Source organism: Amblyomma americanum, chromosome 10 (genome assembly GCF_052857255.1).
Source record: "Amblyomma americanum isolate KBUSLIRL-KWMA chromosome 10, ASM5285725v1, whole genome shotgun sequence".
Lineage (NCBI taxonomy): Eukaryota > Metazoa > Arthropoda > Arachnida > Ixodida > Ixodidae > Amblyomma > Amblyomma americanum.
In genome coordinates, this window is record NC_135506.1 from 83,608,430 (window position 1) to 83,680,518 (window position 72,089).

At 45.6% G+C, this 72,089-nt stretch overlaps 2 protein-coding genes across 2 annotated transcripts; both read left to right on the top strand.

Annotated features, from left to right (window-relative positions):
• The first annotated feature begins 16,839 nt into the window (after positions 1–16,839).
• LOC144108480 (uncharacterized) lies at positions 16,840–31,959 on the top strand. Its single transcript, XM_077641702.1, has 6 exons — positions 16,840–17,017; positions 18,123–18,301; positions 23,970–24,069; positions 25,641–25,771; positions 28,978–29,112; positions 31,609–31,959. Exons 1-6 carry the CDS (start codon positions 16,840–16,842, stop codon positions 31,957–31,959), a joined length of 1,074 nt encoding a protein of 357 aa, XP_077497828.1.
• Positions 31,960–33,367: 1,408 nt separating this feature from the next.
• On the top strand, positions 33,368–39,808 carry LOC144106554 (endothelin-converting enzyme 2-like). Its single transcript, XM_077639400.1, has 5 exons — positions 33,368–33,615; positions 35,821–36,045; positions 36,711–36,869; positions 38,108–38,593; positions 39,458–39,808. Exons 1-5 carry the CDS (start codon positions 33,427–33,429, stop codon positions 39,758–39,760), a joined length of 1,362 nt encoding a protein of 453 aa, XP_077495526.1. The 5' UTR covers positions 33,368–33,426; the 3' UTR covers positions 39,761–39,808.
• The last annotated feature ends 32,281 nt before the right edge of the window (positions 39,809–72,089 follow it).

The window sequence follows — 72,089 nt, forward strand, 5'->3', positions numbered from 1 at the left end:
TATCTAGTTAGAGTTGATACTGAAACCTCACTGCAAAAACATTGTAGTCTTCTTTAAATTGCTGATGATTCTTTTAATAGGCTGACAACGACCATGAAATAGGTGAAACTTTGGAAATACAGCCCCCACGGTGGCTCAGTGGTTATGGCACTCGGCTGCTGACCCGAAAGACGCAGGTTCAATCCCGGCCGCGGCGGTCGAATTTCGATGGAGGCGAAATTTTAGAGGCCCGTGTACTGTGCGATGGCAGTGCACGTTATAGAACCCCAGGTGGTCGAAATTTCCAGACCCGGAGGCGCTTTGGGACGTTAAACCACCGTAAACAATAAACCATAAACACTTGGAATTAAATGAGCGGTTGTATTCGCACTCCTCACTACACATATTGTGCTTATGACCTAACAAGCCGCACGAAAAATTCGCTGTGGTTTGGCTCCTTCATCTTCGTCCCACTTGACACGGCGCATGCTCAGAGCTGTTGCAGCTGTGCCCGCCGCGCCGCCGGAAGCTGCTCTTAACCATGTGACCAACCCAGTGACCAACCACGTGGCCAACAGCCGCACATGTGATCAACCCACGTGGCCAACGGCGCAGAAACGGAGCTCAGGTGGTGCAACGCTGAAGGGTCGAAGAGGTGGCGTAGTGTAGCTGTCGCTGCAGAAGTGAGAACTGACAGGCATCTTTCTCGCTTCCACGCTTGTTGGAGTGACATTTTATTTCGCCGTCTGACTAAAACTGACGAGGAATCAGGATTGAATGCTAATTGTGATGGCGGCACATGTGAGAACAAATACGTCGGGCTAAGGTGTTTGCTGTGTCGCGCACAATTGGCGAAATTATATTTTTACAGCTTTGGTGACAAAGCGCAAAGGTTTTTAAAACAAGATGCATAATTATCGATGCAACATATCGCTTCCTGCGCGCATCCATGAAGAAAGCAGGACACGAAAATGCTACGTATATCCAGGGGAATAAAAATGAGAAATTCTTCAAGGTGCGTTAAATAAGGAAAATGTCGAACACCTATCTCCTCTTGTAGCGGTGAAGTTGCGTGCAGATGTGAACAGACTTGTGCAGAGTGTTTGTGCGGTGCTTTGTGCTGCGAAGAAAGGCGAATACAACGCGCAGCTACAGAGATTATCTTACAATTCTGGCGCTTGAACGGCGACAGATGACCATACAATCGACAAAAACTTCACTAACAACGTGTTCTTAACCCTGTATAAGTGAGTTAATACCGTAAATTGTTCCAAGCACACTCCTCAATTGTTCTAGGCAAGCTTGGTCATGTCTGTAACGCCGGACGCGTTTTAACACAAAAAAAAAACACTTACCATGGCTTATACCGAGACTGATGAGGGAGCCTTGTCGACGCGGATTTTCAGTCCCGCTGGTCAGAGGTGTGAATATGCATACACCTGCTTCGATATGCTCAGAGCGGTGCCAAGTCGCCATTCGTAAACATAAGTGAGCCACAGACTCACCCCCACTTCACGATATTCTCACCGTAACTCGCTCTGAAGGCGTTCATCAGGCGTCTTTGCTTCCTCCGTTGCACGTCGAGAAACAGTGGACGCGAATGCACAGTTGCCGCTTTGACCACCTATATAATGAGGCTATTTTATTTGATTCCACCGTGTTCGTTTAAAAAGAATCCACGGCCCGCGTGTTTGGCTGGAGGTTCTCCAATATGTGGCGTGGAACAACATCACTCCGCTTGAACTGCTGGGCTTACGCGGCGTCTTCACGACCCCCTCGCCGCCACCCCCCTCCCCACACCCTCCCACCCCCACCGCCCCCGATCGCTTGCAACGTTTGCCATTCACTAGAGCTCGATAAAATTTGAAATTCGCCGCTTGGTGGTATGTATTCCAAAGAGATATGAGAAAAGCACAGAGTTCTCTCTGGCCGGTGCTTACAGACCGCGGCGGCATTTCAACCTTGCTCCAACGTAATTGCCCGTACGTAGTTTGTTTATCTCATGCATTTCCCACCTGAAGTGAAAATGGTATTTATAAATATATGCGCTCCGTTTTACCCGAGTTCGAGCCGGATGATGCGAAGTTTGAAAATGGGTCAACGCCACTAAAACTCCCATATCATGACGGCAGTCCTGTTATCCACTTTCTGGTCCCAACCTTCCCTCCCAAGCGGAGAGGAGGATTTCCTTTCTTATACTTAGGAGCCTGCCCACTGTGACAGTTTGAAGCTGAATCTTGTTTGTACCCGGGGCTGACCGATAAAGGCACATGTCGTACTTGATAGGTCTCTCAACAAGTATGCGTGCGCATATGAACACTGAGATTATAAAATCAAACAGATGGGAGAGAACACTTGTCCTCCTGGAGGGGTCACTCATCACTGTGGATGCGTTTCTGCTTAGTCAATTTCAGATGAGCTGCTGCAGATGGGCACATATCACATTTGAAGCACCTCTTGGAAGCATGCGTGCGCTTCTGCTGAGATACATCCTTAATGAGCTGCTGCAAAAGGGCACAAGTCGCACTTGAAGGGTCTCTGATCAGTATGTGTGTCCATATGCACACTGAGAATATAAGACCAAGCACATGGGAAAACACGGAGATTACCAAACCAAGCAGATGGGAAAGCACACTTGTCCTTCTTGACGGGTCACTCATCCTTATGTATGCGTTTGTGTTTAGTCAATTTCAGTTGAGCTGCTGCAGATGGGCACACGTCAAATTTGAAGGAACTCTTGCCAGTATCCGTGCGCTTGTGCTGAGATCGGTCCATAATTAGCAGCTGCAAAAGGGCGGAAGTCGCACTTGAAGGCTCTTTCACCAGTGTGTGTGTCCATATGCACACTGAGATTATCAGACCAAGCACATGGGCAAGCACAGAGATTACCACACCCAGCAGATTGGAAGAAACAGTTGTACTTTTTAAAGGGCCTCTCTTCACTGTGGGTGCGCTTGTGTTTAGTTAGTATCGGATGAGCTGCTGCAGATGCACACACGGCACACTTGAAGGATTTCTTGCAAGTAGGCGCTTGCTTGCGTTGACTTAGTTTCAGAATCAAGTGCTGCAAAAGGGCACATGTCACACTTGAAGCGTCTCTCGCCAGTATGCGTGAGTATATAGACACAGGTGTTCACACCAGCAGCTGATTAAGTGCGCTTGTACAGCCTCTCTCGCCACTATATGTTTTCTTGAGCTGAGTTAAAGCCATAGACTGAGCAGCAACGAAAGTGTACAATTCACACATGAACGGTTCCGCCATTGTGCGTGCGCTTGTGGGCAGTGAGATCAGAAGACTTGGCAGGTGTATTTGAGGACTTGTGGCACTTGAAGGGTCTCTCGGTACTGTGCCTGCACTTGTGGATTATTAAATTGCAGACTTACCAGCAGCAAAACACCACAAGACAATCTTGAAAGGTCTCTTGCAAGTGTGCGTGCAGATATGAACACGGCGGTTATTTATGAGATCCAGAGGCTGCAAAAGAGCACTTGTCACTTTGAATAGCCGCTCGTCACGACGCGCTTGCGTTTGCTCAGCTGAATATTCAGACTGAATAGCAGCAAATGAGCAGAAATCACCCTAGAAGGGTCCCTCGTCAGAATGCCAGCGCAGGTGGAGATTGAAAGATTGACGCGTAGTAGTTGAATATGAGCACTAGTCACACTTGAAGGGTCCGTCGCTGTTGTGCCTACGCTGGTGGTTTGTTAAACCTGAATGGTGAGCAGCAGCATAGGGGCACAAGTCACTTTTGAAGTTTTTCTCGCCAGAATGTCCGAGCATGTGGCGACGGAAATTAAAAATATAAATAGATGCATAAGAGCAATGCTCACACTTGAACTGTCTCTCGTCAGTGTTTGTAGCCTTCTGCGGAGTTGTAAGATTAGACTCAGCAGCTGTGGAAGGGCGCATTTCGGATTTAAACGGTCGTTGTTTTGTATAGCACGGAATTCGGCTGCTGTAGTCACACTTCACAAGCGCCACTGCATCTATCGGGCTTTCAAAGGGCTGTGCTCCCGTGTGACCCTGCTCGTGTCTCCTAACATCGGCATCGTTCGCTGAAGTGTACGGACATTGCCCGCACCTGAAGAGATCTCCTCTTGCAACTGCTTTCCATCAAGTAATTCGAGAACCAAGCGCCTTTGCTGGAATTGCGTTCGCTGCTTTTCCACGTTGGTCGTTGCCGCCAATGTGCCCAGAACCGAACTTGTGTGACGAAATCGAGCAACTGCTATCCATCAAGGAATTCGAGAACCAAGCGGCTTCGCTGGAATTGCGTTCGCTGCTTTTCCACGTTGGTCGTTGCCGCCAATGTGCCCAGAACCGAACTTGTGTGACGAAATCGAGGTACGCACGCCGCTTCTGGAAATAAAGATAGTAAAATTAGCACGGTAAAAAAACAATTGGTGTGTTTGTTTGTCTTGCTTAATCCTTCATCGTCATTTGCAATCAATGGCTCAAGCATTCCGGATATTTGGCTGCAGTGAAACAATATTCGGGCAGAGACTTATGCTAAGTTAACAGAGATTAAAAGGGCAAATTGAGGAAGCACACTACGTCGATGGCATCACGCACTATTAGCAATGTATTTATGAAGTTTTTCAAATTATGCCCGTTGTATGTGAACAGTGCTCGAAGTATATTCAATTCGCCCAGTGGGAAGGCATTTCTATATAATAACCAACTGTACAACATTATCTTTGAAACTGTGCAGCAGCAGACCACAATATAGGCAGCGGTCTTTCACCTAAACGATGGTTTTAACGCTGTAGCCTTCAACGGGACTAGGCGGAGAGAAATCTGAGTATTTTGGGAAGCCCGTTTGCAATGAGAGCATTTCTAAGGAGCAATGTTCCGACAAAGTTGAAGACATTTGCCTGATCTACTTCATTGTTAAGCAAACGGTACATTATTCGATGAGGCATTTCCTGTTGACGAATTCAATTATTATTGCATGTAAGCACACCTCAGTATCTATATGTTTAGCATAATCCTCACAGCATGCCAGAAGGTCATCTATAGTGTGGCAATTAAACACAGCTGGTGCAATAAAAATGTGACATACAATACGATCCCTCAAAGCAGTGTGCAACAAACAGAAGAACTAACAGGCAGAAAAGCCTTATTAATGCTCTTGAAAGAACTGCAAATCCTTACGTTTACCCTGAACACTGGAGAGAAAGAACTCAGCCAAGAAAGAACGAGTCTATTAAGCTAAAGGTATTGCGTCTCAAGCTAAGCATATCCGGCTAAGTTCCGAAGCTCCCGCAGCCGCGCAACCCACTTCACATGACGGTAGCCGCTGGTTCCGCGTTTCAGGCCTCTGCAAAAAAGCTGAAAAAAAAGTATCTTCGATACTAATACCCGATACAGGCGATAATTGTATTTCCGATACAGATACAAGGTACAGAACTGAAAGTGACTTCCGACACAGACACTCGTTCGTGTATCGTCGGTGCTTCGATACCTCGACCATATATGTAAAGCTAGTAATACAATTATCTGGAAATGTTACCGTGACATCAAGAATATTTAGTGTATTTTATATAGCGCACTGTTTATCGGATCAGCGGTGTCCGCAAAAGCTGTTACTTAGCGCTGTTACTTTACGCCATTCACTCTATCGGTGAAAACGGGTGCAAGCGTCGCCCGGCTCCTGACTTCGTCAAGGATGCGCTTAGGAAGCTACGGACACCCCGCCAAGCAGCGCTGTGTTGCACTTTACGAGATAATCGCTTTTTTTAGAAGTTGTAACGTTGGACCGCATACATGGTTGTGTTGAAGCGATCACTTCCATAAGCAGCGTGGCAAAATATTTTTTTAGCTATCGTTTTTCAATCATTCCTCTGAGCACATGGCAACTTAGAAGTAAACCTGAGAACGCCTCTAATGCTTTCTGTTTTATCTGCTGCATTAACGGGAAGCGTCGGTATATAAGTATGCTAAAAGGTGCAAGCTCCTATCGCTTGGGACAACACAGCGGTTTCTCCTCAACGCAATGTTCAACTGCCACCCGTCGGGGCATTGGCCGGACGCTTAACTGCGGCACCACTGCCTCAGAAAATGACACCGTTACTGCCCGCTATCTATGAATGTAAATAGCAAAGGGCGGTGTCTGCGAAATGACACACAAAGAGGAGCGCAGGCCGCTGAAGGGACCCTATAATGCGTTCGTGTCATACCCTTAACACGGATGTTAAGCATAGGGGTGGTGCAGGTGGCCAGCCCTCCCGCCCTCCCTCATCAATCGAGAAATTTTACATAAGAAAACTATGCTAAAGCCAATTTTCTGGCCACACAAGTCTGAAAAATACTTCCACTTTCTTCCCACCACGCTCCCAACTTACTTCTCCAGATGTGCCCTCATATATCTGCCGTGAGCCTAAGTGTGCCCCGAAGATTTATGGCGGACTTGCTACCAGCGGTAAAGAGGGAAGTTTATAGAGACGTCGAGTTGGGGATCCTAGCGGTATAGTTAAGAAACACAATCTTTACGAATACCTCTTGATAACTATGGCTTGTTGCAGGGCTTGCTTCTCTAAACGAAAAAGATGCGGACTCCAGGCCACTTCAGGGACCAATTTTCGACACGGCATTATACCCATCAGAAGGAGCTTAACTGTGCACTGGAATTTTCAGTGCATTATTGATTTTAGTGGCTTTTCTTGCATTTAGCAGTTGTGTGCTCCTTTCTTCATTTGCCTAATCGGTGATCTGAAGTCTGCCCAACGGGCTGTGGGTAACCTGCCAGGCTAAAAAGAAGACAGTCATAGATGACGCTATGGTCAGACACGCGAGAATACCTCACGTCCTGCTCTAATTAATGTACAATGTGAAGGAAGAAAGCATGTTCGTACTGAATGCTCACAAGCGCCTGGAAGATGGAAATGAGACACGCCTGAGGAGTTTTTCAATGACGCACTTATGTTCCCTATACCTAGATGAAACTCCCTCGTGGCAATGGGGCACTTTATTTCGGCTCACATTCTAAGCGGGTGTAGGACTGAGAACCTGTGGCCCAAAAAAAACTAACATTGCTAAACTGAACAACAGCACTCGACAAGACTGGCAAATAGCATTAATCTGGACGCGCACCCAGACTTGACTCTGGCATGGATTCAAAAAACGGTGTGGGTGGAGAAATTGAGCGAAAAATCGGAGTAGAAATCATTTTACACTGCACACTGTAGTCCAAAAGAAAACGTACGTTAAAACTGATCGCCTGGGATGTTTTAAGAACCAGAGCGTAGCCCGAGAGAAAGAGGAAAAAAAGACGGCTCCTGCAAAATTGTTCAAGAAACTCTAGGCAGATATAACCGGTGTGACAAATAGTTTAGGCTACGGCAAACAATGCGGAAGTCGACCGATAATATCAAAACAGCACTAAGCAAGAAGGACCAAGAACAAAGGAAAAACGTTTTACGTGTGTGCTGTGTCTCTTCCGCTGTGTGTGTTCCCTTTGCTTTTTTCCTTGTTGCTTAGCGCTGTTTGAATATTATGGAGCATTTCCAAAGCACTCAATCTGCCATCCTTCTGAAGGCGACCTATAGTTGCTTCACACGTGGGAGGCGAGAAGAGGGCTGACCCGAAGGTGGCGTCTACAAAAAAGATGAAGGACAAACTAAAACTGAGGATAACACCAATAGCGACTGAGGTAGAGCTGTATGCGGCGGAGCTGACAAATGAACTGTAATCGAGAGAGTGATAAAATACAGGCATTAATGGGTACAGCCCAACGCGGGCTCTTGTCAAAGGGCTCACATATGGAACCATAACAAAAACGGAGACCTGCAAGGCGGTTTCTAAACTACTGCACAAGGAGACGCACGAGAGAGAAGCGATCATTCGCGTACTTGAAGACAGATACATAGAGAAGGGCCGTAAGCAGCAGTACCCGAGCTAACCGTATGCGACAGAGGGGACAGTAATGAATGAAGACACACAGAGGCACAGGACACGCGTATCACAATGGAAAGTGTATCACGATGGAGTCTAGAGAACGGACCCACTCCCAGAGGGATGGCGATATGAGGAGATAAATTGCATCCCCAAGCCGGGCAAGCCGGGCAGCCTTCAGAATCTCATCGAACACGCAGTACTCAGTCGATTACGCGTTCGCCTCGAAAACAACGAACTTTTATCTCTTCAATGTTTGGCTTACAACGCAAAAGCCAAGCGGATGTAGGGAAAAGGCATTCCAAAATATCTGTCTAAGGCATGGCTTCTTAAAAAAAATTCCACACATTTGGCAATGCCAGCTTTTAACTAAGCACTATAAAAGCTCGAATGACAAACAACATTTAACACAAATAATAACGAGAAAATCAAAACGTTTACGTACATCATTGGGCAGTGTGATCTACATACGAAATAGTAAGAAGACTTCAAAAAATAGCTGGTTACGAACAAATCGTTCAAACATACAGTCTATCTGAGATTACTACATCGTGGTGAATAGCTCGAGGTAGGTATGTAAAACTCGGGGAATTATAGACGCCAGCTGTTTATGGCCGTAATATGGGCGGGACATAGAAGGGTGGAACGAATTACATTGAAAGTTACAAATTTGCGGGTTGTCAAGAGAGGCTTCCTCGAAAATTTGTCTGCTTTGTTTTATTCAGTTTCTTATGTATATAGGAAGCTCCTTATGATACATTTTTTTCTATTAGAAGTAATCTAACCTGAAGAAATAACTACTTCTGTGTCTTCACTGAGTGCGAGATTGGATATTGCACGCATAGCTATCTTTCTAAGGAATATATTTTTGCTATACTAGTCAGTGTTGTTCTGCCCCACACAGGGCACAATATCACAACAAGCAAAACAAAATGCTTGCTTCCCGAAGGCATCCCTATAATGCAGGCATAATTCTGTAAATTAAACTGTGTGCCATAAAACACCCTGCAAGGACCGTGACTAAAGCGGTAATCGCAGTAGACCTCAACGGATCATTTGATAATGCGATTCATGAGGCTGTCCTGGAGGGCCTGGCCACATCAAGCTGAGGAAATTGCACGTGAGAGCTTTGCTATCCTTGAGAACAGCCACACTAACCAACACGATCAACCTGACCGGAAAAAGGACACCGAGGGGTTCGGAGAAATGGCTCCAGCTAGCGATGTTGGGGTTTTCGTCACGGCTGGATGAAATTTCTGATTTGAGGCGCGCTCTATATGCGGTCGATGTACTGATATGATCAGCGAAACGGTTGGACCACCACACGCAACAAAATATACAAGAAGTTATTTAAGTAACGCTGAGAAGTAAAACGCAATGCAGACAAATACATGCGCTGCGGAGAAATCGGAACTGTGATAAAAATACGAACAAGAGCCGTGAAGAACGAACCCAGAAAAGCGCTGAAAACGAGCAGTATGCCTCTGCCGAATAAGGAAATGCCAAAAGTATTCGGCTTAAACCTCTTTCAGATGGACAACCATACCGATTTTGCTACCCCTCATATAATTACCCGTTACTTCAAGCAGACGAGGTGGCCTCTTAGAAAAAAAAAAAAACCGTACGAACTGTGCTATAACTCCTGATCAGGTGAAACCCCACCACGCTGGCCAGTAGTGTTGCTGCGCTTACACAAATGTACAGCCTCAACGTGTCGATAATATTTTCATACAAATCTTCGTCTACATGTTTAGCCTCGAAAACATCAACCCAGCAACTGCACCATTTGGTTTGCACAATGGAGCAGAACTAACCAAGGTCCAAAGAATAAGTCAAATAAAATGCCTCCAAAGCCTCTGGACGGGTATGACTGTTATAGGGAGCTTAGAATACACTGAAGCGGAAGACCCATTCCATGAGTGAGCACAGAAAATCTCATCGAGATTGAATGCGAAAATAAGTGCCGTTACAACACGAAAGAACATGCCCCCCTAATTACACAGAATCGCAGATAAGCCACGCCGAAGCTCTTCAGACGGTACGGAAATAACAAATAATTGGTGTACGCAGAAGCAGCTAAGTATCAGATGAAAAAAATTAGGGGGACAATCTCCACCTGAAGGGCATCACACGATAGCCATAATGAGTCATTTCAGTGGCCTGGTTTCCTTTTTTGCACATAATTTCGTAGACGCTGGGAATGTCGTGTACCTATTTTTTATTTCTGCCCAGTTATTGTCTTCTTCTGCACAAGAGAGAGAAGCCCCTCTACCCCCCCCCCCTTTAACCATGTCGAACCAAGGTTCCTCAAAGGTTAAGGGGTGAGGACACCGGCTTACGGCCTAAGGAGCAGTGGTTCGAATCCGGCTTCCCCATTTTTCCTTTAAACGAAATTAGGTGTCGGAATTTACCCACGCTAGATCATATGGTGTTGATGCAGCAACATTGGTTGATCAATCGCGATGTTCTCGAACGCCAATTCCGATGCCGACATCTTCGCTGAACGGCCCCTTTGAATCCGTAGAACCATAAAACCAGCGGTCACCATTGCATATGACACTATCGAAATAAGGGGGCCCGGTACTCAAAAAAACCATAAACAGAGTGATGATAAAGCCGTTGTGAAAAAAACGAGTAGTCTTACGTGGCGCACTCTACAAAGACCTATAGAGAGCTTGAAGCGCACCCGATAAAGAGCTCACTTCCGCCCACAAAGATTCGAAGAACCAGCCACCGGCGATAGGAAAGGCCCAGCTCGCCGACCGTCTGCGAACAGAATCACCACTACTCACAACCGCGGTTTATTGTATATTAAAAAAAAAACTTCCAAGGTAAAACGTAAAAAGCAATGTCAGCAATACCGCTGTTCAAACAAAAACTTGTGCTTGGCTGCGATAATTCCAGGTAAATCTCGTTGAATCACGCGCCACAACGCGATAAAGCCGCATGACGGCGTTAATGTGCCACCAAACATTCCGAACCATTTTGGAAGCTTAAGCAGTTGACTGAAATACCCAGCCACTTTCTTTGTTCACTTGGCGGTCTGAGCTTCCGCCAGAAGCAGATATAAATTCATTCCGAATTGGCATCGCTCGAGAAAGTGTTGCCTGGGCGAGAGCTGACGGTTTAGTTTCTAATACGAAACACTGCACATTTCAGGCACCGTCGGCTTCGTCTACCTGGGCCGAATTGCTCCAGGGTGCTTCTTGAGGTAATTGCATTGTTGGTGAAGGCTCCTTGCCTACATTCAAAAGACATGCGGCTAACACAGTCGTCAGCACGTCCGTCTATATGTTTTGAACGCCGCCTTGTCAAACAAAGGCAGGGTAATATTTCAACTGGTATGCAGCCCTAAAGACAATGCTTGGGTTGGAACGAAGCAAGAGTAACGCACAATTTCCTCTGACGAGCGGCACCGCTCATTTTGTCCGCTTCTCTTCCCACGCCCGGTTCCTGTCGCGGTTTTTTTCTGCCCTTCATCATCAGCAATAGATGAACTGAGTGAAGGTTTCCGTTGATTCCGCAGCCCACTACTCCAGCGCTCTAGGAAGGTGTGCTGACGACTGTAAGACACAGGCAGGAGCGCGCGACGCTTCTCGCGATGTATGAGCATAAGTACACTAGAGGAGGGTTGCGTAAAAGAGCAGATCTACTTACTTTGGCTCTCTTCAGGTATGGCTCGTAGGTGTGGAAATCCAGCTACGTCGTTCAATGCACCGTGGGCTTGCTCAGCGGGCTAGAACTTTGTGAGTACTCTGCCTCTGCAGCAGCTAGACAGCGTAGCAAGCGCAAAAAAGTGAACTATGTGAATGCTGCACCCAGTACGGCCGGTCTGACGACCATTCCCACGCTCTCTGGATGGATGGATACGGCATAACCCTTTTAATCGGGCGGTGGTTCAAGCCACCGAGCCATGACTTGTGAAATTTTATTCTTGTCTTGATTTTAGCCACCAATCAGATAACCTTCGCAGATATCCTCTTAACTTTTCGTGTGGCGCCATCATGCGGCACCAGCGAAAAACAACACGAACAAGTATACAAAACCAGGGCAAATTTGATATTAACGCAGCAGTGTTAGAGCGTACGTTGGGAGGAAAAACCGTGCCAGTGGTCAAAGCAATTCAAGATTGGCGGCGAGGATTCTAACGTCAAACCTTGCTGTGTGGATAGAAAGCTATAAAGGTTGAGGTAAATTGTGATGATGAGGTCGTAGCATGACTGAAATGTCACTGTGACGTATATGAAATAAAGTAAATTATTCCGTGTTAAAGAAATCTGGGATAATGAGTTGGGAATAGTAGCCGTGACCCTTGCATTGGCAGTCAGACTGGCTGGCCCGGGGCCATTGAGACAGGTTGGTTTGTTACCACGTGGCCTAGTATGGATACTATTATAGACTAATCAGTGTGAACAGAAAGTGGTACCAATTCAGAAAAAGTAGCAAAAATTACAACATATACTTCAGACTGCCTTTGCGCATTGATTGCGAAAGCATTGCCTCCAAATGAATTCTGCTGCGATGCTCATTGAAGATTCCCCCCTGCCTAATGAAACGACTGCTTATTAGCGTACGCACGTAACAAAGCGCATACACTAGGTTCACCGTTATTCAGTTAAAGGAACGCCGTTCTTTGGTCGATGGGTTGCGTGAGCGTCTCGAAATCTGGAGGTCCTTAGCTCGAGTCCCGGTACCTTCTGAGGAATTTTTATTTTTTCTCATTTGCTGTAGACATCAAAATCTTATGGTGTAGTGCTGGCGTCATTAAGAGCATAGTGACATCACTGAGGAATGACGGTGCAATCGACGGTGAGGGATTCATTAATAACGATTCACACTTTTACGTCATACCCGTAAGGCGGAGCTTATGTGCCCCAATAAATATTCTTTTCAAGTTCACATAAAAAATACAGAAGTAATATGCAGAAGTCACCAGAAGAAACACCAAGTTAAAGGAAAGCATCTATTATATGAAACATGCAACAAATACTGACCCAAAAACGAAAAATAAATGTGGATTGGTGTAGCAAACCCAGGAGATACAAAACAAAAGCTGTTGGCGCTCATTGTGTTTGTTGACGTTGGCATAGACAACTTTCTAGGCGCCGATGATTTTGAGGAAAGGAAGGGCCATTCGCTATGCTCGTAGCGGCTATGCCGCCGCGGAGGATATAAGCTGCGGAGTGGCCACTCGCCTTGGGACAAGGCGCAATGGAAGGATAGGACGCGGCTGGTGGCCGCGAGTATTGCAAGCGGCATCTTCAGAGCCTGTGGGAAGCTGCCTCTACCGACCCCGAAGTAATTGCGTGGCGTAAGGCTGCCCGTCCACGTAAGAATCAAGCGCCGAGAACTAAGCGCATGTCGGAGACTCCCGAGACACGTGAAGAACGTCTCGCCAAGCGTCTGCACCTTCCGCCAGCCGCGTCTTCTTCCATTGCGCCTTCTCCCAAGCCGAGCGGCTGCTCCGCGGCTTATATGTCACCGCCGCGGCGCAGCCGCTGAGGATAGCCCATGCGCAGTGAGGCGCACAACTAAGTGCTGACGTCATGCGCGGCACTCCGCGGAGACCGGCAAGGCAACGGCGTGTGAAGAGCACCTGCGACTCGGCACAGCTGGTTACCATGGTTACGGCGCATGCGTAGAAGTGACCAGCGCGCACCGTCTGAAGTGCGCTGCTGACTAGCCTAGCGTAACTTTTGCTACAAAAATGGAGGGGCCACTTGAACTCCACTTGAAGGCCATTAGGCGATGACATAATGGTATGATTTCCGTATAGGCAGAAGGTCATTCTCCTCTTTACATTCTTAGATTCCTGACAGTCCTCATACCCCTGCGGCATAGTGGTGCAGCGGTTAAGCAATGCGCCACTGCCCTGCGATTGCAGGTGCTCCCGAGAGGTTCCTTGGGCAGCCGAGGTTGCTCTTCCGGAGCGACCAACCATTTATTTTCTGCCACCTGCAACGGTGGGCAGTTTTCCGCCTACCTGGTGGTCAGGTTGTGATGACGCCGCAAAGTCACGTGACCTAAGTGGCCGAACCACCTCTTAGGTTGCTTTCTAGTGACCACCTGCGAGAAGCATGCTCCTAATTTTTCGCTCACAACGCCGACGCCGGCAACGCCAGCACCGGATTGTCTGGGGAACGGAGGCTTTAGCGCCGTCGCGCTAAGAGCCAACTGGCCGGAGTCGCACCGTAGCTTTGACATTCGGCTCGTCTACCCACAGTCCCTGGATGAAGTCCGGACCACGGCGGCCGCATTTCAATGAAAAGCTTGCTGATATATACTGACGAGCGGCGCGATTCTTTGCATAGTGGTGCCTGTCGCAACTGAGGCCTATGAAAGTCTGCCGTAACACTTTCGCCTCTGATGTAATTTCATGGGTCGGCAACATGAAATTAAACATGAGACAGAAGCTCGTGGCTTCAGGGTTTCGCAAACCTGGAAACAATCGGCAGCGAACAAACATGAGCAGCAAGCACGGCCGGCTGCGCTTTCCGCGCATGCGCCTAGCGTGCGCTTGTGTTGGTGACGTTGCGGCCGGTGGAACTCAGCGCACACGGCAACGGACGTCGTCCGGTTTTCAAGCTGATCGGCGGATAAAGGATCTGTAAACTCAATCGCTCTTGCCATGCAACACATATCCTTACCAAGAATACTGCAAAATTTTTAGTTGCCTGCGAGTTATGAAGCATCACACGACTTGCGTTTACGCTAGTTGTGCATGCTGCGCATATTTCCTGCGATGGGTCACGTGGGGTCTGTGAGTAGTAGAAGCTGCATTGTTATATACGCTCTTCCATGTCTTAGGATCTCGGAAGTCGTGACGTGCAGTTATCCAGGCTCTCGCTACCAGAACAGACGGATGAGCACACAGCAAAGCGAAATACCTGACCTCTTGATGCTTGGCTGTGTGGTGCACTTGTGCCTCTCGGGACAGGCTCATATCCCACATACAATCTTTTTCTGTCGTGTGTGTCACCTATTATCTATTTTCTGTCGTGTGTGTCACCTATTATGTCTTTTGGTCACCTATTATCTTAGACCAAGGCGCTGTAAAATGAAACTTACTGCGCTTTTGCTTCGAGTTCCTAAAACGAAGTACGAAAATTCCCACTACCCTACAGAAAGGGACAGAGGCACTCCGATAAGCATCAGCTATCCGTATTAACACAGCTCCCCACCCCCCTTCTTCCTCTCCTGCTTGTCATTGTAGCTTCATATGGCACGTGCATCAAAACCATTCGTCATGAGTGCCATCCGCTTTAAATAACTGTTCTGTCTCCTTCCTTTCCTCTCAGTTTAATTTTCCTCCTAATGCTGATTTCTAATTAACACTCCGTAGTTACTGAGATGTACTCACCCGTACCGAATTACTAAAACGCCCCAACAGGCATTACACGTGTCGCACCACCCAGGCTTTTGTTGAAGTTTGCATTATCCCTTGAATGGACGTGCTGACTGTTCTTTTCATGTGTTTTGTCTAGCGCCTCCGCAAGAGCCACACAATCGCGTTCTTTGCTACGCAAGAAACAATCGAGAGGTTTGAAGCAGCAATCAATGTAGGTATGAAGTGGTAGCGAAGCTTGCATAAACGCCTATGCGTCAAAATGTTGGGCTCTTGGAGATGTTCAGAGATAATTCGCGCGAAGCTGCCATCATTAGCTGCGGATACCAAAATACGCTCCCGAGTTATCGAAGCGGTAAAGGAGGAATGAAGGTTCTCGCAGATGCGTTTAAAATTCTTTAGGATTAAAAAATTTGCTCTGATGCTCAATTCACATTTCGCACTTTGTCATGGTTCATAAATACCTGCCTCGCCTGCCACCTTGCTTTCACAGTTTATACCTTATATATATAAATGAAGGCAATTATTTGCTCAATTTGCTTAAATGCTGCGCTGATCAATCTGATGTTAATTTCTCCATAATTGTGAATGCATTCCTCAATATCTATTGTTTTGCTTTAGCACAAAAGGAAGCACACTCGCGTACTGGCGTGCTACTAGCTTCAAGTCACCGGTGCTTTAGTAAAAGTAATTAAAACTACTGGGGAAATATGGTTCACTGCATCGAGAAGTATTCATGTTGTTAACTTAGCAGCATACAAAAAATGATTCGCTCTTGTATTATTTGAGAAAATATATATATATATATATATATATATTCGTGTCGTTTATGGGGGTTTAACTTCCCGAAGCGACTCAGGCTATAAGGAACGCCGTAGTGAAGGGTTCCGGAAATATCGATCACCTTGGGGTTTTAACGTGCATTGATATCTCGCAGTACACGCGCTTGTAACATTTCGCCGTGATCGAATTTCTAACGCCGTGGCCGGGGTCGAACCCATATCTTTCGTGTAAGTAGCCGAGCGCCATAATCACTGAGCCATCGTGGCGGCTAACAAAATAAAATGTTTCATATTCCTTTCTCGTGTGAATGATCAAGATATCAAGCCTCTGGGTAGGGTTTCTCTGTTGAGGTTTTTCATTTTCAGGAAACGTTGCGCCGCATGACAGGAACAAAGGCCAGTCTCTCAGATCGCTTTTCAGGGGCGGAACTGCTACGTAGAAGCAAAGAGAATTCCTTGTGAGGCAATGACCAGCATCATCCTTTTTGGCGCGCCTCACGACGCCAGTCCGGCCTACCCCCGAGCGGAATTTCCCGATATATTCTCGGCTAGAGAATTCGCGCCAGTAGTTTCAGGGCAGGTTTCTTGGGCTGTACCAAGAGCAGATTTAACCAATAATCTTTTCCTTTTTGGTGTACGTCATCAAAAAACCACACACTATTAGTAATTAGTTGCGTTGTAAAAATGTGCATGAGTCAGTTTCACGTGTTTCGAAGCAAGAGAAAAATGAGGACGTCACGAGCCCCGCGCCAATCGCGTGATAAGAAGAAGAAGCAGCCTCTGACGAGCAGCATCCGTCCACAGGGCCAGATTCTTTATTACGAGACCAAAAATACAGAATGGATTCCGCCGGGCAGACAGGTGAACCTTCCCTGAAGAGCCCCAAGCGTACAGGCTCATCGGCGACCAAACGATTCGTCACGGGAAGCTCGGAAATGAGTCCACGGAAGAAGGCCAAGTCCAGGCTGTCCAGGCCTACCAAGGCCCGCTCACCAACAGCCGTACACCGTGAACCGAGTGAGTGTAGCATGCAGCAGATTCGACCGAGTTTCGCAATCCTGCAGGTTTACCATACAGAGGATTAATCTATTTCTTTTTACTTAACTCATGATTTTTGCGACTGGAGTTACTGAGGTGTTGTGCCCAATTTAGGGCTTATTTTGGCTGCTTATTCAAAAAACCGTTGCGATTAGCCGCAGACAAATTTCATAGCCGTCCGAAGGCATTATTGCAAACAGACAGTTCTCAGCCTGAAATGTTAGGCCGTAGGAGTGCCGGGTCTCGCAGTCAGAGGTTTTTATTCAGCCCACTAGCCTCTCGACAGAGAAGAGCTAAAGTCGGCTTACAACCGTCGGTATAGTTGTCTCGGTCTCATTGAATCCTCGTGGTTTATACGGTCCATAAAGGGCACTACAAGCTGCCAGGCATTCCGAAATCTGCGAGGAATTTCGGCATGGATGGCGCCCATAACTGTGTTGCATTTCGCCTTCTCCCTCATGAGGACGACATCTCTGAGGCGCACTATAGACCATGCGGGGCTTTACGAAGGAATGCTACACGAAAGAAATATTGACGAAAGAGATTAACTCAGAGCCCGTTTCAAACTTCACGTAGAATAATTCGCGAGCGCAACGGTTTATCTACGCTGGTGACTTCGCCGTGGAACGTGCAGGGCGCATATACTTTCTAAGCAGTACCATTAGTAATCATACAGCAAGAACTCCTTTTAAGTGACATCCACTGTGTAAGATGGAGTGCCAGACTGCGCAGCGGTTCTTCTAGGTTAGCACGCAGAGAAAAGTATATTCGTGGCGATACACCATGGCAGGCTTAGTAGGCAGCTGCTAGGTACTCCATCAGATAGCCTTGCATGCATTCAACAAAACTGCAATATATTGACAATTTTTTCAGTTTGATCGACGAAATAAATAGAGTGCTGCGTATAAGGCCAATCTTGTTCAGACTTTTTCGTGTGAAACACCGGCAGAGCTCGCTAAATTAAAAAACCTCAGCATTCAATTAAATCTAATTTGACTGCTTTCAAAGTCTATTTGCCCTATAGAATTAAAGAATGCTGTTCCTTTTCGGGAGGAGTTCTTTGTTTACAGGCTTCTTTTCGCAGCCACCGGTGCGTGGAAAGAGGCCTCACCGAGTCCAGTTCTCCCGGACGCGGCAGCGGAGGCTTCGAAGAGTTCGGGGTCAGGGTTGGGGCACGGCTCAACTTCAGGACAGGCGCTTGTCCCAACATCGGCACCTGTGGCTGAACATCCCGCGGCTGAGCAGAGTCCTAGAAAGACTCACGTGAGATCTACCTTCTTTTTTGCTTAAGTTTGTAATCATCTTCTGTCTACACCGAGAGTTGACGAAGAATTTAATTACAACATAAGAGAATAGAACTTAGACAAGTTGAGACAAGAACGCTGACTCCTGACAACTTGTGCCTTGACCTGTCTGTGGGTTGTTTTTATGTTTTTCGTTGCAATATGTTGTCATGGATGACCATGTAGTCCTTACGTTTACCTTTGTTACCGAAAATTGGGCATGGGTGCTTTTATTCTACAGACATCAAATCATTTTTAGGTAACAACGCGGTGGCTGCTCAGTGTGTGTAGAAAACGAATCGAACGTTGCAAAGGAATCCCAGTTAATTGGGGACGCGTTACTGTGACATTTCGCTTGCTGTGCTACTTAAAAAAATTTCATCTCGCGTGCGTAGCGGTATGCTAAAGGCATATTGTAAAGAAAAAGTTTCTTATATTGATCTTTGAAAATGCAGAATAACTACGAGAATCCGAAAGGTGCTCGTTCAGTTCATCATGAGCTATTTCCTGCTCCAAGAAACGAATCCAAAAAGTTTTCTCCATCTCCCATTGAAGGTTTGAGGACCAATTGAAGTTGATCTTGTCAACAGACGACTGCGTTTTAATAACGGAGGATTGTTTCACTTCCGAAGCTTATTTATTTAAGCAACGAAAGAAAAAAAGGATAATACAGGTGCGCCCTATGCTGGCTGTTATCGAAAGTATTGAATGAACTTTATTTCCTCGCCATAGCGAGTAGAGATTGGCACTAAAGGTACCAATGACCTGACGAAAGGACCAAGTCCCCTACAGCAAACAGTTTCGACAGCAGTGATAAAAGAAGGAAATACATATGAAAGGCAAAAGTACAAAATTTACACAAGTACAAACATATTACACTTGTAATACGCACTACACAGCCACAATGCACACATATCACAACTGCACTGTATATATTCATTTTGTGACGGGATATATGTACATACAAACAAGCAGAAATGGAACAGAATGACATTGATCAAGAAAAGGAAACAACATCGGCTAGTAGCAATGCGGTTAACGCTTTTTTGAAAGTACCCAATGGAGCGCTAAAGTCTAACAGTTCCTCAACCTTGTTTATTATTTCAGTTGACTGATATAAAAAAGTTTGCTTCCCATAATTTGTTCTTTTTTTCGGCTTGTGTCGGAAGTTTCGTCGTAGAAGGTGCCGAGATGTATCTGTATTGAATGTTTTAGAGAATAATTTGTTTGTGTACTCTAAGCAGAAGCTTCTTATAATAAATTTTGTCTGCGCGAAGAAGTGAATAACGCTGGAATAATAGAGCGGTTTCAAGATCTGCGTAACGACCATGGTAATTGCTATATATACGAAGAACGCATTTTTGTAAAAGAATTAGCTTGTAGTTCGTTGTTGTTGTTTTTCCCCATACCAAGATCCCATAGCAGAGCTTTGAATAAAAAGGGGCATTGCATAACTGTTGTTTGAGCCAAAGAGGAATTAGGTGGTCTATTCTTTTAATAATACCTTTGGATTTCGAAATATCATTGCATAGCCTGCTTATATGTGAACTCCACGACTAATGTTCATCAAGCCATACACCTAAGAATTTTTGTTGCTTAACGCGTTTAATTTCCGTGTCATTAAAATATAAGTTAGTCACTATGCATGTTTTTGTTACGAGGCCTGAATAAAATGTATGTTGTTTTTGCTGTATTGAGATCGAGGCTGTTTTTGCTCAGCCATTCTGACAGACGATTTAGATAAGTATTTTCGTTGAAAGCAAGTTCGGAAATGTCACTGGATATGAAAAACACATTGCTATCATCGGCATACATTGCCATGTCTGGTGGGTCAGGTATTCGTACAAAGTCATTTACGTATATAAGGAACAATAGTGGGCCCAGTTTTGAGCCCTGAGGTACACCTTTTGTTAAAGACAAAATGTCAGAAGAAATAGAGTTTACCTGCACAAATTGGCTTCGATTCGTTAAATAACTTCTTATTAAATCACCAGCAATGCCACATATCCCGTAGATTTGTAATTTTTGTATTAACACTTTATGATCAATTGAGTCGAAAGCCTTTCTTAAGTCTAAAAAAAGTCCGAGTGTTAACGCGTTGTTTTTCAATGTTTGCAATATTTTATCTTTAATAGTAAGAAGTGCTTGATCGGCCGACTTATGTTTTTGAAAGCCATATTGGCAGTCTTGGATCACATCGTGTTTAACGAAAAATGACCACAGCCTGTCAAATATCACACTTTCAAAAATTTTGAGAATATATTTAGGACAGATATTGGTCGGTGATTTGAGACTAGATCCTTCGCGCCGCCTTTGTGAATTTGTGTCACTCGTGCAGTTTTTAAGGCCTCCGGAAAAATTCCTGAAGATATTGACAAGTTAACAATGTAAGCTAGAACTTCACTTATCTCGTTTGAGACACACTTAATCGGCACCGGCCGAATTCCGTCGGGTCCGGGCGAGGCATTACTTTTCAGTTTGTCTATTAAATTCCGTATCTCTGCGCTATCTGCGGGCTGCATGAAAATAGTGCTAGTCACAGGTGTGATATCGATTGCATGAGCCACACTTTCATTACCTGCTCTTAAAGCACAAGATCCAGCTTGCTGGAAACTTTCGTTCTTGCTTGTTACTTGGCTTTTGTCCAGATACGGTGTTCGTGACCTGATACTTGACTTTCTACTTGTTATTTTATTCACAGCATCCCATATCAGTTTCGGTTCATTGCGTATGTCTGAGAAGAGCTGTTCATAATACTCTTTTTTAGCTTTTTAGCAACAACATTTTTTTAACAGTACATTCCTTTTACTTAAAGGCCGATTTGAAAAAGGGATTTCTGAGGTCTTGTTATTTACCATTTCACTTTGTAGGGACGTGGCGCTTTCTTTTTTCGGATCGTGAGCAGGCAACCGCCACGGAGGAGTAGAGTCCTTGCAAAGTCTGCTTATTTCTTCCAGTTGATTACCACCATATAGAGAAATGTAGATTGTCTCGCAATGGAAAAAAAACAGCGCTGTATGCTCGCAACAAAACTGCTACAAGCGCGGCTTTCTTATTACGAGAGAAGGCTAATACTAGGTGCTCCTTCGCGCAAGAAAACGCCAAGGACATTAGCAGGCCGTTCAGATTATCTATTCCAGGGGTTGTCAGCAGCTACAGCCTTTCGCTACAGCCTTGCGTGACTTGAAACACAAGTTCAGAGTGCCTGCTTGTCGGGAGCAGCAGCGTTATCAATTTTTTAAGCGAATGTTTGACCGACGCTTACTGCTTCAAAGAGATGCAACCGACTACTCTGATGCGAGACAGTGTAGATATGTGGCAGTGTAAGAATGGTATTGTATTTAATATATCCGAGAAAGCTTGAGTATTAAAATGTGAGTAAAGCACTATTAAGCATTGATATCAAGTTAAGTCGATCACTCCTGAAAGTATTTCTTCATGACCCCCTTCCACCTAGTCTGACCTCCACTCCTCTCATTACCGAGAAAAATTGGTTTGGTTTATGGGGGTTTAATGCCCCAAAGCGACTCGGGCTATGTGAGACGCCGTAGCGAAGGTCTCCTGAAATTTCGACCACCTGACGTTCTTTAACGTGCACTGACATCGCACAGCACACGGGGCTCTAGAATTTCGCCTTCATCGAAATTCGACCGCCGCGGCCGGGATCGAACCCGCGTCTTTCGGGCGGGCAGCCGAGCGCCGTAACCACTCAGCCACCGCGGCGGCTCCACGGAGAAAGAAAACAGGCAGCCTCGTCCTCCCATTTTTCACGATTTCGCTGCACCGCGCATCTCAATTTCCTCTTTCGTGCATTCGGTCACTTGTGGTGGCCCGTTCTCCAGAACATCCGTTGTTGGCGTTGGAGTCGTGAGGGAAAAATAGCGAGCATGGCTCTGGGTTGTGGTCCCCAGAGAGTAAACTAGGAGGCAGATGGGCCGCGTAGGTCACGTCATCTTGCGGCGTCAACACAACCTGACCACCGGATACTGAGCAAACTGCACACGATGGCAGGTCTGAGATAAGAGAATGATTGGTCGCTCCCGAAGAGCAACCTGGACTACAAAAGGCCAACCGCTGGGAACAACTGCCATCGTAGAACTGTGGCGCGCCGCTTAACCACTGCACCACTTTGCCAGGAGGGGTATCAGGACTCCCACGGATCTATGAATGTAAAGTAGAAAATGACCTTTTCATACATGGAAATTTACCCATTACGTTATCGCAACATATGACCCCAAGGCGAAGCTTAAGTGTCCCCTCCAATATTTTTGTCTGTGCACTTTTCATCCCACTAAAGCCTGATTCGCCTCTCGCAACCCATATTACGCCAACGGACGCCAAATGCTAGAGACCATTACGAAAGCTTATATCGACACCTCTACACTTCAGCGCGTTGCACGAGCCGGAGTATCGCATCCGCAAATAGCTTTGATGCTCTGTATACGCCAGCTGTACACGTCGACCGAGTAGGGATCAACACTGGATGGACGATTGGGGCTCGAGGTAAGAGGCAAACGATGCAGGTGACTGTACGCGCCAGTTCTCCGGCATCGCACCATAACAGCGCACACGCGAAACAGAGGACATGTCTCCATGCCATCTAGCAGTCTGTGTGTCAAATTCATCTGTCCTCCATACAAGCGATCGTTCTGGTGCAAAAAATCAGTATGTTTCTACAGATGCAAGGAGTTTCGTTGCAACATTTGCCATGTCCACGGCGCTTTTGTGCTTAAGGCCTAAACTACGGAATGGTTATCAAGGAGTGCTTTCGGTCTTGACGTCGCTGGTTCGACTGGAGCCACTGAAAACAAATGTTGCATTTTTATTCTATTTTTTCCAGCGATAACGTGCATGTTTTTGTTAGTTCATAGAATGTGCTGTGGCTGTATTTTTTTGTATTCACGGGGTACTACACAAAATGCTTATTTTGTTAGGCTACAACATATTAAGAGCGAAAAGGAGGAGGCTTTGTTGTTTTTTTTTTTCTCGTCTGCTCCTTCCTTCGTGCGGGATTAATCAGTTGTGGCAATGAGCCATCCAGCCCAGACAAAAATCCAGTTTCTTATGGGTACTGTCTTTTATTTTGGGTGGTTTCGTATCATGCTTTCTAAACTATACGTCAAAAATGCCGATCTAAATTGAGTGCCTTGGCCTAATCAGGCTATAATGAAGGAGTCTTTTTCGTTGCAAAAATGAATTAGTTGAGTTCTATTTAACGCCTATCAATTGCCGCAATGATCCAAGGGCCGACCTTTACTATGAACAAAGCTGTAAGCGTCCTCCGTGTTCCCATAAACGAGCGAATGCAATCGTCATTCATCGTTTCTAGGTGAAGTTAATTAAATGATTTTGCTTTTCAGATTTTTGGTGTCTTCAAGTGCTTATCGGCACTTGAGATGAAAATAATAAACTCAGCCGTTGTGACAATTGCAGTTATGTACAGGTATTTAAATTTTATTGCCCATAAAGATGCATGCAGATAGTGGGAGACAAAGAATCGCAATAATTTCAAACTCATGGGTTTCTTTAATGTGCACTCAGAGGCTTTTTGCATTTCTCTTGCATCAAAATGCAAATGGCACAGCCAAATAACGGAGCCGTCACGGCTACATTTATTGCAACCAGATAAAAACATGCTTGTCTTGCAGGCAGCACTATTCAAGGGCACGACGACACCAGGATCGAACATCCTCAGGACCATCGTGCGGGGTCCGGCGAAATCCGAACACTCGAAAAAGGAACATAAAGGTAAACCTACTCGTATATACACAGACTGGACGGCGACCAGAGATATCATACACGGTTACTTTTCGTGCACCGGTGCGCCTTTTCCGCCACCAATCCGTGCTGCCACCTTTGTTTGATTTACATTTGTCATGTTTCTTTACTATGCCGCTCTACAGTTTGCTTGCGTGATATGCATAGGAAGTTAGAATGCTGAACATAAAAGAACTTATTCAAATACGCTGACTTTGGGCAGGCGCTGTTGATATTATTAAACCGCTTACGTTACCTTGACATAGTTATGAATGATTTTGTTAATATGTTCAGGCAAGAGGTTGACCTTCAAAAAACGTGGTTTGAGACAAGAATGCCAAACATGAAGTGATAAAATATCGCAGAGAGGATGATTCTCAACTCTGCGTTCAGTGAACAAAGAGGAAATAAGAACATCAGCATCATGTTCTCCTTGTGTGCGCCAGCAGGTTTTTGGTCCCATATTCCAGATCCTGAAAGTGTCCACAAAACCATAGGAGTTTTCGAGTGCCCAGCGTAAGCCGGTGCCCGTGCGGTACTAGAGCTGGTGCCCAAAAACATGCCCACGCACACCATGAGTTCTCTTATGTCAGGCACAGTGGCTCCGCCCATCGCCATGCAGGGTACGAAGAGAGTAATCCTAATTATTTAAAACGTTACAATGGCACGGATGAGACTCGTTTAACGTGGTAACCTTTAGTCCCAGGATATCGGGAATGCGTATGAGTGCAGCTTACTTGATGAATTTGAAGGTTGTGCACGTCGGAACATTTGCTATCATAACGAACTAGTACAGTCCGGAAGAAAAGTCTCTGAACCACGTTTTCCTCTAACAAAGCTGATAGCTCTGCTATTAGCCGGCAGTTGGAGACCAGACTTGGGGAGATGAAAGAATAAATTTTGTTCTCTCATCTCTACAAGTCTGGTCTCCAACCTGCTGGCTAATAATAGAGCCATCGGCTTTGTTTCAGGAACACGTGGTCCAGAATATTTTGTCCGGACTGTACATATTAAGATTGATCGCGGTGACACATTCAGAGAAACGCATAGTCTACAGCGTTTTTGCACCATTTCGCATATCCCCATCGATGGGAAATCGAATTCAACAATTGCACGCTAGTGCTAGCGCGGAGCGGAATTGCACGCTAGTGCTAGCGCGGAGCGGAGTGCTTAGGATATTCTCCATTTTGTTTTTTCTGTGCTTCCTTCAGGCTGAATACCTTAGTCTAAACACATACATCATTAAGACCACATATCATAAGCCGGTTGACATTAGTACAGTATACATGAAAAGGGCACCATATGCCCTGCTGAGTGCACGATTTTCGTAGGCTAAATTGAAGCTCGGGTCAAACCTGCTCTAAAAACACGCACACTGTGAGAAGAAGATAAGCACAAAGTAGAGCTTTGTTTGTCTTCTCCTTTCGGTGTTCGTCCTTCTCGAGGTGATCAACCTGAGTATGAGTCCTTACGAACTAGACAAATTCGACGCCCTTACAGCTGAATACAAAAGTGATTCGGCTGAAAGATAGCGATCCCATTTTCCTGCTCATTGAACGCAGCGCCAAGCCCAGCCAAGAACAGTGCACCCAGTTCACCACCCGAGGCACCCTCTGTCCGCCCAGCACCCACCCCGTCGTCGACCCTGAGGGCCTTCGAAGGGGTCGTATCGTTTTTTGCGCTTCGGTCAAAGGTAGGCGTTAACGACAAATAGTTGGCGTAAAACATGCCGTGGTTGTTGGTAATTAGTCTCAAATTTATTTCCAGCCGCTGAAGTAAGGTCGACCAAAGGACAGTTTCTTATTCGTTGCTGTCTTCTATGGAAGGCAGGCCGATCGAGGCTCGTACATATGCTAGAAAATTCGGCCGGAACGGCGGTCTATAATTCGCGGGTTCTCCAGCGACAGCCAGCAAGGCGCCCAGTTAATGCTCTTCACCCCAATGTAGCCACAGTGGCTAAGACGCCATTATCTGCTCTAGCAAGCGATCAGTAGTTTTGTTCATTAGCAGAACGAGCTGCCACGGTGCCGTCTTTGCGGCACTCGTTGTCGAAGCAATCAATGACAGTGAGTAAAGGCAGAAATTACTAATTGCTGACTGCTGACCCGAAAGATGCGGGTTCGATCGCGGCTGCGGCAGTCGAATTTCGATGGAGGCGAAATTCTAGACGCCCGTGCACTGCACGATGTAAATGCACGTTAAAGAACCCCTGCTGGTCTAAATTTCTGGAGCCTTTCACTGCGGCGTCCCTCATAGCCTGCTTCGCTTTCCAATATTAAACCCCCATAGACCAAACCAAACTGAACAAGATTTTTAGATGCATTGTTTTCATTTTGTAGTTTTATAAAGGAGGCATAGGCGTTCAAAGTTGGCGCTTTTGCTCAACTAGCATGTTTCATCACGTCGGGTCGACAATTTAGTTGACCGTGAGGCGTCAGGAATGATAGGCCCTTCCACTTCACCACCTGTCCACCTGTCACCGTGGCCACAACGTTACAGCTGCCCCTGGCAATCCGGCTTGATTACATGTTCAAACTTTGAAGTTGCGTGAAACAAATGTCGTAGGTTTGCGTGTGACGTTTTAGGTTTAAAGGAATTTTTTGTTGGCTGCTTCAACTTTGTTGACGAAATCTCTACTACTCTCATAAGTTTTAAGTTATACCTGCAAGTCTCGCAAAAGTTACGTTGCATATGGTTCCGTGACTGCCGCGTTCGTTCTTTTAACAGAATTACTCTGAGAACGCACTTCCACTATTGAACGCATTTACATGAAATAAAAATGCTTAAGCCCCTTTGTAGCTCTATTTTAACTTGCTTTAAAAACTTTGCTATTCAATATCAACCTTAATACTGTCGCATCAGCGTGTTTCATACAGCCTGCAATATAGCCTTGGCACAAAAACATGCCTTGTTCTGCAATTTTTTTATGAGAAGTCTTTGACACACCCCAAAAAAATTAACGCGGGTAAGACCTCCAAAAAATCTGACCCTTAAATGCTCAACATTTTCTTTCTCGTTGAACAAGCTGCACTATATTAATTATTAGCAGGCACGTTCACGTGTGTAAATTGGCACAATTGTGAAACTTTTACGTTTCTCTGATGTTTGCGCCTTTTCTCTCGCTTGAAAATGCTGGAGTTCCGAGATTTATCGTAGTAAAGCCAAAAGTATTCCCGTCGATTCGCCGTGCGTGTCGTCATTCCTTTTGTTGCAGTGGGTATGCCTTGTAGGGAACGTGCTGAGTAATTCATCTCTGGACAGCAACATATAACCTCCAATTTAAGCAGTTCTTGCGACGGTTGTACGAAAATCAGCTTCAGATGTTGATTGGTCATAAGAAATCATACTCATACCGCAACCGTCCGGTCTGAACAAAGTTGATTTAGTCTTCTAAATGTGGGCACGCCTGAGCAATATAGTTTGTGAGGCCAAAAATGTACAAAATTCTTCTTTAGTGTGATGAAGGTGTGTCATCGAATTCTCACTCTCCTAGAGCTCCCGAGGGTGGCGCAGCGATCAGCTAATTCTCGCTTTACACTTCCATTCGAATTTACACTTCCAGCCGAATTTGAGTTCTGCGTTCTGCCTGCAGCTTTTGTTTTAAAATTCCAAAAAAACAACAAAGAAACTCGGTGCGAACGGTGTCATGTGGCAAGAAGAACGCAAATATCTGAACAAATACGGCAGCTGCGTTGTTCTCTGGTTAACACCGTTCGACTGCCTTCGTTTTTACCTACTATAAAGATCTGCACTCTGCCTGTCCGTAGAGAGTCGCAGTAATCATGAAATGTTCCGCTGAGAAGGCGTAGATTATTATACGGTCGTTGGTGAATTGTACAGCTTCTGCACACGGCTACTGGCATGTTCCTCGAGAGCTGGACGTGCCACTCTGTATTCAGCTAGGCATTTTGTATTCAGCTAGGTAGCGCACACTGACCCCTTGGCTCCTTTCGCGAATCTCAGTCAGAACACATAGCTTGATGAACCGTGGTAATGGCCGAGTGGTCTTACGCGTAGACGCATCGTCTCTGTTCTTTCGTTTCCGACGATAGATGGCGCTGGTGGAAAAGCTTTTGCAAAAATTGTTTTCCGAACGAAATCAGCGCAAAAAAATCAAGCAAAGGCCTCTCCGGAACTCCAGGCGCAAATAAAAAAAAACACTCCACCATATGCGCGAAACTTTCTGAGCCCGCGGCACTTCGAAACGCATGGAAGCTGCAGATTCGATGGGTGCGTTCGCCCTATCGATGGCTACGCAGCATTTCGGTACAGTCCTCCTCCCCCCCTCCCCTGCCCGACATTACGACAGACAAGGGACCGCAGCAAATCTATGAATGCCAAGCCGCGCACTGACCTTCTTTGCAATGCATGTCGCGCGTAATCCATACGCTCCCAATACGCCCCTCAAGAGGAGACCTAATGGTATCTTTGAGCCGGACATGCCTGGAAAATTCTGTAATTACGCTACACGCTTCCAAGTTTATGCGTGGTCTGATACAGAGCTTTTTAAGCGTTTGCAACTACACGACTCACTTTCTAAAAAAAACAATTTTGGTACAACAGGTTTCACAATATGCCCAAAACAGCACTCTTGACAAAGGAAATTTCTGTAGTTGTAATAACCAAAATAGAAAATACGAAACATATGTGTATACAATATAACAAGAAGCATGCTTATTAAATTGGCCAACACTTTAGGCAAATGTCTTAAAAATGAAACCTGGCGCAAACAAACTTCTTACCTTTTTATGATATTGGCGAGAAAACTTGGAAGCAACCTCACGTGCCATTGCTGGCATTCAGGCCACACTTGTACTCACGAGGAAGTGGGCGCGGATAAGAGCTAAGGAGGAGGATACCACCTTTCGTGCAACGTTGTCCAACGCGTTTTTCTCGCAGGGAACTTCTCATGTTCCTACGCCGCAAGCGGAGCCTGCCGCCAAGGATGAAGATCTCTCAGTCTGCCTCCTTCCCGACGAAGAAGTGAAAGAAGCCCAGGCCTTGTGGCAGACCACCTGCAAGCTTCGAGAAATGGTAACGAATATCTTCTAAAGCTTGGATTCAGCGGTGTCGTTCCAGCCCAGCTGGGGTTCAGTGCTGTCGCTTCCGTCCAGCTGGGGTTCAGTGGTGTCGTTCCAGTCTAGCTGGAATTCAGTGGTGTCGTTTCCGTCTATCTGCGATTAAGTGGTGCCGTTCCAGTGTAACTGGGATTTGTTGGTATCATTTCTAGTCCTCCCTCGGTCATATGTGAGTGGTCCTACTAGCCAATCGAGCTGTCAGTCAGCTCATTTCAGCACATTAGTCGAAAGAACTCTGGAGCAATGCCTCATTGTAATCACGTAAAGCTTCTCACATGAATTTGTCTCTAAATAAATTACAAGGCAAAGAGAAACGAAGGCCATATACCAAATTGTGTACTTCCCCCTACCTCCACAATAAATATGTAAAGGCAGGCCCTCAAATCATCCCGTTCTCCCGAAGGAGCAGCAAGCCGCAGTGGCCCCATTTCGATTGAGGCAAAATGCCATACCGTCTGTGTGCTGTGGCATCGTCTGGGCACGTTAACACAATTGTTTAAAATAATTTATAGCTCTTTTTTATGGGGACACCGCATAGCTCATGTAGCCACTGTATTACAAAAGGCTCATCACTACACATCGCGGTTAAACAGCGCTATGAAGACAACAAATCGAACAAATTTTCCTTGAACGAATAAGAATGCAAAGAAGAGAGGTAGTCTTTAAACGAAGAGAATTCTCTCCTGTCAGTTCTGTGTTGTTGTAGATTAGCGCTAAGTTTACAGATGAGTAAACTGGTGGTCAGCTCCCCTATGTAAATGCGACTTCATTGGGTATTTTTTTATTTTGCATTCAAAGTTAATCAAAGAAGACTGGCACAAAAAATCTCCTTTTGGTTGACCACTTCAATGATTTTAATCGAAAATCATCGTTCAAAAACCTATCAGACGACCAGAGAGCGTAACGTAAAGGCTTGGCTCAGTGATCTTGAGGGAGATGAATTCTGCCATGCCGTCTAATTGGCTCGCTAATAGGCTCACAAAAGCCACACACACATAAAAATTTTTTGCGAGCGCACCACTTGTAGAGGCGCCTACAAGAGTTTTTAAGGTACGAAGAAAGCAATAATGTTCAAGTTCCTCTTGCCCAGACTGGTCGGTTTTGATTGATTTGTGCATTGCATAGGTAGGGCACGAAAGAGCATTACATGTTGTTCGTTTAGTTGCAGCACGTTGAGGCAAAAAAAAGCTTTTCCGAAGCATTTCTGATTAGGAATCTTATGTGGGCGCAACTGCGCTTGAGATCTCGACCTCTGTATTATGAGGCGTTCTCCAGACAGCCCTAAAAGCCCACAAAAAATTGCCACAGTCTTTACAGTCTTCCAAGACTGTAAAAACAGCAATAGCGTCACATTGCCCGGAGTTTTCTCTCAAGAAATCGTGCCCGCATCAGTTCCAAGATAGCTTTCACAATTAGATGAGCCGACTTTCGGTGGCTGGGTTCCCCTGCTCTGTGTTGGTTGCTGTTTGTGAGACCCTCCTTCAAAAACTTAAGCACGGAACCCGAAGAAATACCGGGGAAGGTCGTTTCAGGACACAGAAACCGCTAGTGTTGCCTTATGTACACAAGACCTCGCACAACTTGAGGAATGCGGCCAACAGGTATGGCGTGAGAGTCGTTTTTTCGGCTCCTAACAAGCCGGAAAAGTTGTGCCCCCGAATTCGAAGCTCTAGGAAGCGGGGTTGCCAGATAAAGCACGACACTCCGTTTATCGAGTGTTCGGTAAGAGTGGTCTACGCTGTCTCCTTGATTTGTGGGAAGTTTTATGTCGGTCAGACTGGCCACTGCATCAACTATCGTTTGGAGGACCATCCCCGACATTTGTCAGAATTAAAAGATAAAAACGCATATTTTGTGGCGCACGTAATGAGCTACGACTGGTGTGAGGCGCTTTTTAATGAGACGAAGATTCTCGGCAAGAGCTTAGATAAGACGGCGCGTGTCAGCCTGGAGGCTTTCTACATAAAGAAATTTGGCTGTAGGTGCATCTGTACTCCTTTCTCTTTTTTTGCCACCACTGAAATGCGACCACCGCGGCTGGGTTAGAACACGCGTATTTCGGATTAGCAGCCGAGCACCATAACTACTGAGCCACCATGGCGTCTAGTCGGCACATTGTATACCTGCAACTTGTGGATGCTGATGTTTACCCTCCAAACGCCTAAAAGTGATTCCATAGTACTACCTTCTGTAACCGAGGAAGGTGCAGTATTTGTCAAGACTGAAGATAACAGGGGCTTTTCCTCTAATCCATGTATTGGTTTTAATCTAGCACCCATGATGTGTGAATTTCTTACTTTCAAGATTCAAGTGTCTTAGACAGGTGGCGGTGAGTTCCGGATCACACAGCACGCCACACACAAGTAATTTCATTAGGCTTTGCTTATTACGAAAGTTGTATTTGTGCGAGGTATCAAGTTGATGCCACATGTGTTGTCTATCCTCTCCGCAGATGGGACCCACGGCCCAGACGTCCCCTCACGGCTGGCAGTTTTACCTGAAGGCGCACGGCGCCTGGTTGGCGTTCATAGTCGGCGCAGGTCTATTTGTGGCGTTTATGTTGGCGCTGTCCATGTTCGCGCGTTACCGCAATGCCATTGTGACAGCGCAGAAGATCTGCCGAACCGAGGACTGCGTGATCCACGAACGACTCCTGCGCCAAAACATTAACGGCAGCGTGGACCCGTGCCAGGACTTCAGTGCTTACGCATGCTCGGCATGGAGCCCGTCCAAACAGTTTGTGAGCTACGCCGCGGCCACCACAAGTTACGCCATTGAAACGTGGTTCAAGGCACGTGCATGAACGCGGTCTCTTATCTCTTTAAAACGCATATTCTTGCAAGTTGTAACGTTTTTGAGCGTCTCATAGGCTTTTTTATCACTTAGAGCGTGACCATTGGAAAGCTATTGTCGGCTTGATAGTCGACAGATTTCAATGAACGTTTCTGACAGCGAATAAAATGAACTGCTTTTAACTTCCGCATATTGAGACTCAAAAATTTTTCAGCAATGCCGCGGGCAAATCTTAAGCACCCTACTACACGAATCATCCCTCGCGCAATTCCATATCATGACCACTCCTGGAAGATTCTCACGGCTAAGGCTGTAAAGCCGGATCGCAGAGACTGTTCAATATATGTTTTTAAACAGCAGGTTATTCTCTCCACTTTTCAGTTGCTCTTTACTCCTTCTGACGAGCCTGACTACTGAAAAATAACTGGTTACCAATATGGAAATGAAGTGATTTACATGTATGTATCATTGCAAAAAAAAAAAAAAATCTCGGTCAGTGCTCGGGTTGTCCGCTCGATCCCCGTTTACGTTCTCTTTTATTTCCTTCTGGCGACTGTTTCTGGTCTAAGACTTCCCGTTCCTCGAGCCCCCCCCCCGTGTTTTGCCCCTCGTCGCCACTCCTGGAAACGGCACCGGGTGCCTGTCAAGTTCTTGGAAGGCCCAGCTGCAACGTCAACTATCTTCACTTGCAAACAGGCGGGCCTCGCTGGCAATGGCTGCGAGAGGATTCAGTGTCTCTTTCAAGGTCGTCGCGCTCTCCTACATCTGTTCCCACTTCCGCTATCCTTCTGTCCGGCTTCAGCTTTCCGACCCCCTTCCACTTAGAGCTGTTCTGTGACAAGTTGCGACCGCGAGACATGGTCCCTACAATCCAAACACACACAAGCACACACATTCGCGGTGCGCTTTCCGTTCGCTCTCTGACGCGGTTGAGATCTACGCACAGTATGTTCTATTGGTCGTTGTTTTACAAGTGAACTTTGGCTTAGCTGAGTACGGAGAGCGAAAAAATTCCAGTGTCGTGTATTTTGCGGAGCCTGAAAACGCACAAAGCGATGTAATCGGGGTTCAGTCTCTCTCAAATGCTCAAATAACCTCCAGGACGAGCGGTGCTAATTCTGGTAGACTGATATCTGGTGCGTATGAATGTAACATGGCAGTATCGAAGGAAATGGCAATAAAATTTCTTAATGCGACATCAAACATGCACCGTAGTCAGTCCTTAACCTATAATGTTGGGGCATGCCCTTTGAAGGACAACATGTACTAGTAAAGTGAGCTAGCACCATGAAACAGATTGTCGCCATTTTCAGGGCTATGTCCAGTTAGCATCCGTTAAGAATATTTCATGCAAGCTGCAGGGTATCCACGCGGAACCCTAACCCTTTCGCCATTCGGTTTGTAACCGCTTCAGGGCTTCGAAACGCTCCTAAGCAAGGGATCCCAACTGAGAGTCACAGGCAGGAAGGCGCTGGCCATGTACAGAGCCTGCATGGACACAGAGCGCATGGGTTCCACTGATGACACCGGCATGGCGGACCTCAAGGCGTTCATGCGGGAGCGCCGCATCCCGTGGCCCGGAGAGCCCGATGCCAGTGCGAGTCCATTGGGCATCCTCCTGGACTTGGCCTTCAACTGGCAGACGCATTTCTGGTTCCACGTACAGGTGCTGTTTTCACAAATTGTGGCCTTGACAGCACGTGGCATTTGGAGTGGTGCGTGGCATATCAGGTCTAATGTCGCCAAGGTCCACGTGGCAACGAGAGATGATGCAGGGGGGAAACGGGTAAATGTCGACCGCTGAGCGTTCTTTAAAGTGGGTTGCAAATAACACGAACGTTTATTGCGTAGAGTACTTTGATATGGGGCCGCCGCGTCCGGGATATCATACAGTGACCTGGGATCCAGCAGCTCAATGTCAAGTCTGCTAATCTGCCGCAGCTTATGTGGCATTTAACTTGATGAATTGGTAACAATAAATCTTACAGCAGACACCATGAATCGCAAGAGGAGCCTTTTGTCATGTAAGATTTTCACCAGAGAACGGAAGAATTGTGGAAAAAAAATAATTAACCACGAATCTGTGCCATTTCAGTCGCACGATTAGCTATGACAAGCATCGAATGACTCATTTGCAACTTTTGGGGGTGGCGGGTTCGGCAAATGAAAATGCCTATGCAGAGAAATATCAATTTTCAAAATTTGTTTCGTAATCCACGAGTTTTATCCCCTTCCGTGATTGAAAATTATAGAGAAATATGCCGTAAAAATTCAGGAAGGGACATTTTTTTAGTGCGCCGTGAGTGAAATTTTTAAGCGAACCATGCTACTGAAGGTCCCGGCGCTGCCGCATTCGTATGTTACCGACGACGAAGAACCACCGTTTTAATAAAATGGTAGTTAGGGCTTGTTGGTTCCGGATATGAAAAGAAATAGCTCACCACAACTGTGCTGTCCTTTTCTTTGTTTTGTTGTGCTTCGCTGTGCATTCAAAAATTGTATCTTTGGCTGGATCCCAGGCCATATTTCTCTAACCAAAAGCAAATTCAAATGATGCGATAAGTGACGCAAACCACGAAATAAAATTCAAGGGTCCTTTCCTTAGCCTTCTCATTTTGTGCAATTGATAGCAGTCATTAATTTGACTTTTCTTATGACGGAATTCACTGAATCCACAGACTTTCAGGAGTGCAAGAGAGCTCTCCATTTTTGTTTGCACAGTTGCCTTAAGTTCTAAAAGTTATTTTTCAATGAAACGTTGTCATTAAATTGTGCATGCTGTGGTTTAACTTAACATATCTTTGAGTATGGTGTGAAAAAAAACTAATAGCTTTATTGCATACAACTCTGCTTTATGAAGCTGTCAAACTCTTTCTCGCTGACGACTTTAGCCATTGGGAGGCCTTTACGACGGTGTGAGCTGTGACTACTGTTTAACTAGTACTGCTAACCGAAACGTTTATACACTTCAGAAATCAACCTACCAACTTACATGTCTGCGCCATTTTGGTTTCAATTGCCGCGGCCTAAACTTAAAATCGCTCATATGCTGCAGGTGTGGCCGGATCATAGCGGAAACCGGAACGCGCTCATGCTTCGCTCGGGGAACTTCATGATGTTCTGGTCCAAGTTCCAAGAGAGCCTGATAGCTGAGCGCGTCTACTACAAGTACTACATGAGCTACTTCGAGGCCTTTGCTGGCGTTAACGAGTCGAAGCCTACTGAAGAAGAAGTCGCGAAGACGGCGGCAATAGAATCGGATATCCTCGGGCGCTTCATGGAGGTGCTGATTCGGAAGAACAAGGCAGGTGATTTAGAAAGAATTGTGAACGCACGAAAAGCAAAGCTAGCGGCCAAGAAAAAATACCATGAACTCTTAATAATCATATAGGCGGCTAGGTCTCGTATCTTCTTGGTTTTGAGCCGAAAGAATATTTAAACACATATGCTGCGAAAACTATCGTGACATGAAAAAAACAGAGAGCTATCTAGGCTAATTGCCTAATGTCTTAAGCCCATAAAACTACGCATGCATGTAGTTAAATATCATGTAGTTGTATCTATGAAAAGTTTTTTCTGTAGCTGCTTGCTCAGGCCATCCAGTGCTGACACTTACCTAATGGTCCCCTTCTATTGTTTTCCATGCAGGGTATGTGTACAAAGTAGTCATTAATTATGTCGTGCAAAGGGCTATTTCTTATTATTTCTAATTTTGGTTTCGTACCCTTATTTCAATTCCCGCAACATCATACCACCATTACAAAATGGAGAAATGTCACGCGACAGCAGTGCATCCTGACGCAAACTCACAGCTGCAGACTCGAAACCCCTAAGAACGATTCTTTCTTTGCCCCGACGGGCCTCTGCGCAGACTCCGGCTGAATTCCCTCTGTCGGAGATCGAACGCCTGACGCCGAGTATCAACTCCTCTGAGTGGTTGTCCGAGATCAGCTTGCACTTGGCGTTGTGGCCCGATTTCGGTGCTGGTGACCACGTCCTGGTCGAGGACACAGCGCTTCTCACGACGGTCGACCAGCTCTTCGCCAAGTACAGCCGGCGCGAGATGGCGCGGCACATCGCGTGGTTCTTCGTGCAGGTATTCAGTAACTTGAAATGAGGCAACAGTGCTGCAGTTTTCGGGTCCTCAGGCTTACGGGGAGTCAAAAGAGCTGATAGGAGGGCACAGTCAAACCTGACGTCCACCTGGCGACATATCTGTTTTTACATAGTTTTACAAGAGGTCTACACATCGTTTTGCCTGAGAGATGGGGTATTTTTGTAAGTGAAAATGTAAAATAGTCACAACGACATGTATATCTCTAACACTTCCTCTGCAAGCAGAAAGGCGAAATATTCTCTTCGCAAGCTGCAAAGCCTTTTTGGTAACATAGCCATTAGACGCACGTACTCTTCTACCACCACCGCACTCGTGTTCACAAACCCTTCTAGAAAATTATGGTGGCCATTTTGCATTATTAGGGAATATGCCAAGGGCACACTAGTCGCATGGTGCGAAAAATGCGCAGCTGATGGGCACATCATCGTATGAGATGCAAAATATCGCATGGTATGATTTCCTTACTGGTGTCCCTTTGTCGCCGGTGTATGTCCGGTGACATTGTGACTTTTCTATGTGATGTCGTAAATTAATTCTTGACGGGGACAACTAGATATCGGGTAAACTGCAGGTTTCAACAGCTAGTGTTGTAAAGAGATTGGGACACAGAAGAGTGCAGCCGCAGAACAGGTTTTGTGCCGCAGGTGTTCGCCCCACTTGGTAACATCGAATTGCTAAAGAACAAGTTCGGCGAATTCAATCGCGGCATCAGCAATCGGCCGGTCTTCTGTGCCACCGAGGTTGAAGCATCCTACGGCGTGCTGATCAGGTTGCTGTTCCTGGAAGAACTCATCACGACAAAGGTTAGCGTCATGATATTGTATCTTAAGGCACAGATGCTTAAAACAAGCAACCGCAATCACATTTGGATTGTGTAATAACCTGAGAGTATTTTTGCTGACCGATTCTCACTTATATAGGGTGGTAGGCTGGAGTTTAGCGTTAAGAGAAATAACCGGAAACGATTCGTAATCTCACTGGCTATAAGAATCAGATATGCAAATGACTCTGGGAGCGGTGAGGGCTAATTTAGGCGACAACAAAACTGTCACCTGCCAAGCTGCAATGTGCTTTACACAATAAAGAACTTGCAAAAAGGAGTGTGTTATAAATTCCACGCTTCCTTTAAGGGGAGACGCGGGTATTAAAATTGACATTTTTATTAATAATGATTTCGTAATGAAATCAGATGTGCATAAGTGTGTTTTCTTCTTGTTCTTAAAACATAATTAGTTTTAGTATATTTCAAACACTTTGTAAACCTTCTAAAGCCATCTAAGCATGATTGCTTAAAACTCTGCGCTGACGAACATTCATAGCGCGCATTACTGTACAAATTTTGGCAGATGTTACCTGATATGCCCTGTATTAAAATGGCAGCGCAGTATATCATCACATATGATTTTCGATTCAAGCATGTTGAACACAAAATCTGTTTGCCATGCAAGCATCGATACTTCAAGCATGAGTAAAAACCATTATGGGCTTTGTTTTCTTTTTCTGAAAACTTACCTTGACACTTATAGTATTTTCCATCATTCATCCTGGATGTTAACATAAATAGATTTTCTTTGGCAGGAACTAAAGACTTGGTTGCGTCTATCGGTCATTTTCCTAAATAAAAGTTGTCACACAAAGACACTGTCAGCCGTGGAAGAGCGCAGCTCTTGCACCTCTTAAAATGACAGGAAACCAGATTTTGTTCTTGCATATGAAACGTTTGTTACAACCTGTTATGCCAATGAATTGTCAAAATACCACCGATCATTTACTGTCTTCTTATGTACTGCGCATCGTTTTACATTTGTCACATACATTAGCTGCGCACTAAGTGGTTCCGGAGACATTATTGAATGTGTCTGCGAAGTAGATTTATAGAAGGGAGAAGGATTCCAATGCTATATTCTGTCATTTTTTGTAACGCTCATCAGTTTACGGGAGGAAAAATGAATGTAGCATACTTACTGTGCGTTTACTGGATTTTGGGTTGGTTCAGGAGCAATAGTTTTGAATATTTTTATAAATTCATAAATTTTCAAAGGCCCGCTCCATTGTGGACCGCACTCTGGAGGACATCACAGAGTCGGCCAGGGAAAGGTTCGCCACAGTAGCCTCGGGTAGCAATTCGTCGGGTTCCAACGCTTCTGCCGCCGCCAAGAGCAAGCTGGACAAGCTTCGCGTCTCTCTGTGGCCTCCCGACTCGCTGCTGAAGTGGCGTGCCCTCAGCGAGATGTACAGCAGCTTCGCTCCCGCACAGGAGTCGATTGCCCGCTACTGGGTGCACGGCCACGAGCGCCTGAGGCAGCTCTCAGAGCAACCGCAATACGCTCAAGCGCTGGCGCAGCGAGCGAACTTCCTCGTGCCATTGATCCGCTACGACTACCTCCGCAACGTTGTGTCCGTGTCCATGGCGACGCTGCAAAGGCCACTGTTCTACCTCTACGGAACGCCCGCCATGACACATGGTGGCCTGGGATTCACATTCGCCAAGGAGCTGGTCAAGTCTTTGGACAGCACGGGGCTCATGGTGAGCGGTGCAGTGCACAGGCTTTGCAGATCGGCGAATATATATGTCCAAAACGTTTGCATAATGAGCTTATATTAAATGTATCCCAGGATATGTGAATATTACTGTCATAAAATAGGTGGCGTTCTGGGTTGAAACGCTTGTAAGTGGAGAGGCGCACCAGAAGATTGGATGCTAGAGTGAACACTTTGTACAATATAAAATTCGAAAATAGTGTCGACGCATAGTTAAGCGCAAAGAATAATGTATCGTTTATAATGTAGTTACGACCCAATGAAAGTAAAACAATCTAGTCCACGCATTGCCTTCCTCTCATGAACAACATCGGTCGGTTCCTGTCTTTCATGCCAAACAGTCTTTCAGTACCGTCAATGCAGGCCTGGCCGATATGTCACTCTCCATACCAATGTTGTGGAATATAGCTCTGTCACTATTTTTACAAAAAACACTCATATGCGAACATATCGGACTGGAGGCTTTTTCACGGATCCAGAGTAATTTCTGGAAGGCATTAAATAAGCTCCTCTGCTAGTTCGTTATGTCTGGACCATTAAAATCCGCTCGAAAGCAGAAAAAGTTCCATCGCCAGAAAGGTCTTATTACCTTTTTTGGAAAGGCTTATTTTTGGAGTTTCGAGGCAACATTGAAGAAACCGAACTCATCCAGGGCACGTCTGGAATCATCTTGCAGGGGCGTTCTTTATCCGCATTATCGAATGAAACTTTCCGTTGTCGGGAACGAAGCACGCACATGCTTCTCAGAGGCATGGCTGCTGTAGCCGCTTTGTCAAGGTGAATGTTGATGAAGAGACATCAAGGCGGCACAGGGCTTCCGACTTGCGCTCCTAGACCTCTATTATTGCAGGTGGATCCGTCCGGCCGCATCGATGATTCGTGGGTGCCGGCCGAGTGGCGCGAGCACACAGCGCAGAGGGCTCGCTGCCTTCCCTCCGGCGACGACATCTTCCCGGAGGTGCCCGCACTGCGCATCGCCCACGATGCGTTCCTGCGGCGCCGCCGTCGAGAGGCGGGTGGCACGCGCCTCTCCCCGCTCTGGTCCGACCAACAGGCACGCCCTACATTTGCCGCTTTCAATGTGACAACCGCCAATTCAGGACTTTCTCGAGAGTTTGAAGTACCACCATCGGTTTATTCCGCCGTTAGTTAAACCTCTCGACCTTACTAATGGTGATCTGGAAATGAAATTTAAGGCCTTTGTAATCAGGGATTCTTATCGACATGTGTCAGAAACTGGGCGCTTTGAAAACTATGCCCTTTGTAATCATATCAGGGTGGGCCCGGTCCCTGTAGCACCTGATACGCTAATGGGGAAGCTGGAAAGTGAGGAAGTGCATAATGACTTTGTGGGGCATGACATACTCATAGTGTGCAGTTCATTTGTTTGGAAAGCAAGCAGAAACTCATCTGGGGATGAAAGAGAGGCCCCGGAATATGTCTGTAGCATGATAAGACGCGAAGCTTAAAATATGCAAAAAATTGCTGTCCTTAGAACACGTAAGCGGGCAGAACGGCATGTGCGATGTTTAGCCTGTCTCCTCGGTGCCATCCACGTAGCAAGGTGTGCATACGGAGTCGGGACAAAAGTAGTTCGCAGTCACGAGCCAGCAGCCCTCTGCACGGACGGATGCACGAATGTGGTAGAGATCATTTTCTCGACTTGCTTTCACGCCTTCCCATCTCCGTTAAAGTGTCGACTAGAGTGAGACACATTCGGCTCCTTCTCGCCACTCATAACCTAAAGCAACGAAGTTTGATCTGTCCGCATATAGTTACACATTTTCGGCGCCTTTGCTTTCTTGCGATGGCAGACGATAGAATGCATCTTGCATGAGTTCTGCCAATCGACTCGCCGCCATGGCTATTAACGGCATTTCGTTAATGACCACGTAGAGCGAGGAAAATATCCCGGCCACGTCAACCGCACTTCGATGGAAGCAAAATCCTAACGTCTGCCACGCTCTGTGCAGTGCAAGTTCGCTTTATCATTCCCGCGTGACAGAAATTAATCCGGAGGCCCCCGCTCCAGCCTCTAGTTCTCCTTTATTGCTTTCCTCATGACATATGGTTAAGGTGCGTTGAGTTTAAGTGTATAATTTTAAAAACTGCAAGTTTGGGCTTTAATATACAACAATATTTATCGCTTTGATTATTCATCTATATAAAGACTTGGTGGAACCAAGTGTAGATGTCACTTAGACGAATGATGTCTCATATGCAAGAGCATTATTGCCAGAAACAATCCAAGCTGCCGGCAAACAGCAGACCGCCTATTATCAGAGCACCATTGTCCTTAATTGAAGGCGGTTAGCCTGTCATATTTGCCAATCAGATTACATCGTATTGAATTAGGCAGAAGTGTTATAGAGGTATTTATATTTTTTTTAAAGCCCACTGTGTTAAAAACGCCTTAACTGTCTTTTGCAAGACGGCGGAATTTTCAGGTCAAACTTTCTTACTGTATGGGTATCTGCCAGAACCCAGTAAGAATCGCTCGGATAATACAATCGGCATAATGAGAACCACTCATGCGAAAAGCGTGTTGCTTTCTCGTCTGTGTCACTGAAAGCACCGTTAAAACCCTGGGCATCTTTAAAGGCCCGCTTTGAGGTTTTTTTGATAAGAAAGAGCTTTTAGTGATCAGGCACAAATTGAAGCTCATCATGAAGAAAGTAAAGACTTAGTAGCTGGCTTACTTTCAGTGTGCAACCTAAATATAATCTAACCTACTATAATATAAAGGGCACTGACATTTGAAAGCACGTTTAGATTTTTGCATTTAGGCTTCTTCGACAGGCAGCTTCCGCTGTAGATATTCGATCCTCAGGAATATATTACTAGTTTTTTTTTATGAGGAATCTAAAGCTCTCTATGGCTATTTCATTTTCGGTGAACACTTTAGCCACACTGTCAGCGAATGGGTAGTAGAAGATGTGAAAGAGCGAAGAGAGAGAAAGAGGCGCCACAGTACAGAACTGAAGAATAATTTGGCCATCTTAGGTTATTAAACGTGTGCAGATATTGTACAATATACGGCTATCTTTTGAAGTCGACTTGGATCAAAACATGACTTCCCCAACCAAGACTTAACCCCGACTTTCTTGCTCGGGATAAGAGCGCACAAAACATTCAAACACTACTACAGGTTCTCGCCAACACTTGCTGCGTGACATTCATGACAACGTGACGATTTAAATCAACTTTATAATCACTGGTCGAAAATGGGTGCCGGTTTGATCTAGCCGCAGATATCCACGTCCCTTCTTTGACGAGTTTCCTTTGTCACACGCAGGTGTTCTTCATCACGGCGTGCTTCAGCATGTGCGGCCGCAGGAGCTCTGCCGGCAGTCTGGAAGGAGACTGCAACAAGGCGGTCAGCAACCTATCGCCTTTCGCTCGGGCCTTCCAATGTCCCAGTGGCTCACCCATGAACCCGGAGAGGAGGTGCACCTACTTCGAATGACCCGCACCTCTTCACACCGAGAGCAATGCTTGACATCTTGCTGCGCTTAAGTTATCCGTTTTCTTTGTGAAACCTGTGTGCACATATAAGTAGGAGTTCTTTACAATTGACAGCGCGAAGCCACTACCTTCGCTTGTTCTCAGCTGTTTCCTGATATTGCTGATGTAAGCCATAGCTAGTGCCCTGCTCTATTTGAACGGTTGCTACTGTACACTTTTGCATCTAGGCGTTGTTCTGCTCATTGTGGAATAGCACAGAGAACTTGTAAAGTGTTTGTGAGAAAACGCTACTCTGCTGTGATTGTGATGATGATCACCCTAGTGATGTTTAGTGAATGTCGCTCCTCAGGACCTGTTTTTCTGTGAGTTCCCAACCGAGCTTCTGGTTTTCTGCCTTCAGTTCGCCTGTTACAGAACTATTGTGTTCTACACTTTTCTCTTTATTGTCAACGCTGTGTTTGTGTTGTGGTGGATCAGAGGTAATAATGTGTTATTAGGTAGCGCAGTCTTGGACAAAAGTATGCGGGAGTCAGATTCGAGGTTTAAAAACTTTATTTCAGCCAGATTAGGCAAAATTATTTGAATGAAAATTTAGATTTATGCGGACACATGCGCACTCTAACCAATGGAAACAATACAGCCTAACTGGATAGCGAGACGGAGCAGAAATCTTTGATGAATTCGAATCCTGCAAACTTTTGTCCATGACTGTGCATGAATGAGGTGCTAGTGTTCATTCCTTGATATGTTCAGTATAACTCTACACAACAAAGTATGATCTCATCTCAATTGAGAGGTGAGAGGAAATGTCAACCATTAACGCGTTGGTTAATTGTTACATGAGAAGGCGATCGGACATGTTTGTCTTCCAATACGAGCCTTCATTCATTTGGCGCTCATTATCATGCGACATGATTCTGTATGTATGCTTTTAAGTCTTATTAGGCCAATTCAGCTATGTTCAACCCTCCGCCAATCTGTGACGGTGTGCATATTGCAAATTACTAGCATTTCTTCGCGGTGATTTTACGCTTTTTAATATTTTGACCTCCAAGTCGAGCACAATCGTTACTCTTGGCTTATATGTATGTCACTATTGTCCATAAAGGCTGTGTACTGTTTTTAAGCATACGCTACTTTGTGTATTCGTCGTATTTCGTCCTCAGTTTTTTTTCCTGAAATTGTTGCCTATAGTTCAATATTCCTTTGACACAGATAATTTACAATAAATCACTATTTAAACGATCGGTCACGTAAATCTTAACGTCGTATACCTTCTCCATACCATACCATGCCGTCCACCTGGGGTCCATTATTAGGTGATGGCATCGCAATCCAAGTCCATTATTAGGTGATGGCATCGCAATCCAAGAATTTTCTACTGGTTTTCTTATCAACCTTTTCGATTAAAGTGCCGAGACTCGCTCCCTTGGCGAGTGTAATTGACGTCTACTCGAATGCTCGCTTTCGAAGCTCACTGGCTTCACGTCAGTACCGGTTTTCTACCCCCCCCCCCCCCCCAAAAAAAAAAAAAATCTGTCCCACACGTCGATATCGTTTGTGTGAGTGCCTCATCAAGCATATTCTGGGAATCTAGTGGATTCTGCTCAACAGTTGTTTCTGAAAGATGCATTAATGGGATTGACTTTCAACTTCCTTGTTTTCCTTGGCTCAATCAGCTTTCGACTGCACACTCCTGGATGCAACAATTGCACCTGCCTGGCTTCTGAAGAGAATGTAATCTCAGCGAATTCCTGAAACGCTGTCGGGTAGGAATTGAGCAGGTGGCCCTCCGGCGGCCACACCCCGCCCCTTTCATTATTGCTTTGCATGTTTTTTTGACTCATTATGACATTGAGTGCCGACAACTGTCCCCACCATCGACCCCACACTCCAGCGACGGGCTGTTTTCAGGGAGCCAAATCTCGAGGTAATAAAGGATATATGTCAAGACGATCATGAAAAGGTTAATTTCGGGCTAAATGTCGGGCATCACTGCACAGAAATGTTCTGTATATTCTTGTTTTCGTCATCTTCCCAATATTTCTAAGATATTTGGAAGAATACTCATTTTTCCGCGTGTTTATTTTGGCTTTAAAAATTTTCCGCACATTTTATACTTTCAAATGGAAGAAAAATGGCTGCAGCAATAACGCAGCACCGGAGGTTACGGTAACAATGCCTCTCTCCGCTGGCAGCGCGAACCCCGTGACCTATGGTTTTGTCCCTTAGCCGAGAGATGACAGGAAAGGTATTGTTAACGCAGCGAACACTGCTGGTGGGCAGAGGAGGAAGGAGGAGGGAAAAGTTTTCTTGAGGCCAGCACTAAGGCCCAGTTAAGAACAGCGCTTGTTCCGCCAAGGCCTACTGACAATCTGCCGAGCCCGAGTGAAGCCAAGCACTCCAGTAAAGAGGGGGAGGGTAAGGCAAATATGGAGAAGCCATGACGATGTTACATGAGTAGAGAATGTAGTCAAGGGTTCGACAGAATCCTGTCTGACGAGGGGAAACATAGTGGATGAATAAAACGTACACTCGCCAAAAATGGGTTCTGAAATATGACGTTTCGGGACCACTACGAGTCCCTTGTTGTGAAGGACGCGTTCTTGTTCCGTCTTCTGTGACGGGTGAGGTTGGAGTAGTATTTTGAGATTTTTCTGGTGTTGCAGAAGTGTTCAGCTCTATGCGCTTATTATGTTGCGGCGTCTTCCACTGACGTTGCATTTGGACAGGAGATCGAAGGCACGGAATGTTGATGTCGTGGGTCCGTTGTTGCACAACTCATTTCTCCCGATCCCAGAAACGACGTGTTAACGCAGGGTGATTGTAATGTTCGAATTACTCTTATAGGATTGCACTAAAATGTCATGTGGGTGGGTTTCCGGTAGTGCGCGTTGTATATTGCAGACGGCTTTTCTGTAGTCGGTATAGATGCTGTTGTTAGTGCTGTGATGTTTATTGAATAAAGAGGCGTCCTGTATGGCACATATTATTCCGTGAGTTTCTTGAGTGGTTAAGTTGGAAGGATTGGAAAATGACCCACCTGTGCGGTTGATTTGGGTCTCTCTGTCCGAATGCGTATATTGGATACGCTTCTGAGCTCTCCTCATTGCCTCTAACAATGGCCACTGTTCTAGGTTCCTTAGCCTGCGCTATAGGGAACAGACATGCAATGAACTTTTTGTTTGCGCATCCAAAGGACATTGGATACCTTGACACGCTCTAATTTCGCCTTGCATGTTGCCCTCATGCACTCTTTACGCTGTGAGTTTTGTTAGCTCATTTATCAGAATATGCACTTCATCATTTGATATGTAACCTCATTAACCGCTGATGTACATTTGTACGCATTTAATGGCTGCATTTTATTTTTCAATATTTTTAGTTGTTTTATTTTACTTTTTCCGCCTCCCTCTCCTTCCGCCTTTATCTCCCAATGTCCTTCCGAGCACCGAGTAGCATGCCAGTGTTTAAACACCGGATAAATTCTCTGTTTTTTTCATTAAAGAGCTTCTCTCTCTATCTCTCTTACTGGCGTCTAGAACTTGTCGATATGAGCGGTTGTCAGCAGACCCCTGAGCGCTAAAGAACATGTACCGAACTACGGACACGAAAGTAGCAACATGCACCACCTCAGCTTTCGCAGTTCTCGTCCTTATCACGTGCTTGTTCTTTCCTGGACCAAGCACCTTTCTGATGTGATCGGCCAAACAACTTTCAACACACACCCTGTTAAGCAATATAAACTTTTTAGGCGCTGCGGCTAGCATGAAGGTTTCATTGTAAACACAGAGGCGGTCGCATTTCTAGGCCACTCTCTTTGCTAGGGTTCTACTAAGTGGGGTCCAAGGTATTTGCCCCCAAGGTAACCACTCGTTTCGCATAGTTACGCACGCATGGCGGTGGCCGTCGGCGTTAAACTCCTGCCTAATGTGACACAGCTGCTGCGTCGGCGTTTCGTCTATTTCGACAGCCGAAAGTGAAAGGGAAACAGGTATTTGCTTCCCCGGTAGCTCGGCGCACCGTAGTCAGACTAAACGCAGCGTCATGCCGAGAAGAGTTTAACCTCGATTGCAACCGCCTTGCGTGCGCAATTACGGGAATCGAGCTGAAATCATGGCCGCGAATATCTCGAAACACAGGTGTGCTAGGATAGCGACTCTTGTTGCTGGACGGAAGCTGCGATCACATCCGGTTATTGCGATTTGTGTTTATGTCTGAGAAAGTTTAAGAATTAAGCGGATAATTTTTGAGCGTTTCTGAAAATCGAGAGGAAAAAAGCAGAAAATAGATTTGTGCTCATATGAAAAACGCCCGGCACGCATGCGTCACGCTCTCAACAGTGCGGCGGCAGCCAGGGGCAAGAAAATCCAGCTGGTTTCGATCTCAAATACTCCAGCACACTCTGGTGACTGAAGGACTTATGGCTAAACTAGGATAATTTGAGCGGATGCAATTAGCGCCAGAAACGCAGAGGTGGCCTAATTATCTGAGGCACCGGAAAATGAATTCGCTTCGCGTTCGAAGACAGTAGTTCGAATCCCGCACAGGCGTGAAGTTTTCTCCGCTTGATACCGTTGCCTTGACAGCGCTACGAAGATCCGGTCGGCTTTTTTTCGGCCGATATGATAACTGGCGCTGACGTCTGGATTATCTGGACAATGCTGTCAAAGTTCCTAACCTTGGCGGTGGGAGTTTTCTTTGAGGCAGTTTCCAAGCGCCAGCGACGGTGAATGTGTACGTCGGGACATTGCCTCGGATGACAGACATCTGGTCAGTGTCGGGCAACTGTAAACAAGTGATGCGGAAATGATGAACGTACTGTTTAGCAATATCTAAGCAAGCTCGCCGCGTACCAGCGCAGTTCGCAGTTCTTGCGCACGCTCCAAGAGCATCTGCCGACACTCACAGAAAGACCTCGCCACGACGGAGCACCTGAAGGTGATTGCATTTGATGAAAAATTAAATTCAAGCGAAGAAATTTGCCGACGCAGAGTGGAAAGAGTGCTGAACATCTTATTCGTTTGAGCAGAAAAAGGGATTACTTGCCTTTATTCGGACGCGTGTAACTTACACGTGTCTGACTAAAGTGTAATAAGTGATGCGTAGTACGAAAAAGCTGCGTTTGTATTCCTCAGAGGTAAGCGAATTCCGGATTCGAACCAGAGTAGGTAGTTCATGAATACTATCTACCTGTGGCAGCTTAGGTGTTCATTTATTTGCATGTGCTGAACGATAGTGCAGTGTAATGGACATTTTGTACGCATAAAATAAAAGTGACGATACAAACGACTGGTTACTTCGACTTTCGCCCAAGCTGAGGCGCCAGCGACAGCGCTAAGATATGAACTCAGTCGAATGGTGCAAAGAACAGCAGATGAAACGAGTAATTTGAGTTCTGCTCCGCAAGCAACGCTGGGGTGCAAGCAAGATATTTGGAAGAAATTTGGTTTTTATAACTTTCGACCAGATTGGATACACGCACCCACTGAGCATGCGCTTCAGGTAGCAAGTGGTGGTGTAGCGAATGCTCACGAAAAAAAAACATGAATCCCGAACAATCTCGGACTAGTGGCGCATGGCGCGACTGGTGACAGGGTTGTCCTAGTGGCTCAGTGAAGCGGGTGCTCTCAAAGATGCAGAGTCCACTGGTACGCATGAGCATAGACGATCTGAAAGGCGTGCCCTCAAGTTTTTGCGCAGACGGACCAGCTAGCATAGAAGAGGGCGCAGTATTGCGGACTATTAAGAAGTATATCTGGCCGGCTCACGAAGTACTGGTTGTTATTTAACGCTACAGCATTAAGGGCCTGTGTCAGAAAAGCCGGCGTCGTTGGCTGTGAGCGAAAAATTTCAGAAGTATTAATAGATAAAACCGTGAAGGAAATTGTTCGAGTTGGGAAATCGAGCCAGGGCCTCCGAAGTGCGAAAGGAGCATGCTAACCACTCCGCCACGCCAGCTCGATGGTTTGGAATGAACAAAGGCGCGTTTAATGAATACGGTGTTGTCTTAGACGGGCGTTTCAGAGGCATATACTGTGGTGTATATTAGTAATTATGAGAATGGGAATTACAGAAGGCGCAGTTAAGCGAGTAAGTTTTGCGCGCACGAAGCGCCATCAGGCGGCGTGCACTAAACCCACTCCCTCATTCTCCTCCTCGCAACGTACGTCACACCGCCACCAGATGGAGCGCGACGGCAGCGCCTCCCTCTCGTCTCGTTCGGGCGCAGTGGGGCCGTGCGGGGACGCAGGAATCGGGCGGTGAACGCCGAACAACGCAGTGCACTTCGAAGGCGCGTTCACCACGAAGCTTACGGCTCGGTGCCCGCTCATTCGGCGCGGAAACTATGCGGCTTTCGTGGCATGGGGTTCGTCAAGAACGATGTGCAGACGAACTACGACTGCAAATTTAGTCCCACGCGTTTCGGCAAGGAGCCTGGCAGCGCTTCTACGTCGTTTACCGCTCCACGCGTCCGTTTCACCGTACGTAGCATCAGCGGCATCAGCTTCACGCGGCGTCGAAGGCGTTGGACGTGAGCGAAAAATCCCGGGAGGACTAATAAATAAAAAAAGAATAGCAAGTTGGTCTAGCTAGGGAATCTTCAACCCATTTCCCTTTCGCTACATACCCTCGAGGGGGAGCTGATGTGTCCCCTCCAATTTTTTAAACCGATGTATCCATACCCTCGGAGGAACTCAGCGACCTTCGAGAGCAGATGACCTTTGAGAGGGAAAAGTTTAGGATGCTTTTTTCCTGTTTCTTTGTTCTGAGAGAGCGGGTGAGTGTAGTGTCCATTAATTCCTTTCGATAGACCAGACTGAGTAGGATCAACGATATTGAAGAGATTTTGGGATTTGCGTGAATAATAACAAGAATTTTGCTAAGAGGGGCATTATGCTGATCTCTTCAGAACAGGCTCGTTTTTACTGGGTCAAGATAATTTTCTAGCAGTGCTTCCGGTTATTAAGTTAGTGAGAACTTTTTCTCCTGCCCAATTCCATCTGTGTCTCTTATTTTTTTTCTGGAGAAGATGTACGTCTGAAATTATCTGTGTAACAACGTGATAAGAGAGATATTCATGTTATGAACATGAATATTTGATTTCGTTTTGCGGTGTTTGACGTCCCAAAGTGAATCAGACTATGAGGCACGGCTGCCGCAGTGAAGGGCTTCGGATATTTTTGGCCTCTTGGGTTCTTTAACGTGCACTGAGATCGCGCAGTACAGGGGCCTCCAGCACTTCGCCGCGACCGAAATGGAACCGCCACGGCAGGGATCCAAGTTGATGTGTTTCGGGTAACCAGCTGAGGACCATAACTACTGAGGCACCGAGCACCTTGGTTGAAAGCTCAAAAACATGCGGTCTGCGTGGCGAGCACGCAGTTATATTTTTTGTTCTTTACGTGCTAGTGCTTGCCGGAGAATCTATTTAATATTTAATAATTCATTACTTACTGGTACAATACTCACGTTTTCCTCCTCTGAATAAAGTGTTTCTACTTCAGAGTTATTGTGTGTGGAATGTAAAGTTTGACCAAGCACTGTGCGAGAAAGTACCGTAATCCACACTTGGTTTAGTCGAAGTGCAGTAAGCCATATAATCATAATTTAGGTAGTCGATCCAATGGTACTTTGAAGACTGCGCTTCCCTCAAACGGGGGCTGTCTTAGAGCATCCAGGTACGCCTCCAGGCATGAGATTCCCGGTGCAGACAATCATGAAGTGAACACTGGGTGTGACTGTTTCAGAAAAAAAAATGTCCTTTCTGTGCATGTGGTGCTGACCGGCTGTAAAGAATGGCGCTGTCACAATGTTGCAGCTTGCAGATACAGAAAAAGAGCATTGGATACTCCTTTGTCATTTCTTCATACCCAGCTTTTCGGCACAAGAGTATTTTTAAAGGATAGTAATTAAGGAGGTCTTTTCATATATTGCGAGATTCCACTGTAATAATCAATAAATCGGCAGATCCTTCCTCGGAAGGCTTGCATTTTTTGCTATTAAGGTTCCTGCTGTAGTCGAAGACGTTACTGATTGGTTTACTATTGCTGTCCTAACTACTCGATGCGAACGGTGGAAAACTTGAAAAGAAAGATTTTGCCAGGCATCAGAAGAATAGATCCTTACCTGAAGTTTGTTCCTAAGTGTACATTACGACATCCCACTAGTCAAAATTTTTCACGAAGAAATCTGGTCAACACCGCTAATTTCTGGCGTTTACTTACTAATTCTAGTGAAAAGTCATGGTAGTGAGCACCTCAGAGAGTGTTTTCGCCACTCTGATTTTCACCGAGCCGAAGGCAATGCAAAATAGAACACGTGCATCCGTCGTCCGAGATCAGTGTAGGCGGCTATCTCTCGATGTGCGTGCTGTCACCATGTGAGATTTTCTGGTTTCTGTTTACTTAAACTATTTACTGTAGCTCGGCTCCATGAATTATTGATACGAAGATTTTTTTTCCCGCCTGCACGATTAAAACAGACGGCTTTCAGACCTAAAACGATCCGTCATGCCAATATTAGAGTGAATAGTTGTACAGCACAATCTCAAGCATCGGCGCAAAAGTGCTTCGAAATAAAGGAAATCTATTTCAGAAAATATCCTGCGATTGTGATGCCTTTTCTACCTTATAACAACTCCGCGTCCAATGAAATTGCCTCTTCTTAATTAGAACGCGGAAATCTACTGATACATGCTAGCATCAACTGGCAGTTGGAGTCTTGTTAAGTGTCTGTAATCAGATTGTCCCGGGACAATCCTGTTCGCGCGTATGCGAGAGTCCAATCGGATGACGTCTGCGAGTTATTTTGGCTTCGTTTTAAAATCAGATTGCAATGGGAGGAAAGAAACGGAATTGAGTGTGTTTTTAAATGTTTGAGATGAAATATTCAGTGTTCAATTTTTTTTAGAATGAGTGCTTTATTTTCCATAAGTATGCACTGGTGGAGTTGAAACTGATATAATAAACTCTAGTTCCTCACGCGCATGGACACGATTGTTTAAATACTTTTATTTTGAAGCTATGTGGGGCAAATTTACGTAGGTTTCTCTATGCGTCAGTCATCTTACATCAAAAAAAAAAATTGGAGGGGACAGTTGAGGGTATCGCGTGAAAACTTTAATGGATCAATGTCCAAATGGGCAGAACTGGTCATTCTCTCTTTAACGATGCACCACTCCCGTCGGAGTGGTGCAGCTGTTGAGTGATGCAACACTACCCTGCGATGGCGGGCGCTGCCATCTGTGGGGCTTATGCGACCCATGTTGCTCTTCCCGAGGAACCTCTCGAGACCAATCATCAATTTAACGGCAACCTGGCACGGTGATCAGTTTTCGCGCAATCCTTTTTGCTGTGTGTGATGACACCACAAGGTAGCGTGTCCTAGGTGGCCTACCTGCCTACGACGTCGACACTGGATTCGCGACCCGATCTCCTCACAGATACCTCTTTAAGGAGTTCTGATTATCTTTCGGAGGAAGTTGTCTAGCAGTATGATTTTGAAACTTCCAACCACCTGTCCGCATCTTATCAACAGTAATTTTCTCTCAACGGGATCCGAACGGAAATACCTCAAATCCTTGCATTAATAAAATCTGCAATAAGAGTTTAAAACATCCCATTTCTCCTGGTTTCCCTGTGGGGCCGACTGCATACATTAGTCCACGGCACTATTGATATCTTACAAGCTCTAGCGGACCCGTTGGTCCGTGTGTGCTCGTAATCCTGGCTATGCTCGTGAACGACCGAATGATACAGAGCGAATTAATGTCAAAGCGACTGTGTGCGGTCTTGTTCTATTTGGTGACCTGCCCTGACTGCTTGAATCGCTGTGGCTGTAATTCTTCCTTTGAGGATCTTAGCAGCTTTTCGGCAGGTTTTGCAAAGCACTTAAGGTATCGAATGCACGAGACGAATGTTCTGGTGCTGAGTGTATAAAGAGAAGGTTTATATCTTCCTAGTATTTCGTCGTCTACATCCTTTATATTAAAAGCGGTCTAATGATTGCCGCACATTATAATGAATTCAGCCTCAAGCGGCATCATTAACACTAATGGATGTAAATGTATAGGTGCAAGTTTGTTGCTGTTTACAGGAATTGTCACTTTTTACTGTTGCCAAAAATAGGAATGTTTTAGAGCGATCGCAGTACCAAGTGCGATTCACGGTTTTAATCAGCTTCGGACACAGCGATTTCGTAGCAACAGCCTTAAATGAGGTGCCGAAGCATACTTTGACTATGGCCAATGCGACGGTGTCCTTAAACTTGTTCCTGGTCAATATCAACATTGGCCCACCTCGATTCCCAACATTTAACCCGCCCCAACCCCTGAAATTGGTATTTCGTCGATTTAGAACAATATCGATAACCAGGCTAATTTGACTATGGCCAACACGATGATGGCCTCCAAATTTGACCTGGGCTAACTTTACCCGGGTTAAGCAATTAAATCTTGCAAATGTGTAATTTAACTTTATACAAATAGCAGCCAGAAACAATTCAAGACAAGAGATAAGAAACAGCAAAATATTAGTAAAGCAGGCAAAGGCTTTCACTTGGCCATCGGTGTAACGGAGGTAAAGCACTATCATTCTTTTAACAACTCGACGAACACCTTGACAGCTAAGTTTATTCTGCATCGTGGGTGCAAGAGCAATAGCGGAACTATTCTGCCTTTTTACAAGCAGAATGTGCGCTACTAAGAAACAGAAGTCAGGCACAGAGTGAGAAAAAAAAACGCCATGTGGTGTTGCATAGGATGCAACTTCCCTCCATCACGTTGCTATAGTCCGACGAAAGCAATTCTATTGAGAAATAGGCGTTTTTTTTTTTGTCGAAAAGATATTAACAGGGCTAAAAACGAGAAAGAGAGGGCCGTGGTTGGCACAAAGCAGCTGGTAAGTATTTTCGTCTCGCAGAAAAAGCGCGTTATATGCATTTCTTCGAAATATCAGCTGTGGCCGGCATTTCTTTAAGAGGTATAATAATTATGATAGCTGGTGCTTGGCATTACTCCATGAGCTTCATGACAATACGTAGCTCTAATGCGCTTGTCTGGAGACCTTGTCCCGCCATTTGTGAAAGCTGTAATCACCTCCTATATCTGGGCTTGGAGGCACGCGTTAGTGAAATGCTCCGGATGTGTTTAGAGCATTCTAAGGCGCTCGTGTGCTGTGTGATGTCAGTGCACGTTAAAGATGCCTAGGTTAACCAAATTAATTCGGAGCCCTCCATTACAGCACCTTTTACTCTCTTTCTTCTTTCACTCTCGCCTTCCTCCCTCTCCTTACAGCGCGGTTGAGGAGTCCACCTAGGTTAGAGACAGTTGCTGGGTGATTTTTCTTTCGTTAAACAACCAAAGAATCTTATGCATTAGCATTTTTGCTTCCGACTTGTTGAGACGCCACTTAGGTAGGAATGGCAGGTGTGTATTAATCACAGAATGAGTTCGACGCGGAACGAAGCTAAAGTTGCTGCCAGCCTTTAGGACACAGGTACCTTAGTGGGTGCTCTAGACTGTCATCAGTTGTCAGGTGCGGCAAGCTCATGTTGATGAAGAGTGGTTGCCTGCAAATGGGTGCTCTCTTAGGTGTACATCTGCCACATATTTTTCGGTGTGGCTCCTCGATAATGAGGGAAGGAAAAAACTCGAAATGCGGATCTGAAAATAATTTACTACAATTTATTACGCTGTAGCCCTCATGCCACTTTTTTGCGAAAGCTGAAGTTGAAAAACTTGGCCATAGCAATAACGACGTAGTTTGTGACTACTGTTCAGCGCGCCTGCACAAGATGACATTGTGGACAGCGAGAATTCGGGCGAGTTCTCCTTATTATTCTGGAAGGATTTTTGGTTCAACTCGCCGGATATGCCGCTGTAAGCGTTACAGCCCTTGCTGGATTATTGTCTACGCGCAGATTCAGGCTGATTCTCGAACTTTCAGGGCCCGGAAAAAATGGCTAGCAAAACCACTTGACTTCCGCCCGTATGAACATTGATTTGGATTGGTTATTGACCACGTTGTACATTAGTTATTGGCAGTGTATCTAAGGCGCATTTCTAGTATCGGGAGCCCAGGTCGTATTTGTAGTTTTGTAAAAGAGATACTTCTATTGTAAGCGTTAGAGATGAATTCAAGCGCCTCATTTTGTTTCCCTTCAATGTGGCTTATTGAGGCAACTCTCATCAGGCCACATGAGTGTTGCAATACAACTTGCTTTGATTGCCATTGGTGACACTTGTGGTTAGAAGGATTTGATTGTGCTTATAATTGATGAATGGAATGTGCACTACTCACTCGCATGGAGTGATCATAAAACCCATTGTGGCGGCTCTGTGCCTTTCCGTTGAGCTGCCAATCCCAAGGGCGCTATTATTCGATGCCCTGGGGCGGCGGCCGTTAAAAAACTATAGACCTCCGAATCAATCCTGAAGCCTCCATTATGGCGTCCCTCGTTGCCCGTGTGTCGCTCCGGCACGTTAAAGCCCGCAGTGTATAATTTACAAGCGACCATGAAGCTTTAGTTGCACTTATCTGGTGGAATTCGCTATCTGCATGCATAAACCAAGCAAGTCAAAAACCCCAGCGCTATACCGTTAATGGCTTGTTTGTGGTAGATCATGTTGAAAATATGGGACAATACTTTGTCGATTAACTGTCATGATTCCCTGAAATCCGTTTATTTGTTCAGGGTGGTCCTGAGCTGTGTTATCTACTGTTTTAGCATTTTATATGCCTAGCTGCCAAAGCTTAAGCTATGTGTTTTGCCTTAAGTCTCCATTTGGTTATGAACCCAGTGAAAAAATGCAGGAGCTTACGGAATAGTGAAAGTCCGGGAGCATTATTGCAGGGACTTGTGAAACATTTTTTAAAACTGTTGAGAGCTCCTGCACTGAGGTAGTCTACTCAGTGTTGCTGCTCTTTATGTACGGTGTCTGTGTGACTATGCAAGGAAGTGGTCTTGGCATGTAGGGCACCTTGACTTTTTCAGTAAACCATTGCACCTTGTACACGTGGCATTGTCCCTACTTCAATATTATAATAAATTTTGGGCATAATCTTCTTATCAGTGGTCTTCAGATGACCGCCTGTCCTGCTGAATTTCTCAACTTTTGTAAACACTCCTCACTCTTGATGCTTTTTTTCTTTCATTTAATGCTTTCTTGTATAGGTGCAGGCTGTTTGCTAAAGTTTGTTTCACAAATCCTGTTTTCTTGACATGATATTTTGTTTTTGTTAGATCCGCTACAGTTGTGAAGAAGAGCAAGGCCTTGAGCTATTTTCATGCAGATTCATTGTGGCAGCTTCTGCATGGTTGTTTAATGACACCGTATGCATAAACTCAATGAAAGAGCAAACAAAGAACCCAAGCCAATTAAACTTGACGGCTTATGCTACCAAGGTGAGTGACAAACTTGGTAGTAACAATACAGCCATAGTGCGGTTAAGGCGCTCATTTTATGTGACTGCTCGGGGATAAATTTTTTATCTTGTTTGTTCATCTCCATACCTAGTTCCTGGAGCTTATGTGGACATATTATATACTGCCTGAGGTCTGCTGCTGTTGCCTATAGGATAAATAAATTAGCTGAAGGAACTGTCTGCCAGTACAACAGCCTGGACCATTTGTCAAACTTTTGTTCTAAGTGTTCAATGTTCTGGCAGCTAAGCGATCTGATTCAAGGTCATATTTATGTATTTTGGCACGTTGTTTATTATCCTGGACTGAGCTGTGCTGCTCTGTGCAAGTGCAGGCTTTTAAAGGTTTTTAAATGTCGCCTGACCAGTTGGGCTTCTGACATTTGTGAGCCAGATCTGCAGCTGGCACAGTCGCTGCCTCAACCAGGAGTGGATTGTCACTGAAATACTGCTTATTAAGTTATGCTCACAACTGAAACCGTCACATCGGTAACTTTTAAAAGGTTTCGTATCTATAGCATGCCAAGCTTATTTAACACAAAGAAATTAAAGAATACGAATAATGTAACAAACTAAAGATATCCAAGATTGACATTCCTCTAAAAATGTAGAGAATAAACGTTTGTAGAGATATTAGAAAAAGTAAAGTTGAAATGCGCACCTGAAACTAATCAAAGCAATTAACGGATAATCACGATAAAAAATGCTGACGCGAGTTGGGCGCTTATGCATTATAGTTCAGGCTAATTGTGGCAGATAGCTAAGGCAGTTTCATTTTCAATAAAATTGGAGTCTAATTGCTCGTAGCTAACTTCAGTATGCGTGAATTCAAAATTATGGGGAATAAAAATACCAATCACAGATAGTTTAAAGCAGCGCGCTAAATGTAAAATCAAGTTTAACAGGTCTCACAGGCACCCAAAATAACTAATCTTTGGGTTTTTTAGAAGCGGAAAAGGCAATTAGTTTTAGAAACAGTGCAAATACAAATTGAGATGCACATGCCCTCAAAGAAAAGAAACATAGTAAAAACACTCTTAAGAAAGTATGTATTTGCAGGCCTCTGCTCTATGTAATGTTTCTGAGCACAAAAATACAGCTTCAATATGAACTGATGATGTAGAAAGGTAAATAAGATTGTACGAAACAACAGGCACACACGGGCACTGCGTCTCAGAGGAACTGATAAAGAGTGGCTGGATCATTAACTCAAGGACCGTGTCAATCTGGCTTTGCCGTTACTGCAGGCATTGCAAGCAAAGGAAAGCCACATAGCAAGAGGGAAGTCTGTGAGAGTACGGATATTGTGCTTGAAGGAAAGGCAAGGAATTAATTTTCAGGTTATCACAAAGTGAAGAATAATGCTAAAAAAAAACTTCCCCTGGCATCTGAGCAACAAGAAGGACTTGTGATTTGATGAAAAAATGACTAGCTTAATTCCTGAAGACCTGTGAGCATGCCCATTTTACAATTGAAAGCACATAGGTCTATCAATTCCGTCGTCATTTCGAGTTATTCATGTTTATTTAGTGCACAACATGCATAAATGCCAGGAACTCCGCCAAGTTTGAGCATGAAAAGACGACTGACAAACTGTAAAGAAAGACTGAGCTGATGTTTCCAGGAAGCTGTGCGAACTAAATGCAAAAGGACTGACTGAATAGCCTACAGTAGCGGAGAACACAGGGAAAATGCGGTGACAATTTATAGCGTAAAAACCGTTATCGGTTTCTTATTCGTCTTTCGTCTTTCTACAGTGTCACATAACGCATGTACAGCCTTTGTAAGAAGTTTATAAGCCAAAATCTTGCTTCTCTGTCTGGAAGTGCATGGCTTGAAGTTAGAGGAATTCTCTTCCTGACCAACTCGAAAGTTAGGGCGTCTAAGCGCGCTTTAGGGCCCTATTACATGGCTTAGGTGTTGGAGCCTTCAGCTGTTTACGATTCACAAAGGCTATACATCAGATTAATCACGAATTCTTGATATAGTCTTTCTTTTAATGCAATTTAGCCAACTGCTTAATGTAACATGTTAACTTCATGAGATAATGAAAGAATAGTTCTTGTTCCATTTGCGTTGTTCGGAGCTATACTGTACAACTAGATATATACACTTCTTCACGTAGCTGTGGTTCAGTTCGGCCGGACAAAGCAGTTCAATAAAAATCAATAAATCACGAGGGGACATAGGTGTTTCTTCTTCTCGAAAAATACCAGCTGCCTGGCTAGCAGAGAACTAATATTTGTTTTTACCCGCAAATACGTGTCATGGAAAGAATTGTCCATGACGGTGAACCATGTACAGACCGCTTTTTCTGGAAGATTTAGTGTTTTTTAATAAATTTATGATTTGAAGACCATTGCAGAATGGCTTATATTAAGCCAGACCTATCAAAGCGGCTAAAAAAGCATTGAAGAGAGATTGTCTTCATTAGGGTCTTTCACATGGAACACTCGGAATGCTGTGAGGAGAATGCGCTTTTGAAGCGAAGGGGTTTTTGATGAACAGGAATGAAGAGGAAAGCTGCGCCTTGATTTGTGAGGAGACATGGTGTAAGAATTAGCTTGAATTCCGAAAATAAAAAAAAACATTGAGAAATCTAACACTCGTAACAGAGAAAATAAAAACTGTTATGGGATAATGTCTTGCATATTACCTGGCTGTTCTATCCTAAGGACGGATTTCTCTGAGCGAAAGATTTTACTTAAACGAACAATCTGAACACAACTTTTCCAGAGAACAAAGCATAAGAAATGCATGGTTCAAACGTGGTGATAAGGAAATGACTGGTACTTAATGATAAATTCTACTAGGAGATTGCACTTCCAAACACCAACGCTTTGTGTATGTTCCGCTTCACTGCCCACTACTATGTGCTGAAGCAAAGTATGCACGAGCTTTGACTAACAAATTTTGTTCTTTTCTTTCGTGACTCGTTATTATGGATGATTCGCTAGATGGACTGTTTTGATCAGAGGCCGAAATGTTCACACAAAAAGGCACAACTGTACACAAATTTAACCTCTCATAGCCAAGATCACAAGTAATGGATCTACACATCTGTCGAAAAAATGAGGAAATGCAGCAATCGCTCCCCAACAATTAAGTGAAAATCCTTCCGCTGTAAAGACCACATGGACCAAGAACACATTTTTATGCTTAAATCTCCATAAAGAAGATAAAGCTGCCCTTGTACCATATCTAAGAAACCGGTATAGAGTGATATAAACAAAAACCCTAAGTACATTTTGGGCCAATTGACTGGGTCGAAAGACAAGGAAATGGGAGACTCAAGAACATAAGTTTTGAAATTCTACCTGGCCCTGAATTACACCTTGCTTATTGCTCATACGAAGCTTCATAAGAATAGTTTCCTGGAAATTGATATTTGATGCACTTTAATCGTTGAATTTACATGCAAACAGGCAGCCTAACGCTAGGCGCCTGCTTAGAAGCAATGTATTCATAAGCTGTTTAAAAAAATCTACAAACTAGGTTGCAATCTGCATGAAGTACAAGGTTCATCTAGCAATCACTAACTCACTGAAACAAAGAGCCATTCCCTCTGAAGTTTTGCAAAGAAATGAACAAACTCCAGATAGGAATTTTTTCTCATACAATGAGTCGCTGCGGGATTTGAAGCGAAAAACTGTTCCGCTTCCTAACTCGAATTTCATACCTGTCTTGAAGGGCGTCAGTGCGGATGACAAGGCGGGCCGCAGGGAGCATAGTTATGTTGGCCACAGAGCAGAGTGCTTCTTGAACAGCAACGAGATCAGCACAAAAGGACGAAGGGGGTTCGGTACGCTGAAACCAAGAGGTTTGATTCTTGGCAGGTCTGCACGGGCAGTAGATAGCTGTGGTTGCATTGCAGTCTTGTATGCTTGTGTCTACGTAGACAACAATGGATCCTCCAGGCAGGCAAGCATCTTGTTCCTCAAATTTCTGGCGAAGCAACGATGCCAAATTAGCAGATGTTGGCCGGCGATTATCCGTCGGCTTGTTGTCGCTGAGACGTACAAATTTCCATGGAGGAACTGGCGTTGACGGCTGAAGAATGCAGTATGACGTTGCATAAGTCATCAGTGCATCCGTGGAGTGCGATAGACTGGCCTTAAGGCTGCGCGCTCCAAGGCGCTGTTGCACCAGCTCATCAATAATATTGAGCTGAGAATTCTCTTTTAAAGCTATGACCGGTGTGATGCGTGGAAGGCACGTAATGGTCCTCATAGCATCTCAGTTCACAGCTTCAAGGCGATCCCATTGGGCTCTTGTAAGATGTTGAAACTGGGCTTGATAAACAATACGTGGCTGCAGAACTGCCTTCACCAATTGCCGTGGAACAAACGAGCTTGCGCCACCAGCTTTATGAGCTATTCTTCTAATCAAACCCAAAGTTTGAATAGCGTGCCTTTTTGCCTGAGAAAACCATGCAATCGCTGATCCTGATTGGTGAATCATTAAGTCAAGCATTTTTACACTCCCACTCTCCTGTATTATGGTTCCTGAAAGGCAAAGACGGATTGCACTTGCAGCAAGTTTACGGCGTCCCCAGCGGTTGGCGACTGACATGTATGGGTTTTTATGCACGGATAACTGAAGTTTGAAGGATGATGCGTAAATAGAGGTAACATCCAAGGCAGATTGAAGGGCAGCCTCTTGAGTACGGAGATCTTGGTGAGTACTCCACACCTTGATGTCGCCAGCGTACTGAAGAAATTTTAAGTCACGGATGTCATGCAAGCGGCAAGCCCGCGGGATGAAAGCAATATTAAATATCGTCGGCGGCAATACTGATCCTTGGGGCACGTCGCAGAGAGGAACAAATGATCCGACCGCTTCGCCGCTGTGGCGTATTGCAATTTTCTGCCTTCCAAAAATTATTCGACAAAGCTACGCACTCCAGGAGGGAGATGAAGCATGTCAATGGAGTTAAGAATGGCTGCATGACTGATGTTGTCATATGCCTTTTTAACGTACTTTGCTAAAACGGTACGCACATTGCGGCTGCGTGTAGATGACAAAACTGCAGATGCCAAGACAGCCAACCCATCCTCTGTACCAATATATGGACAAAAGCCGATATGTGCGGGGTGACAAAAACCGTGCTGCTGTAGCCACCATGACAATAGTGTGGCTAGCATTTTCTCCGCCAGCTTGTACAGCGTAGGAGTTAAGGAGATAGGTCGAAAGTTTCCAAGGTCCGTCGGAGGCTTTCCTAGTTTCGGGATAGGAATCACGACAGTGGACCTCCAGCTCTCGGGCACTACGCCATCCAACCATAGGTTTTTATGGTGTCAAGTAGTTCAGGGAGTGCAGCGCTACTCAGGTTCTTGTACACCTCGTACTGAATATTGTCCGGCCCGGGCGCTGTTTTCCGTTTCGCATCATCTATTGCAGCCAGCAAATCTGGCATAGAAAATGGACACGCAATTCCATCTACGTCGACATCAGACGGCACTTGAAATACATGCGCTGGGATGCCTGCCATATTTGAACTAGCGGATGAAGAAGGCACAGCATCGTATTCCGAAAAAGCTTTCGCGCTGCTTCTTTGGTGAAATCATCAGGCGACAAGTTAGACGCGAAGCATGCGGTTGCCGCTGCGTCAGTTCGAACGGCGACCGCGTTCCATTGTACGGAATGCTCGTTAGAGACAGGCATTCGAGGATTTTGCTAAAATTGTTCGCTCCACGCATGCCACCGCCGTCGAGAGAGGTCGCGTTCATATTTGCGTGCCTTAGCTTTAAGATAGTGCAATTGCGTAGGTGCCTGCGACGAAGAAGCGTCTCGCGTAGCAGCCAGCTCGGCTTGACGGCGTGCCGCCCACTAGTCCAATTTTTTATTAAGCATTTGTTCCAAGAAACGTACGCTTTGCCGAAGCTGGGGACATCAATGCTTTAAGCGCAGTCTGCGCCTCAAGTGGCTCCATATTATTTTGCAGAAAATGAATAGACCTTTATTTCTTTTTATTACGGTGTTAGTCACTGCTTGTATACGAAAATGATGCGGCTTCAGTGTAATTCATAGGTTATAAAGTGGACAGAACCAAGAAACTAAAAATGCGTATCTAGTTAGAGTTGATACTGAAACCTCACTGCAAAAACATTGTAGTCTTCTTTAAATTGCTGATGATTCTTTTAATAGGCTGACAACGACCATGAAATAGGTGAAACTTTGGAAATACAGCCCCCACGGTGGCTCAGTGGTTATGGCACTCGGCTGCTGACCCGAAAGACGCAGGTTCAATCCCGGCCGCGGCGGTCGAATTTCGATGGAGGCGAAATTTTATAGGCCCGTGTACTGTGCGATGGCAGTGCACGTTATAGAACCCCAGGTGGTCGAAATTTCCATACCCGGAGGCGCTTTGGGACGTTAAACCACCGTAAACAATAAACCATAAACACTTGAAATTAAATGAGCGGGTGTATTCGCACTCCTCACTACACATACTGTGCTTATGACCTAACAAGCCGCACGAAAAATTCGCTGTGGTTTCGCTCCTTCATCTTCGTCCCACTTGACACGGCGCATGCTCAGAGCTGTTGCCGCTGTGCCCGCCGCGCCGCCGGAAGCTGCTCTTAACCATGTGACCAACCCAGTGACCAACCACGTGGCCAACAGCCGCACCATGTGATCAACCCACGTGGCCAACGGCGCAGAAACGGAGCTCAAGTGGTGCAACGCGGAACTGTCGAAGAGGTGGCGTAGTGTAGCTGTCGCTGCAGAAGTGAGAACTGACAGGCATCTTTCTCGCTTCCACGCTTGTTGGAGTGACATTTGATTTCGCTGTCTGACTAAAACTGACGAGGAATTAGGATTGAATGCTAATTGTGATGGCGGCACACGTGAGAACAAATACGTCGGGCTAAGGTGTTTGCTGTGTCGCGCACAATTGGCGAAATTATATTTTTACAGCTTTGGTGACAAAGCGCAAAGGTTTTTAAAACAAGATGCATAATTATCGATGCAACATATCGCTTCCTGCGCGCATCCATGAAGAAAGCAGGACACGAAAATGCTACGTATATCCAGGGGAATAAAAATGAGACAAGTTCTTCAAGGTGCGTTAAATAAGGAAAATGTCGATCACCTATCTCCTCTTGTAGCGGTGAAGTTGCGTGCAGATGTGAACAGACTTGTGCAGAGTGTTTGTGCGGTGCTTTGTGGTGTGAAGAAAGGCGAATACAACGCGCAGCTACAGAGATTATCTTACAGTTCTGGCGCTTGAACGGCGACAGATGACCATAAATTCGACAAAAACTTCACTAACAACGTATTCTTAACCCTGTCTAAGCGAGTTAATACTGTAAATTGTTCCAAGCACACTCCTCAATTGTTCTAGGCAAGCTTGGTCATGTCTGTAACGCCGGACGCGTTTTAACACACAAAACAAAAACACTTACCATGGCTTATACCGAGACTGATGAGGGAGCCTTGTCGACGCGGATTTTCAGTCCCGCTGGTCATAGGTGTGAATTTGCATACACCTGCTTCGATATGCTCAGAGCGGTGCCAAGTCGCCATTCGTAAACAAAAGTGAGCCACAAACTCACCCCCACTTCACGATATTCTCACCGTAAGTCGCTCTGAAGGCGTTCATCAGGCGTCTTTGCTTCCTCCGTTGCACGTCGAGAAACAGTGGACGCGAATGCACAGTTGCCGCTCTGACCACCTATATAATGAGGCTATTTTATTTGATTCCACTGTGTTCGTTTAAAAAGAATGCACGGCCCGCGTGTTTGGCTGGAGGTGCTCCATTATGTGGCGTGGAACAACATCACTCCGCTTGAACTGCTGGGCTTACGCGGCGTCTTCACGACCCCCTCGCCGCCACCCCCCTCCCCACACCCTCCCACCCCCACCGCCCCCGATCGCTTGCAACGTTTGCCATTCACCACAGCTCGATAAAATTTGAAATTCGCCGCTTGGTGGTATGTATTCCAAAGAGATATGAGAAAAGCACAAAGTTCCCTCTGGCCCGATCCCTCTTACAGACCGCGGTGGCATTTCAACCTTGATCCAACGTAATTGCCCGTACGTAGTTTTTTTATCTCATGCATTTCCCACCTGAAGTGAAAATGGTATTTATAAATATATGCGCTCCGTTTTACCCGAGTTCGAGCCCGATGATGCGGAGTTTGAAAATGGGTCAACGCCACTAAACCACCCATATCATGACGGCAGTCCTGTTATCCACTTTCTGGTCCCGCCCTTCCCTCCCAAGCGGAGAGGAGGATTTCCTTTCTTATACTTCGGAACCTGCCCACTGTGACAGTTTGAAGCTGAATCTTGTTTGTACCCGGGGCTGACCGATAAAGGCACATGTCGTACTTGATAGGTCTCTCAACAAGTATGCGTGCGCATATGAACACTGAGATTATAAAATCAAACAGATGGGAGAGAACACTTGTCCTCCTGGAGGGGTCACTCATCACTGTGGATGCGTTTCTGCTTAGTCAATTTCAGATGAGCTGCTGCAGGTGGGCACATATCACATTTGAAGCACCTCTTGCCAGCATGCGTGCGCTTCTGCTGAGATACATCCTTAATGAGCTGCTGCAAAAGGGCACAAGTCGCACTTGAAGGGTCTCTGATCAGTATGTGTGTCCATATGCACACTGAGAATATAAGACCAAGCACATGGGAAAGCACAGAGATTACCAAACCAAGCAGATGGGAAAGCACACTTGTCCTTCTTGACGGGTCACTCATCCTTATGTATGCGTTTGTGTTTAGTCAATTTCAGTTGAGCTGCTGCAGATGGGCACACGTCAAATTTGAAGGAACTCTTGCCAGTATCCGTGCGCTTGTGCTGAGATAGGTCCAGAATTAGCAGCTGCAAAAGGGCGGAAGTCGCACTTGAAGGGTCTTTCACCAGTGTGTGTGTCCATATGCACACTGAGATTATCAGACCAAGCACATGTGCAAGCACAGAGCAGATTGGAAGGAACAGTTGTACTTTTTAATGGGCCTCTCTTCACTGTGGGTGCGCTTGTGTTTAGTTAGTATCGGATGAGCTGCTGCAGATGCACACACGGCACACTTGAAGGATTTCTTGCAAGTAGGCGCTTGCTTGCGTTGACTTAGTTTCAGAATCAAGTGCTGCAAAAGGACACATGTCACACTTGAAGCGTCTCTCGCCAGTATGCGTGAGTATATGGACACAGGTTTTCACACCAGCAGCTCAATAAGTGCGCTTGTACAGCTTCTCTCGCCACTATATGTTTTCTTGAGCTGAGTTAAAGCCATAGACTGAGCAGCAACAAAAGTGTACAATTCACACATGAACGGTTCCGCCATTCTGCGTGCGCTTGTGGGCAGTGAGATCAGAAGACTTGGCAGGTGTATTTGAGGACTTGTGGCGCTTGAAGGGTCTCTCGGTACTGTGCCTGCACTTGTGGATTATTAAATTGCAGACTTAGCAGCAGCAAAACACCACAAGTCAATCTTGAGAGGTCACTTGCAAGTGTGCGTGCAGATATGAACACGGCGGTTATTTATGAGATCCAGAGGCTGCAAAAGAGCACTTGTCACTTTGAATAGCCGCTCGTCACTACGCGCTTGCGTTTGCTCAGCTGAATATTCAGACTGAATAGCAGCAAATGAGCAGAAATCACCCTAGAAGGGTCCCTCGTCAGAATGCCAGTGCAGGTGGAGATTGAAAGATTGACGCGTAGTAGTTGAATTTGAGCACTAGTCACACTTGAAGGGTCCGTCGCTGTTGTGTCAGCGCTGGTGGTTTGTTAAACCTGAATGGTGAGCAGCAGCATAAGGGCACAAGTCACTTTTGAAGTTTTTCTCGCCTGTATGACCGAGCATGTGGCGACGGAAATTAAAAATATAAATAGATGCATAAGAGCAATGGTCACACTTGAACTGTCTCTCGTCAGTGTTTGTAGGCTTCTGTGGAGTTGTAAGTTTAGACTCAGCAGCTGTGGAAGGGCGCATTTCGGATTTAAACGGTCGTTGTTTTGTATAGCACGGAATTTGGCTGCTGTAGTCACACTTCACAAGCGCCACTGCATCTATCATGCTTTCAAAGGGCTGTGCTCCCGTGTGACCCTGCTCGTGTCTCCTAACATCGGCATCGTTCGCTGAAGTGTACGGACATTGCCCGCACCTGAAGAGATCTCCTCTTGCAACTGCTTTCCATCAAGGAATTCGAGAACCAAGCGCCATTGCTGGAATTGCGTTCGCTGCTTTTCCACGTTGGTCGTTGCCGCCAATGTGCCCAGAACCGAACTTGTGTGACGAAATCGAGCAACTTCTTTCCATCAAGGAATTCGAGAACCAAGCGGCTTTCCTGGAATTGCGTTCGCTGCTTTTCCACGTTGGTCGTTGCCGCCAACGTGCCCAGAACCGAACTTGTGTGACGAAATCGAGCAACTGCTTTCCATCAAGGAATTCGAGAACCAAGCGCCATTGCTGGAATTGCGTTCGCTGCTTTTCCACGTTGGTCGTTGCCGCCAATGTGCCCAGAACCGAACTTGTGTGACGAAATCGAGCAACTGCTTTCCATCAAGGAATTCGAGAACCAAGCGCCATTGCTGGAATTGCGTTCGCTGCTTTTCCACGTTGGTCGTTGCCGCCAATGTGCCCAGAACCGAACTTGTGTGACGAAATCGAGCAACTGCTTTCCATCAAGGAATTCGAGAACCAAGCGGCTTTGCTGGAATTGCGTTCGCTGCTTTTCCACGTTGGTCGTTGCCGCCAATGTGCCCAGAACCGAACTTGTGTGACGAAATCGAGCAACTGCTTTCCATCAAGGAATTCGAGAACCAAGCGCCATTGCTGGAATTGCGTTCGCTGCTTTTCCACGTTGGTCGTTGCCGCCAATGTGCCCAGAACCGAACTTGTATGACGAAATCGAGCAACTGCTTTCCATCAAGGAATTCGAGAACCAAGCGCCATTGCTGGAATTGCGTTCGCTGCTTTTCCACGTTGGTCGTTGCCGCCAATGTGCCCAGAACCGAACTTGTGTGACGAAATCGAGCAACTGCTTTCCATCAAGGAATTCGAGAACCAAGCGCCATTGCTGGAATTGCGTTCGCTGCCTTTCCACGTTGGTCGTTGCCGCCATTGTGCCCAGAACCGAACTTGTGTGACGAAATCGAGCAACTGCTTTCCATCAAGGAATTCGAGAACCAAGCGCCTTTGCTGGAATTTCGTTCGCTGCTTTTCCACGTTGGTCGTTGCCGCCAATGTGCCCAGAACCGAACTTGTGTGACGAAATCGAGCAACTGCTTTCCATCAAGGAATTCGAGAACCAAGCGGCTTTGCTGGAATTGCGTTCGCTGCTTTTCCACGTTGGTCGTTGCCGCCAATGTGCCCAGAACCGATCTTGTGTGACGAAATGGAGGAACGCACGCCGCTTCTGGAAATAAAGATAGTAAAATTAGCACGGTAAAAAAACAATTGGTGTGTTTGTTTGTCTTGCTTAATCCTTCATCGTCATCTGCTATCAATGGCTCAAGCATTCCGGATATTTGGCTGCAGTGAAACAATATTCGGGCAGAGACTGATGCTAAGTTAACAGAAATTAAAAGGGCAAATTGAGGAAGCACACTACGTCAACGGCATCACGCACTATTAGCAATGTATTTATGGGGTTTTTCAAATTATGCCCGTTGTATGTGAACAGTGCTCGAAGTATATTCAATTCGCCCAGTGGGAAGGCATCTCTATATAATAACCAACTGTACAACATTATCTTTGAAACTGTGCAGCAGCAGACCACAATATAGGCAGCGGTCTTTCACCTAAACGATGATTTTAACGCTGTAGCCTTCAACGGGACTAGGCGGAGAGAAATCTGAGTATTTTGGGATGATCGTTTGCAATGAGAGCATTTCTAAGGAGCAATGTTCCGACAAAGTTGAAGATATTTGCCTGATCTACTTCATTGTTAAGCAAACAGTACATTATTCGATGAGGCATTTCCTGTTGACGAATTCAATTATTATTGCATGTAAGCACACGTCAGTATCTATATGTTTAGCATAATCCTCACAGCATGCCAGAAAGTCATCTATAGTGTGGCAATTAAACACAGCTGGTGCAATAAAAATGTGACATACAATACGATCGCTCAAAGCAGTGTGCAACAAACTGAAGAACTAACAGGCAGAAAAGCCTTATTATTGCTCTTGAAAGAACTGCAAATCCTTACGTTTACCCTGAACACTGGAGAGAAAGAACTCAGCCAAGAAAGAACGAGTCTATTAAGCTAAAGGTATTGCGTCTCAAGCTAAGCATATCCGGCTAAGTTCCGAAGCTCCCGCAGCCGCGCAACCCATTTCACATGACGGTAGCCGCTGGTTCCGCATTGCAGGCCTCTGCAAAAAAGCTGAAAAAAAAGTATCTTCGATACCAAAACCCGATACAGGCGATAATTGTATTTCCGATACAGATACAAGGTACAGAACCGAAAGTGACTTCCGACACAGACACTCGTTCGTGTATCGTCGGTGCTTCGATACCTCGACGATATATGTAACGCTAGTAATACAATTATCTGGAAATGTTACCGTGACATCAAGAATATTTAGTGATTTTATATAGCACACTGTTTATCGGATCAGCGGTGTCCGCAAAAGCTGTTACTTAGCGCTGTTACTTTACGCCATTCACTCTGACGGTGAAAACGGGTGCAAGCGTCCCCCGGCTCTTGACTTCGTCAGGGATGCGCTTCGGAAGCTACGGACACCCCGCCAAGCAGCGCTGCGTTGCACTTTACGAGATACTCGCTTTTTTAGAAGTTGTAACGTTGACCGAATACATGGTTGTGTTGAAGCGATCACTTCTATAAGCAGCGTGGCAAAATATTTTTTTAGCTATCGTTTTTCAATCATTCTTCTGAGCACATGGCAACTTAGAAGGAAACCTGAGAACGCCTCTTATGCTTTCTGTTTTATCTGCTGCATTAACGGGAAGCGTCGGTATATACGTATGCTAAAAGGTGCAAGCTCCTATCGCTTGGGACAACACAGCGGTTTCTCCTCAACGCAATGTTCAACTGCCACCCGTCGGGGTATTGGCCGGTCGCTTAACTGCGGCACCACTGCCTCAGATAATGACACCGTTACTGCCCGCTACCTAGGAATGTAAATAGCAGAAGGACGGTGTCTGCGAAATGACACACAAAGAGGAGCGCAGGCCGCTGAAGGGACCCTATGATGCGTTCGTGTCATACCCTTAACACGGATGTTAAGCATAGGGGTGGTGCAGGCGGCCAGCCCTCCCGCCCTCCCTCATCAATCGAGAAATTTTACATAAGAAAACTATGCTAAAGCCAATTTTCTGGCCACACAGGTCTGAAAATACTTCCACTTCCTTCCCACCACGCTCCCAACTTCCTTCTCCAGATGTGCCCTCATATATCTGCCGTGAGCCTAAGTGTGCCCCGAAGAGTTATGGCGGACTTTCTGCCAGCGGTAAAGAGGGAAGTTTATAGAGACGTCGAGTTGGGGATCCTAGCGGTATAGTCAAGAAACACAATCTTTACGAATACCTCTTGATAACTATGGCTTGTTGCAGGGCTTGCTTCTCTAAACGAAAAAGATGCGGACTCCAGGCCACTTCAGGGACCAATTTTCGACACGGCATTATACCCATCAGAAGGAGCTTAACTGTGCACTGGAATTTTTAGTGCATTATTGATTTTAGTGGCTTTTCTTGCATTTAACAGTTCTGTGCTCCTTTCTTCATTTGTCTGTTCGGTCATCTGAAGTCTGCCCAACGGGCTGTGGGTAACCTGCCAGGCTAAAAAGAAGACAGTCTTAGATGACGCTATGGTCAGACACGCGAGAATACCTCACGTCCTGCTCTAATTAATGTACAATGTGAAGGAAGAAAGCATGTTCGTACTGAATGCTCACAAGCGCCTGGAAGATGAAAATGAGACACGCCTGAGGAGTTTTTCAATGACGCACTTATGTTCCCTATACCTAGATGAAACTCCCTCGTGGCAATGGGGCACTTTATTTCGGCTCACATTCTAAGCGGGTGTAGGATTGAGAACCTGTGGCCCAAAAAAAATAACATTGCTAAACTGAACAACAGCACTCGACAAGACTGGCAAAGAGCATTAATCTGGACGCGCACCCAGACTTGACTCTGGCATGGATTCAAAAAACGGTGTGGGTGGAGAAATTGAGCGAAAAATTGGGGTAGAAATCATATTACACTGCACACCGTAGTCCAAAAGAAAACGTACGCTAAAACTGATCGTCTGGGATGCTTTAAGAACCAGAGCGTAGCCCGAGAGAAAGAGGAAAAAAAGACGGCTCCTGCAAAATTGTTCAAGAAACTCTAGGCAGATATAACCGGTGTGACAACAGGGTACAGGCTACTGCAAACAATGCGGATGTCGACCGATAATATCAAAACAGCACTAAGCAAGAAGGACCAAGAACAAAGGAAAAACGTTTTACGTGTGTGCTGTGTCTCTTCCGTGTGTGGAATCCCTTTGCTTTTTTCCTTGTTGCTTAGCGCTGTTTGAATATTATGGAGCATTTCCAACGCACTCAATCTGCCATTCTTCTGAAGGCGACCTATAGTTGCTTCACACGTGGGAGGCGAGAAGAGGGCTGACCCGAAGGTGGCGTCTTCAAAAAAGATGAAGGGCAAACTAAAACTGAGGATAACACCAATAGCGACTGAGGTAGAGCTGTATGCGGCGGAGCTGACAAATGAACTGTAATCGAGAGAGTGATAAAATACAGGCATTAATGGGGACAGCCCAACGCGGGCTCTTGTCAAAGGGCTCACATATGGAACCATAACAAAAACGGAGACCTGCAAGGCGGTCCCTAAACTACTGCACAAGGAGGCGCACGAGAGAGAAGCGATCATCCACGTACTCGAAGACAGATACATAGAGAAGGGCCGTAAGCAGCAGTACCCGAGCTAACCGTATGCGACAGAGGGGACAGTAATGAATGAAGACACACAGAGGCACAGGACAAGCGCCCTTCAGAGAAATAACCAAAAGCATGGCGCGGGAGGCCAGCGAACAACCATGAAAATGTTATAACATGAGGTCGACGAACCGATAACCGCGCTGACAGAGTATCACAATGGAGTCTAGAGAGCGGACCCACTCCCAGAGGGATGGCGATATGCGGAAATAAATTGCATCCGCAAGCCGGGCAAACCGCGCAGCCTCCAGAATCTCATCGAACACGCAGTACTCAGTCGATTACGCGTTCGCCTCGAAAACAACGAACTTTTATCTCTTCAATTTTTGGCTTACAACGCAAAAGCCAAGCGGATGTAGGGAAAAGGCGTTCCAAAATATCTGTCTAAGGCATGGCTTCTTAAAAAAAATTCCACACATTTGGCAATGCCAGCTTTTAACTAAGCACTATACAAGCTCGAATGACAAACAACATTTAACACAAATAATAATGACCAATTCAAAACGTTTACGTACATGATTGGGCAGTGCGATATACATACGAAATAGTAAGAAGACTTCAAAAAATAGCTGGTTACGAACAAATCGTTCAAACATACAGTCTATCTGAGATTACAACATCGTGGTGAATAGCTCGGGGTAGGTATGTAAAACTCGGGGAATTATAGACGTCAGCTGTTGATGGCAGTAATATATGCGGGACTTAGAAGGGTGAAACGAATTACATTGAAAGTTACAAATTTGTGGGGTGTCAAGAGAGGCTTCCTCGAAAATGTGTCTGCTTTGTTTTATTCGGTTTCTTATGTATATAGGAAGTTTCTTATGATACATTTTTTTCTATTAGAAGTAATCTAACCTGAAGAAATAACTACTTCTGTGTCTTCACTGAATGCGAGATTGGATATTGCATGCATAGCTATCTTTCTAAGGAATATATTTTTGCTATACTAGCCAGTGTTGTTCTGCCCCACACAGGGCACAATATCACAACAAGCAAAACAAAATGCTTGCTTCCCGAAGGCATCCCTCTAATGCAGGCATACTTCTGTAATTTAAACTGTGTGCCATTAAACACCCTGCAAGGACCCTGACTAAAGCGGCACTCGCAGTAGACCTCAACGGATCATTTGATAATGCGATTCATGAGGCTGTCCTGGAGGGCCTGGCCGCAACAAGCTGAGGAAATTGCACGTGAGAGCTTTGCTATCCTTGAGAACAGCCACACTAACCAACAGGATCCACCTGACAGAAAAAGGGACACCGAGGGGTTCGGAGAAATGGCTCCAGCTAGCGATGTTGGGGTTTTCGTCACGGCTGGAAGAAATTTCTGATGTGAGGCGTGGCTTTTATGCGGACGTTGTACTAATATGATCAGCGAAACGGTTGGACCACCACACGCAACAAAATATACAAGAAGTTAATAAAGTAACGCTGAGAAGTAAAACTCAATGCAGACAAATACTTGCGCTGCGGAGAAATCGGAACTGTGATAAAAATACGAACAAGAGCCGTGAAGAACGAACCCCTAAAAGGGCTGAAATCGAGCAGTATGCCTCTGCCGAATAAGGAAATGCCAAAAGTATTCGGCTTAAACCTCTTTCAGATGGACAACCAAACCGATTTTGCTACCCCTCAAATAATTACCCGTTACTTCAAGCAGACGAGGTGGCCTC

Coding starts and splice junctions, on each gene's coding strand:
- LOC144106554 (XM_077639400.1), top strand. CDS start 33,427: ATGTACAGAGCCTGCATGGACACAGAGCGCATGGGTTCCACTGATGAC. Junction 36,046..36,710: donor TCGCGTGGTTCTTCGTGCAG/GTATTCAGTAAC, acceptor TTTGTGCCGCAG/GTGTTCGCCCCACTTGGTAA. Junction 36,870..38,107: donor AAGAACTCATCACGACAAAG/GTTAGCGTCATG, acceptor AAATTTTCAAAG/GCCCGCTCCATTGTGGACCG.
- LOC144108480 (XM_077641702.1), top strand. CDS start 16,840: ATGGATTCCGCCGGGCAGACAGGTGAACCTTCCCTGAAGAGCCCCAAG. Junction 17,018..18,122: donor AGCCGTACACCGTGAACCGA/GTGAGTGTAGCA, acceptor TTCTTTTCGCAG/CCACCGGTGCGTGGAAAGAG. Junction 18,302..23,969: donor AGAGTCCTAGAAAGACTCAC/GTGAGATCTACC, acceptor CTTGTCTTGCAG/GCAGCACTATTCAAGGGCAC.